Source organism: Neomonachus schauinslandi, chromosome 1 (genome assembly GCF_002201575.2).
Source record: "Neomonachus schauinslandi chromosome 1, ASM220157v2, whole genome shotgun sequence".
Lineage (NCBI taxonomy): Eukaryota > Metazoa > Chordata > Mammalia > Carnivora > Phocidae > Neomonachus > Neomonachus schauinslandi.
The window spans coordinates 100,837,885-100,909,973 of NC_058403.1; the positions used below are offsets into that span (position 1 = coordinate 100,837,885).

General features: G+C 39.8%; 1 long non-coding RNA gene, 1 other non-coding gene and 1 pseudogene across 4 annotated transcripts in view; 1 reads left to right on the plus strand and 2 right to left on the minus strand.

Moving 5' to 3' along the window:
* Positions 1-7,366: 7,366 nt before the first annotated feature.
* Positions 7,367-52,121, minus strand: LOC110591700 (annotated as a pseudogene).
* Positions 30,679-30,784, minus strand: LOC123326926. The gene has a single exon (XR_006541397.1). It is a non-coding gene; the product is annotated as a U6 spliceosomal RNA (small nuclear RNA).
* Positions 52,122-64,994: 12,873 nt separating the features above from the next.
* LOC110591648 overlaps positions 64,995-72,089 on the plus strand; it is a 17,573-nt gene continuing 10,478 nt past the window's right edge. The window contains exons 1-2 of one of the 3 annotated variants that reach the window (XR_002481040.1): positions 64,995-65,339; positions 66,769-66,860. This is a non-coding gene — a long non-coding RNA (uncharacterized LOC110591648). Of the gene's footprint in view, positions 65,340-65,496; positions 65,579-66,768; positions 66,861-72,089 lie in introns of those variants that run through there. The other 2 variants (XR_002481041.1, XR_002481042.1) reach the window with 2 other exon arrangements.

Here is a 72,089-nt window from a genome sequence, read left to right on the forward strand (position 1 = left end):
CTATACTATAACATGAATTAGGGATTGTAGAGAAGTTTAGCAAAGTGTGTTTGTTAAAATTCCTATGTCCCATTATTTCTGCATGGCCCAGTAAACATTTCTTTACCATTTACCCTGTTCATCTTCCAGTGAATTGCTTTCTTTCCCTTTGAAGTCCCAGATTCCTACCCCCTTCTCCTTAGTTCAGAATGACATATATACCTCATTTCACCTGTCTTTGGAATTTCATATCGGTATGGATTCCCCTCATGTACAAAATGAAATTTGATTTCTCCTGTTAATCTGCCTCATGTTAATTTAATTCTTAGTCCAGTTAAAAGAATATTTTTTTTTAAAGATTTTATTTTTAAGTAATCTCCACAACCAATGTGGGGCTCAAACTCATAACCTCGAGATCAAGAGTCACATGCTCCACCAACAGAGTCAGGCAAGTGCCCCTGGTTCAAGAAGAATCTTGAACAGTGGAAAATTCCTTCCTCCCCAACATGATCCTTCATCTCCATACCACCCGCCCACGCCCCGCCCCCCCGCAGAAGGCAGAAATGTCTATACTTGGGTTTTGTTTTAAATTATTATTTTTCTTTGATTTTTCATATTTCTTTGTTCTCAGATATTTATTTTTAGTCATGTCTTATCTAAAAATTGAGCTATATCTTTTATTTGCCATCAAGTGATGAGATACTACTTTTATATGAAATTAGCAAAGATTTTTGGTTTTGTATGACCAGAGGGGTTAAAAAATATGTTGTCAATGCCTAGCTGAATAATAAATGGGACTGATAACTGTATTCAAGCCTCAATTTAACCTAAGTTTGGACTCCAAATGCTCTTAAATTGTCTTCAAAAATCACATATCCAAAGAGCACAGCAGAAGAACTATAGAAAGTATAAATCATGTAAAGTAAGTAATAACCACTGAGGAATGACCACACATAGATAAAGCTGTCTTTCTTATTGTCACTAATACAAGTACAAAATAACTGCCTGTCACATGCCAGGAAGTGCTGTCAAAAGATTAGAGAAATTATCAGAGTTTTGGAATTGATCATAGAATTTTCAAGGATAGGGGAGGCTGGTGTGACTCATCCATGCTTCATGAAGGACTCACAGCAACATGTTGATCATCAATCTGTCAAAAAGCCTCATGCTGACTTTTAGGAGAGCTATTTATCTTCCTTCAAAATAGAATTCAGTTAAGAAAAGCAACAAAGCTTATGGGTTTAACCAAATAGGTAACATAGTCAAAACCTTGAAATTCAGGAGCACATGGTCCAGACATTACCATATCTCCATGATGATCTGCAGAGAATCTGCCTATTGAAAATGTGGGAAACTCCTGGACTCAGATGTCGATTACAATATGGAAGAGAAAAGAGGTAATTATGCAGATGAGTAGTATTAGTTGCTCAGGCTGTCACAACAAACCTAGCATAAAAATACAAAGGCCTAACTATTTCTTTGGGTCTTTATTTCCTTATGAAGGCTTCCATGCCACATAAAACTTGCATTAAATAGATTTGTATGCTTTTCTCCTGTTAAAAAAAAAAAAATTTCCGGGGCACCTGGGTGGCTCATTTGGTTAAGCAATCGACTCTTGATTTTGGCTCAGTTCATGATCTCAGAGTCAAGAGATTGAGCCCTGTGGGGCTCTGCACTGAGCAGGAAGTCTGCTTCCTGTCTCTGCCCCTCCCCCTGCTCATGCGTACTCTCTCTCTCTCTCTCTTTCTAAAATAAATAAATAAACCTTTAAAAATGAGATAAATAAAAATAAAGAAATAAGAAAAAAAAGTTTCCTAGTCCAATCCAACAGAACTGAATTGCTTGTGTTGGCCCAACTAGGCTCTATCAATTTCGTAAATGTATAGACACTCTAGGTTATCTACCTGCTTTCCAACCCTCTTCATCTTTTCTAGCAGGGTCTTTTCCTATGAAAAAGATTCAAAATGGCAAACTATCACTACCCTAACTCTGCTGTACTTAGGACAGGGTCAGGTGACCCCATTCTGGTCCCATTCCTCTGAAAAGTGCTGATTTTTGTTGTTTTGGTGGGTGGAACCAATTTTCAAACTTTGTCTTCCCCACCGTGGGTGTACATCTGAAATCATTATTCAGTTATTTTAGCCTTACCTGGGCTGCTTAGAGCCTTCCCCATGTATGTGTGGTTTAGGGCCCAACCAGAAATTCGAGCAGAGCCCATATGCAGAATTTGAGGTTCCCCTCTCAGGCTCTCTCCTTTCCAGGATGTTCCCCTTTATTCTCCAGCTGTTGTGGTCCCTCTGAATTCTGTCCTCTGGTTCTTCAAGCCAATAAAATTGTGGATTTCAGTGCACAGAGGTTTTAGCTACCCCTCCTAGGGCTTGTTCTCAAACTAAAAGTCTTTGAAAATGGAGAAACTCACCCAGTGCAATTTTCCTCTTCCAACTGTTGACCCAGTTTCTACCTGATTTTAGTCTCCAATGCCTCTAGGTCATTGTTTATCTTTGCCCAGAGTTTACAGGTGTCGTATGCAGGAGAATTGGACTAGGAGAAGCTAGTTCACACTTACTTCATAATTCTCTTTCAGAAGACAAAAGAAATATGACAATGAACTCACAATTTTCAGGTATTCGACCTTACTGAATACATAATATAAAGAGGCTCAAAATCTGTATAGAAATTGCTTAATCATTTTTTTTTAAGATTTTATTTATTTATCTGACAGAGAGAGACACAGCGAGAGAGGGAACACAAGCAGGGGGAGTGGGAGAGGGAGAAGCAGGCTTCCCGCTGAGTAGGGAGCCCGATGTGGGGCTCGATCCCAGGACCCTGGGATCATGACCTGAGCCAAAGGTAGACGCTTAACTACTGAGCCACCCAAGTGCCCCTAGAAATTGCTTAATCTTGTTTTTACAAAATATCCCCATTCTTTAAAGAATTGCTTATTTTAAATGTCTTCATTTTTACTGATAGGCTAATGAAAAATGTCCACTGTCTATATATGTAAAGGAGATAAAACTATTGATTTTTCTTATATATGAAAGTAAATATTGTTAGTAATCAATTGTCTTCCACTTGGATTGACTTCACTAATTTAGGGTCTTGCTCAACATTTTATCATCAATAGCAGTCTGGGCAAGTATGACCACTTAATAAGTTTTTAAAATAAACTTTATACAATGAGTAATGTCTACCATTAATGGAACTATTCTCTTTGTGATTTAATTGGGGAAGTTTAGTTTCCAGATCAAAATTGAGGATGCAATAAATCTTACCCAACAGACCTATCAGAAAAACAAAGTATTCTATATTTTCTTTTCAATAGCCAGAAATCAATAGGTCCAAAATAGTAGCTATAAGAAGAACAATACATATGGTAGAAATAGCAGAATGTGAACCACCCTAGAAGAGGCTAAAGGTGTCATCTTCTCTCATTTTCCAACAATTCAAAAGGTAGCTCCTGCCTTGTAATTATGCATTAATAATATTCCTGAGATTATGACAATAGATTCACATTTACATGAGCTGTCATGCTGAATAAAGTAACAAACATTGTGAAAGTGAAAAGAGTAAAGGTCAAAAGCAGAGCACATTTATTTTGGACCCTGCAGGTTGCTGACATCCCTGAGGTGATGGTGATAGAACCCCAGCTTTCCTGGCCCTTATGATGATGAATCAGTGCTAACCAACTGACAGATGACCTTTTCTACACTGGCTTCCATTTATTGTTTTTGCAGCTGGTTAAACAGCAGTGTTGTAACATAGGCCACTGTGAATCCACAGGAAAGTGATTATAGGCGTGGGGGAAATATCTTTCTTGGAAATTAAAGCTAGTTTGTCTGTATGAATGAGAGCGCTTGATGAGAAGACTTTAAACACTATATTTGTCTGATGATGCAGTGTCAGAGTTGGCCTCTTTATAGAAACCATGCCTTATTTATCCAACACCTGGAAATACGAAAAACACAAGCTTCTGAAACTTTCTTCTAGTACATACAGGTTTTGTCCACAAAATAATAACTTTGCAGTCTATACACTGAGCTTCTCTCTCATCTCTTGGTATCTGGGAAATGATTGTAGTTCACAGATATATTTTATTCAATCTGCAAATGTTTAAAACAAATGAAATAATATTTTAAACTGGAGAGTTTTCTCTGAAAAATTTTTTAAAGCACATAAATTTAAACCCAGATTTCCATCTTCTCTTGAAACTAGAAGAATCTGGCAACCCAGCATTCAAATTCCTTCATGAGAACACCGACGTGTTTGAGTATTTGCAGCTTCTGGAGGACCTGTGCTCCCCATTCATATTCCTGACCTGCTCAGTCCCTAGAGGAATTGAGTTTGATATCTAGGCCTTGAGCAATTAAAATACTATCTTGTAAACATTATTCACCAGTGGATATAAAGATGAGGTTGTTATTGATAAGGCCCAGTAGTCTTTGAGAAGCAGTCCCAAATATAGGAGAATATAGAGTAACCACTCTTTAATCAAACCCCTACAGAGAATATGTAGGCTTTGTCAAGGTGACTTTCCAGCCTACCAGCCAGAAACTATTTTTTAAAAATTCATTTATACAGGTTTTTAGAGAACAGCTGAATACTTTTTCAATGTAATTTATTTTTATTGTAAGATCTAGGAATTCACTATTTTTGCCAATCATATATTTCCAATATGAAGTGAAAGTAGAAATGTCTTTACCCTCTAATTTAAGAGTGGTGAGGGAATTTGGAGAAATTTAAAACAAGAACTGAAAGTTATCAGAACATCAAAAAAATTGAGCTTGTTAAGAGAATGGGTACAATCTATATGAAAGAAGTAAATTCCTGACCAAAGTTCTGATAGACCAACCTAATGATCATAATCTATATTATTCACTTGCTCTCATTTGGTCATCAAGACAATCTTATGATATAGATTGTATTTGTTATCTATTACCACATAAAAAATTACCCCAAAACTTAGAAGCTTAGAACAACAAACATTTACTGTTTGGTTAACTCTAAATAAGACTTGGGAAAACCTATAATTACCAAACTAAAATATTGATATATACATTCCCTTCCATTTGTTCAGATGGTGACTTGTACAAACATCCTCCTTAATAAACACACCCATAAAAAAAAACATGTAAGAAAAGTTTTTGAGGGGCGCCTGGGTGGCTCAGTCGTTAAGCGTCTGCCTTCGGCTCAGGTCATGATCCCAGGGTCCTGGGATCGAGCCCCGCATCGGGCTCCCTGCTCCGCGGGAGTCTGCTTCTCCCTCTCACACTCCCCTTGCTTGTGTTCCCTCTCTCGCTGCCTCTCTCTCTGTCAAATAAATAAATAAAATCTTTAAAAAAAAAAAAAAGAAAAGAAAGAAAAGTTTTTGAAACGTAACATCATACCACAATGAGGAATGTTCCTCCACCCGCCATAAACCTTTTCTCCGAATGGATCCACATCCTTGGCAGGCTGAGAGCTTCACTGTTGCTTTCCTTCTTTTCCTTGCTTTCCTTTTTTTTTTTTTCTCTATTTCCCTCATTCCTTCTTCGAACAAAGCTAATTTTAAAACATTGCTTGAATTTTATGAACCCAATTTTGCTCTTAGGATATTCCATGTGAATTAAGAAAATAAAATATATCCTATTTTTATAGCCACATTTTGGAGGAAATTAAAACCACACTATAACAACACACACACACAAAACCGCTGATAAATTGCTATTATAGGCTCTTCTATAATGCAAATTAAATAGTTGACTGCAGTACACATAGAACATCTGCTAACCCAAATTAAAATGAACGAGGAGTGAAATTAGAACTGCTTTTTCCATCTATTCATAAAGAAGATGAAACGTATTATGAGCCAGATAGTTGCAATGTTTTAAGGTATTGCCTACGAGTAAGCTTAGTACAGTAAATTGAAGCAATAACTAAGCAGTGTCCTGGGGACCTGAAAGAGTTGATGACTGTGGCTGCCTAAGTGCTTAATTAACAGCTGGGCAGAGTTACCAGGCAACTCTAATTCAGTAATAACAACAACAGGTACAGATTTGTTTTCAATCCCAGACCAATGGTGGCCATAGTCCTTTTTCTGGAGTTGGACTATTTTATGCTTTCTTGCTTTAATTACCTGTTACCAAATTTATTATCTCAATATGCATTTATTATACAGTAGACAATGCAAAACTGTAGAACACAGAAAATAATTTTTAGAGACATCTCATTCTCAAAAATTTGAAAAATGGTAATTTGAATGCCTGGCAGAAAGAGACAAAAGATAATGCCTATTTCTCTATGGAGAACAGCCCATTGCATTTCTTTCTCCCCTTCTGTGGCTCGTCCCACTGGCTCATGTAATTATCATTGAAGATGACAAGATTTGCTTGATCTTGGTGACCTGACTTTCCTCTTAAACTTTTTTTCACCATCAAAGAAGAAACAGTATCCTGGTCTTTCAGTAGCACATACATTGAAATTGGAGCAAATCTCAAAAATGGGATTAGCATGACCCCAACTCAAAATGACATGAAAACTATTAAAGTACTCCACATTTTTTACATTGCTAAAAAATTAAGTGAATGGTTTGTAATACTAGGCATTATTTTCACTGGTGTGTAACAGGAAACTTAAGAAATGTTTAAACAAATCATGGTGTAATTTTTTTTTTTTTTTTTTTTTTTTATTCTTCAAAGGAGCTATGAAAGATCCAGCTAGCTTTCTGCTCTAGCATCTCCAGGGTGTAGTTCTTATACCAAGAGAGCTCTTCTCCTTCCACCTTGCATCTATATTTTAGAAAGAAATAATGAGGAGGAAAAAGACAAAAGATATGCCCCAGCTTAGTCAGACTCCTTTCAGAGAGTTTTCCTAAATATCCCACATGGTAGATTTACACAGTATCTCCTTGGCCAGAACTGTGTCCTACGTCATCCATCCACCCCTTGCTTCAAGTATTTAAATCAAGTATTTAAGCTATATATGTTGCCATCAAAACTAAAATAGAGTTCTGTTAGTGAGGAAGAAGAGAGAAACTTCTATCAGGCAGGCAACTGCCATTGTCTGCTAGATGACATGATAGAAAGATGTGACGATATCACAATGAATGCAGAGGAGAAGGGCAAAGAAATTAAAACAATTTCAGAGAACAAAATAAAATGAAGAACAAACATGACCTGTCCAATAATTGACGTTCCTGTGGGGAGCTCGAAAGAGCAGTTAGTATATATTTAGTGCTTAGCACACTCTAGGTATTACTGTATGTAATTACTACAGATGCTTTCCATATAGTAACTCATTTAATTTTCACAATAATCCTTTGGGATAAATATTCACCGTTTGCTTGTTTACTGAAACTGCTTATTTTCCATCCGCCTTATTTCCATTTTCTTTGCCTTTGTGGAAGAACAGCTTAAGACCACTCGGTGGTTGTTCCTACCCATTCAGGGGCCTGAGCAGTGGGAGGTGCAGACCAGTCTTCCGTGGCAGGCTGAACACTCCAGTCTTCATAGGGAACTGCTTGCTGAATGGGCACAGAGGACACCTTCATGCCTTTGGACAAGTCCACAACTTCAGGTTGAGTAGCAGTGAACTCAGGAGGGGGAACAGTCCGTTCACCCGGAAATTGCTCGCTGGTCACGGCCTTTGCAGCAGCGGCCTACTCTTTTCAGTCTCTTCAGGCTCTCTGTAGGAGAGATCAGGGGTGGCCTCCCCTGGGTGTTCACGGGAGACGGGGCCACACGCTGTGCAGAACTTGGAACATCCATCACCTCTGACCCACTGTGCGAGCTCCCGCGCTCTTGTGTGGGTGGCCGTGTCCACACAGCGCAGAGGAGAGTCTGATTACACAAAGCGATAGCAGGCCGGTTAACAGAAGACATCTCTGTGAGAGGCTGGTGGTCAGCCCGGGGATCCCTAACCACCGGGAGACACAGCCCCCTGCAGGCCGCCAGCACCCGGTTAGCGAAGGTTCCGGGAGCGAAGCGGCCACAATCAGAGTGGCTCCCGCGGCAGCAGCTGACTTGAGCACAGCCCCCGGGCCACTGTGCCTGGACGATATGACACTGACATCAGCCGGGTTTTTCAATGGCCACAATGGCATGAGCTGCCGGTAGACACTTCTCTCAGGTTCTCTTCAGATTTATGATGTAGACGCCATCACTTTTCCCTTTGTAGATGTACTGTTCCATTTGGAAGTCAAGGTTGGTGCCACCTAAATGGGTTCCTGCTGCAAGGAATTTGAGGACATCCTCCTCCTTCATTTGCAGGATGTCGGGGCTCTGGACATTGTGAAAGTTTCTCTTTAGGTTACAATGGGAATGCAGAACTAAGCCCTATGATTCCCTCCCTGGGTAGCGGGAAAAGGTGTTTTATCACCATTTTAGAGATGAGAATATAGAGGCATGAAAAGAAGCCACTTGCTCATGATAAATAGAAAATAAGCTGAAGAGCCAAATCTCAAATGTAGGTGTTAGAATCTATCGTCTTTGCACCTACGCCCCAGTGCCTTCCATTAGGGTGACCAAGGTTATTGGGTTTAGCACAGACAGTCCTGAGTTCCAATACACCCCTCAGTCCCAGGCACACTGGGATGGTTGGTTACCCCATCTCCCAGAGTTAATCCTGTTATCTTTCAGAGCAGGAACATTTTCTTTTCTTTTTCTTGTTTTTTAAACAACAATATATTTTATTGGTAATAATAGACTTGAACTAACCAGTAAACCATAATCTATAAAGAATTTTTGTAAAAATGCATTTATTTTCTGATAATAAATACATCCAAATTCCAGTTTTTTAAATAAAACTAGGATGGTGGAAAAGAGCAAAATGGAAAGATAATAGTCCTGGGCTCAAAACCAAATGATTAAATCAAAGAGAGAAATATTTTCAGATTCCTCTCAGGAAGTCATGTAAACAACACCATTTCTCTCAAGGTCTCTCGACATTTTCAATGCTAAAATCAACACATAGTTTTCAAGAACAATAAAAACATAATGACCACAAATCCTTAGTGGTTTTCATAATCTTTGTCTTAATCTTAGAAGATAGGAGACACAATATGTCTGAATGGTGAAGAAACGTTTATCCAAAGTTGATAATTCTTTAAGTTTCATTTCATTTATTTTTCCTTCTTACATAAATGTGAGTTTTCTTATGGTCACAGAAAAGACAATTTAGAAGTAATTTTGGTTTTAAAATTGAATAATCAATTTATTATTTTACAGGTTCTAATTTCATTCTTCCTTAAGCATTTAACTTTGGCTTACAAATCTCATTATTCCATTATAAGTCAAGCAGATTTAAACTCACTTTTAATGGCCTTCAATTAATATTTGGTTATATCCTCAAATGTAGTTAATTAAGCTCTTTTAAATGTTTTAAACAGGGTTTATAAATTTAATATATTGACTTTCTTTTAAGTCCTTCAATTGTCTAAATGACAAACCTTCCCAAGTAATTAAATCATTCTTATGAACTAAATTTTTTTTTAAAGATTTTATTTATTTATTTGACAGAGAGAGAGACAGCGAGAGAGGGAACACAAGCAGGGGGAGTGGGAGAGGGAGAAGCAGGCTTCCTGCTGGGCAGAGAGCTCCATGCAGGGCTCGATCCCAGGACCCTGGGATCATGACTTGAGCAGAAGGCAGACGCTTAACGACTGAGCCACCCAGGCGCCCCCTTATGAACTAAATTAGTTAAATTTAAAAATATGGTGAAACTTAAGGTCCACTAAATGTTCTAATACTATATATAAACAGTAAAATTTCTACTTAAATTCATAAATCTAAATCAATTACTCAATTCTACATTTTATTTATTTATTTTTAAAGACTTTACTTATTCACTTGAGAGAGAGAGAGACAAAGAGCACAAGCAGGGGGAGAGGCAGAGGGAGTGGAAGAAGCAGACTCCCCACCGAGCTGGGAGCCGGACATGGGACTCAACATGGGGCTCGATGTGGGGCTCGATCCCAGAACCTAGAGATCATAACCTGAGCTGAAGGCAGATGCTTAACCCTCTGAACCACCCAGGCGCCCCTCAATTCTACATTTTTAATTGGAATCACATGTCTATGTTGTTAATCTAATCAGTATAATTCTTGTTAGTATTACAACCTATAGTGCTAAATAGGCACAGATTCTTTAGCAAAAGAAAATATTAATATGACATATTAATGACATTAATATGGTATATTTCTATTATTAATTCTATAACTCTTATGGGTATTAAAAATGATATCTGGTCTGAATTTTGGGTATTTCTCTCTGGTTTTCTATAACAATTGTAGTCATAACTTTTTTTTTTTTAAGATTTTATTTATTTATTTGACAGAGAGAAGCACAGAGAGAGAGGACACAAGCAGGGGGAGTGGGAGAGGGAGGAGCAGGCTTCCTGCTGAGCAGGGAGACCCATGCGGGGCTCGATCCCAGGACCCTGGGATCATGACCCGAGCCGCTTAACGACTGAGCCACCCAGGTGTCCCTAGTCATAACTTTTAAAGGCATTCTACTAGTTCCTCTGTTTAATTCAACTAAAATTAAACACTTTTTTTTATTCTTATGTTAATCCCCATACATTACATCATTAGTTTTAGATGAAGTGTTCCATGATTCATTGTTTGTGCATAACACCCAGTGCTCCATGCAGAATGTGCCCTCTTTAATACCCATCACCAGGCTTACCCATCCTCCCAAGATCTCATTCCTTTTGGTGGCTGCATAATATTCCACTGTATATATATATATATATATATATACCACATCTTCTTTATCCATTCATCTGTTGATGGACATCTTGGCTCTTTCCATAGTTTGGCTATTGTGGACATTGCTGCTATAAACATCGGGGTGCACGTACCCCTTCGGATCCCTACTTTTGTATCTTTGGGGTAAATACCCAGTAGTGCAATTGCTGGATCATATGGTAGCTCTATTTTCAACTTTTTGAGGAACCTCCATACTGTTTTCCAGAGTGGCTGCACCAGCTTGCATTCCCACCAACAGTGTAGGAGGGTTCCCCTTTCTCCGCAACCCTGCCAACATCTGTCGTTTCCTGACTTGTTAGTTTTAGCCATTCAGACTGGTGTGAGGTGATATCTCATTGAGGTTTTGATTTGGATTTCCCTGATGCCAAGCGATATTGAGCACTTTTTCATGTGTCTGTTGGCCATTTGGATGTCTTCTTTGGAAAAATGTCTGTTCATGTCTTCTGCCCATTTCTTGATTGGATTCTTTGTTCTTTGGGTGTTGAGTTTGATGAGTTCTTTATAGATTTTGGATACTAGCCCTTTATCTGATATGTCATTTGCAAATATCTTCTCCCATTCTGTCGGTTGTCTTTTGGTTTTGTTGACTGTTTCCTTTGATGTGCAAAAGCTTTTTATCTTGATGAAGTCCCAATAGTTCATTTTTGCCCTTGCTTCCCTTGCCTTTGGCGATGTTTCTAGGAAGAAGTTGCTGTGGCTGAGGTCAAAGAGGTTGCTGCCTGTGTTCTCCTTTAGGATTTTGATGGACTCCTGTCTCACGTTGAGGTCTTTCAACCATTTTGAGTCTATTTTTGTGTGTGGTGTAAGGAAATGGTCCAGTTTCATTCTTCTGCATGTGGCTATCCAATTTTCCCAACACCATTTGTTGAAGAGACTGTCTTTGTTCCATTGGACATTCTTTCCTGCTTTGTCAAAGATGAGTTGACCATAGAGTTGAGGGTCCATTTCTGGGCTCTCTATTCCGTTCCATTGATCTATGTGTCTGTTTTTGTGCCAGTACCATGCTGTCTTGATGATGACAGCTTTGTAATAGAGCTGGAAGTCCGGAATTGTGATGCCGCCGGCTTTGCTTTTCTTTTTCAACATTCCTCTGGCTATGCGGGGTCTTTTCTGGTTCCATACAAATTTTAGGATGATTTGTTCCATTTCTTTGAAAAAAGTGGATGGTATTTTGATGGGGATTGCACTGAATGTGTAGATTGCTCTAGGTAACATTGACATCTTCACAATATTTGTTCTTCCAATCCATGAGCATGGAACGTTTTTCCATTTCTTTGTGTCTTCCTCAATTTCTTTCATGAGTATTTTATAGTTTTCTGAGTACAGATTCTTTGTGTCTTTGGTTAGATTTATTCCTAAGTATCTTATGGTTTTGGGTGCAATTGTAAATGGGATCGACTCCTTAATTTCTCTTTCTTCTGTCTTGTTGTTGGTGTATAGGAATGCCACTGACTTCTGTGCATTGATTTTATATCCTGCCACTTTACTGAATTCCTGTATGAGTTCTAGCAGTTTTGGGATGGAGTCTTTTGGGTTTTCCACATAAAGTATCATATCATCTGCAAAGAGTGAGAGTTTGACTTCTTCTTTGCCAATTTGGATGCCTTTGATTTCTTTTTGTTGTCTGATTGCTGTGGCTAGGACTTCCAATACTATGTTGAATAGCAGTGGTGATAGTGGACATCCCTGCCGCGTTCCTGACCTTAGGGGGAAAGCTCTCAGTTTTTCCCCATTGAGAATGATATTCGCTGTAGGTTTTTCATAGATGGCTTTTATGATATTGAGGTATGTACCCTCGATCTCTATACTCTGAAGAGTTTTGATCAAGAAAGGATGCTGTACTTTGTCAAAAGCTTTTTCTGCATCTATTGAGTGGATCATATGATTCTTGTTCTTTCTTTTGTTAATGTATTGTATCACGTTGATTGATTTGCGGATGTTGAACCAACCTTGCAGCCCAGGGATAAATCCCACTTGGTCATGGTGAATAATCCTTGTAATGTACTCTTGGATCCTATTGGCTAGTATTTTGGTGAGAATTTTTGCATCCATGTTCATCAGGGATATTGGTCTGTAATTCTCCTTTTTGATGGGGTCTTTTTCTGGTTTTGGGATCAAGGTAATGCTGGCCTCATAAAATGAGTTTGGAAGTTTTCCTTCCATTTCTATTTTTTGGAACAGTTTCAGAAGAATAGGTATTAATTCTTCTTGAAATGTTTGGTAGAATTCCCCTGGGAAGCCATCTGGCCCTGGGCTTTTGTTTTTTGGGAGATTTTTGATGACTGCTTCAATTTCCTTAGTGGTTATAGGTCTGTTCAGGTTTTCTATTTCATCCTGGTTTAGTTTGGGTAGTTGATACATCTCTAGGAATGCCTCCATTTCTTCCAGGTTATCTAATTTGCTGGCATAGAGTTGCTCATAATATGTTCTTATAATTGTTTGTATTTCTTTGGTGTTGGTTGTGATCTCTCCTCTTTCATTCATGATTTTGTTGATTTGGGTCATTTCTCTTTTCTTTTTGATAAGTCTGGCCAGGGGTTTATCAACCTTGTTAATTCTTTCAAAGAACCAGCTCCTAGTTTCGTTGATCTGTTCTACTGTTCTTTTAGTTTCTATTTCATTGATTTCTGCTCTGATCTTTATTATTTCTCTTCTCCTGCTGGGTTTAGGCTTTATTTGCTGTTCTTTCTCCAGCTCCTTTAGGTGTAGGGTTAGGTTGTGTACTTGAGACCTTTCTTGTTTCTTGAGAAAGGCTTGTATTGCTATATACTTTCTTCTTAGGACTGCCTTTGCTGCATCCCAAAGATTTTGAACAGTTGTATTTTCATTTTCATTGGTTTCCATGAATTTTTAAAATTCTTCTTTAATTTCCTGGTTGACCCATTCATTCTTCAGTAGGATGCTCTTAGCCTCCATGTATTTGAGTTCTTTCCGACTTTCCTCTTGTGATTGAGTTCTAGTTTCAAAGCATTGTGGTCTGAAAATAGGCAGGGAATGATCCCAATCTTTTGGTACCAGTTGAGACCTGATTTATGACCTAGGATGTGATCTATTGTGGAGAATGTTCCATGGGCACTAGAGAAGAATGTGTATTCCGTTGCTTTGGGGTGGAATGTTCTGAATATGTCTGTGAAGTCCATTTGGTCCAGTGTGTCATTTAAAGCCTTTATTTCCTTGTTGCTCTTTTGCTTAGATGATCTGTCCATTTCAGTGAGGGGGGTGTTAAAGTCCCCCAGTATTATTGTACTGTTGTCGATGTGTTTCTTTGCTTTTGTTATTAATTGCCTTATATAATTGGCTGCTCCCATGTTAGGGGCATAGATATTTACAATTGTCAGATCTTCTTGTTGGATAGATCCTTTAAGTAGGATATAATGTCCTTCCTCATCTCTTATTACAGTCTTTGGTTTAAAATCTAATTTGTCTGATATAAGGATTGCCACCCCAGCTTTCTTTTGGTGTCCATTAGCATGGTAAATGGTTTTCCACCCCCTCACTTTCAATCTGGGGGTGTCTTTGGGTCTAAAATGAGTCTCTTGCAGACAGCATATCGATGGGTCTTGTTTTTTAATCCAGTCTGATAGCCTGTGTCTTTTGATTGGGGCATTGAGCCCATTTACATTCAGGGTAACTATTGAAAGATAGGAATTTAGTGCCATTGTATTGCCTGTAAGGTGACTGTTCCTGTATATTGTCTGTGTTCCTATTCTGGTCTATGTTCTTTTAGGCTCTCTCTTTGCTTAGAGGACCCCTTTCAAGATTTCCTGTAGGGCTGGTTTTGTGTTTGCAAATTCCTTTAGCTTTTGTTTGTCCTGGAAGCTTCTTATCTCTCCTTCAATTTTCAATGACAGCCTAGCTGGATAGAGTATTCTTGGCTGCATATTTTTCTCATTTAGTGCTCTGAATATATCCTGCCAGTCCTTTCTGGCCTGCCAGGTCTCTGTGGATAGGTCTGTTGCCAATCTAATGTTTCTACCCTTGTAGGTTACAAATCTCTTCTCCCGAGCTGCTTTCAGGATTTTCTCTTTGTCTCTGAGACTTGTAAGTTTTACTATTAGATGTCGGGGTGTTGACCTATTTTTATTGATTTTGAGAGGGGTTCTCTGTGCTTCCTGGATTTTCATGCCTGTTTCCTTCCCCAAATTAGGGAAGTTCTCTGCTATAATTTGCTCCATTATACCTTCTGCCCCTCTCTCCCTTTCTTCTTCTTCTGGGATCCCAATTATTCTCATGTTGTTTCGTCTTATGGTATCGCTTATCTCTCGAATTCTGCCCTCGTGATCCAGTAGTTGTTTATCTCTCTTTTTCTCAGCTTCTTTATTTTCTATCATTTCATCTTCTATATTACTGATTCTCTCTTCTGCCTCATTTATTCTAGCAGTTAGCGCCCCCATTTTTGACTGCACCTCATTAATAGCCTTTTTGATTTCTACTTGGTTGGATTTTAGTTCTTTTACTTCTCCAGAAAGGGTTTCTCTAATAACTTCCATATTTTTTTCAAGCCCAGCTAGTATCTTTAAAGTGATGATTCTGAACTCTAGATCTGACATCGTACTAATGTCCGTATTGAGTAGGTCCCTGGCAGTCGGTACTACCTCTTTTTCTTTTTGTTGCGGTGATTTTTTCCATCTTGTCATTTTGTGCAGAGGAGAATAGATTAATGAGAGAACAAAATGCTAGCAGAGTAACAACGTCCCCAGAAAATATACTCTAAACAAATCAGAAAAGACCTGAAGCAGTGGGAAAAGAAAGGGAAAGAGAGAAAAAAGAGAAAGAAAAAAAAGAAAAAGAAAAAGATAAAGATAAAAACAAAAACAAAGAAAACAAAACAACAACAACAACAAAAAAAAAACAGAATGTGATCAAATATGCTCAGGCTGGTATATAGATCAGTGCCACACACTAGATTTGGGGTGTATTTTGGTCTTTTAGAAGAAAGTGCCTCCCAAAATTTTAAAGAAAGAAAAACTTATATATGTACATAAATAACGGTTGATATGATGAAGGGATGGAATATGACTGTAAAGATGGAAATTATAAAAAATTTTAGAAAAGGAATTGATAAGAAGTTGTTTGAAAAAAGAAAGAAGAGGATTTAAAAAAAGAAAAAAAAAGGGAGAGGATGTGATCAGGCAGGGGAATAGAAAACACCATATACTAGAGATTTAGGGTATATTTTAATCTGTTAGAAGAAACTATCTCAAAATTTTAAAGAGAGAACAACTTATATATATAAGCCAAAAATACGGGTAAGTACTATGAAGGGATAGAATATGACTCTAAAAATGAAAGATAAAAAAATTTTTTTTTTTAAAAGGGATTGATAAGATGTTGGTTGAAAAAGGGAAAAAGAAAAATTCAAAAAGAAAAAAAAGAAAAAAAGACAGTTAAAAAAAAAATTAACTTTGAAAGACTAAAGAATCATGGTAAAAAAGCCATGAACTCTATGTGCAGTATTCCCCTAGCGCTGGAGTTCTGCCGTTCTCATTGATCGGTAAACTTGGTCTTGGCTGGCTGTTCTCGCTGATCTTCTGGGGAGGGGCCTGTTGCCGTGGTTTCCAAACGTCTCTGCCGGAGGCGGAATTGCCCCGCCCTTGCCCCCTCCCGGCTAAGTAATCTGCTCGGGTTTGCTCTCCGGGGCTTTTGTTCCCTGCAAGCTTTCCGTACAGCTTTGGAGGCGGAGAGTGAAAATGGCGGCCTCCCAATCTCCGCCCCGGAGGAGCCGAGAACTCGGGCCCCGCTTCTCAGTGAGCCCCCAGAGAAAAGCCGTCAGTCACTCCCATCTCCCCGGTCTCCAGTCGCACTCCGTGCTCACCTGGCCTGTGACCGCGCGTTTCTATCTCCGGCACCCGACCCCGGGTGGAGTCTCCAAACCCAGCAGATCCCTGCGGTGCACTCCCGGGTGGCTTCTCCCGGGAGAGGAAGGTGAGTCTCCCCGGATCTGCCGCTTGTTGGGTCCCTGCTGGAGGAGCAGGGGCCCGACTGTGCCGCGGATCACGGTTTATGGCAACCCCGAGCTGAGAGCCCGCGCCTGGGCTCCGCCTCTGCAGCCGGCTTCCCTGCTCCGATACCTGGGAGCTCTGCCACACTCAGGCACCCCCAGTCTTTCTGTGACCCGTGGGTCCTGAGACCACACTGTCCCGGAGGGTTCCACCCCCCGCTTAGCCACCAGAGTGACGTCCCTCAGCGGAGCAGACTTTTAAAAGTTCCGATTTTGTGCTCCGCGGCTCTATCACTTGCCAGAAGCGGCCACCGGAGGCCCCTCCCCCGCCGTCTATCCTCCCGAATATCGCCTCGGATTCACTTCTCTGCACGTCCTACCTTCCAGAAAGTGGTCCCTTTTCTGTTCAGAGAGTTGTTGCTATTCTTTTCTTCGATCTCCTGTTGAGTTTGTAGGTGTTCAGAATGGTTTGATCCCTATCCAGCTGAATTCCTGAGAGGAGACGAAATCCAGGTCTCCTACTCCTCCGCCATCTTGCTCCCAAATTAAACACTTTTTTAAAAAAGATTTTTTATTATTCATCAGAGAGAGAGAGCTCGAGCAAGAGCATGACTGGGGGAGTGTCAGAGGGAGAAGGAGCAACAGACTCCTCAATGAGCAGGGATCCCGATGTGGGGTTCGATCCTAGGACCTCAGGATCATGACCTGAGCTGAAGGCAGACACTTAACTGATTGAGCCACCCAGGTACCCCCAAATTAAACACTTTTTCATAGCTTCTGATTTTTAAGTTTCTCTCTCTCGCTCACTCTCCCATGTGAGTAGGTGTGTATATTTGCATATGTCTTTGTGATTGTGTGTTGTGTGTATTTGTGTGTGTTTGTGTGTGTATTTATGTGTATGTGTATTTGTATGTGTTTGTACGCATGTGTATGTGTGTGAGGTGGTAGTGGAAGAGAATGACTCCCAGTATTTTCAGAGAGAGCTGATAAGAATACTCACCAATAATAATAATACCAGTGATTTCAAAATAGTGGGATTTAGGGATATTTGCTGCTTTTTACCTAAATTTTTTTCTCTATTGCTTGAACAAGCAAGTGTCAACTTTAAAAGAAAAAAAGAAAAGCTCTCTATTTTATTTTTTTAAAGGTTTTATTTCTTTTTTTTTAGAGAGAGAGCACGTGCATGCGAGCAGAGAAGGGGCAGATAGAAAGGGAGAGAGAGAATCTTAAGCAGGATCCACGCTCAGCACAGAGCCCTTTGTGGGGCTTGAGATCATGTCCTGAGCCAAAATCAAGTCAGACACTTAACCCACTGAGCCACCCAGGTACCCTAAGATTTTATTTTTAAATAAATTCTACACCCAATGTGAGGCTTGAACTCATAACCTCAAGATCAAGAGTTACATGTTCGACTGACTGAGCCAGCCAGGCACACTATAAAGTATTTTTTAAAAGGATAACTTCTTTTGTACTGACATGGAAAGATATCTAGATCATATTCTTAAGTTAAAAAAGGAGATTCAGAATAATACATATAGTATTATCCCATTTTTGGAAAAAAACTGGGATAAAAATTTAATGAATGTATATTGATGGGTCTCAAAAAATACACAGTATCTCTGGGGTCGGTCTGGAATTGGGGGCTGGAAGTATGTGATATGTAGCTGCCTAGAATAGGAACTTTAACCTAACCAAGAAGGAAGTTTACTTTGGGGTCACATAAATCTAGGCTCTAGGCTTTTCCAGGTTTGGTTCCACCATCTTTCAGGTGTGTCTCCCATATTCACAGTCACAAGACTGTTGTTGTACCTCCAGGCATTACCTCCAAATTCCAGTCATGAAGAAGTTAAAGAGAAAAAAAATGTGTTCCAGATGAGTTTATGTCTTTCTCAGGGAAAAAAAACAGCTCTCCCTGAAGTCATGCCCAGTTAGCATACATCTCATTGGCTGACTGGGCCATATGACCACACGGCTGCAGGAAACTGAAAAACCTAGCTTGTCAGTGGGCACATTAATCCTTCAAACATAACAGAATTGCTTAACATTAAGGGAGAAAAGATAGTTTATATATATATACTCCTATAGTATTTCCATGTTTATGATAAGAATGTACTTACGGAGTGTGTGTGTGGATTTTTAATTTATAAAGAATTTATGTAGACAATGAGTGGAGGAAGAGCATTCCAGATAGAGAAAATCATCTGATTTAAAATATCTAAATATGTGGAAAATATTTCTAGTATAATTGTATGTGATTGTATATACTTTTCGTTAAAAAGATGAATTGCTAAAATGATCTAAACTGTTATAATGAATTTCTTTTTTTTTTTAAAGATTTTATTTATTTATTCATGAGAGACCGAGAGAGAGAGAGAGAGAAGCAGAGGGAGAAGCAGGCTCCCAAGGAGCAGGGAGCCCGATACGGGACTCGATCCCAGGACCCTGGGATCATGACCTGAGCTGAAGGCAGACGCTTAACCATCTGAGCCACCCAGGCACCCTATAATGAATTTCTTATGCAACATAATGCACTGTGTTCAAGATACAACATTTAGAATAAACTAAAAGCTGGAACACAGAAAATGCTTCATGTAGGTTAAGCACTGGTTTGGTTGTTGTTATAGCATTCACTCACACCCAGGCAGTTGGGAAACTAGCTGGAGAGAATCATGCACCAGCCCAAGTGAAAAAAATCTATTATTTGCTCTTCATACTCAAAAAACTAAAAAAAACAAAAACAAAAACACATTTATTTGTAAATCAAATAGTAACATGAGATCGAAGCTTGGAAAACAAAAACTTACCCTCAATTACTCTACAACTATTTATTTTTTTTTTTTTAAGTGAACATTTTTAAAATTTTATTAATTTATTTTAAGTAATCTCTACATCGGATGTGGGGCTTGAACTCACGACCCAGAGATCAAGAGTCGCACACTCCTCCAACTGAGCCAGCCAGGCGCCCCACGACAATTTTTAAATTTAAAAGATTTTTGTCCATCCATTCTCTATCCTTCTGTGTACATGTTTCACCTATCTGTAATTTTAAACGACTTTCTACTTTGTAAACTGGAAACCAATTATTACGGAGAAGAATTAATGCAAACGTTTTTCTTATTTGCATAAAGAGATAAAAGCAGTGAGGTCTAAAAGAGTAAATAGTACGATATGTTCTCTTCTCTGCACTTTGTTTTCCAAAATTCTGTGTTTGAAAGTAGGTGACAGGGTGCTCAATCAGCAGCACATATACTAAAATTGGAGGGAGAGGAGGTAACAGGATTTTCTGTATTTTAAAAAACTATTGTCTTTTTGAGAAAGAGTGCGACCCACGCATTGGAAGGGGAGGTCTCAGAAGGTGAAGCTCTGGAAGTAGATTGTGTGCTCTGGATGGAGGAAGCAGCTGTCTGAGGAGGAACAGGAGCAGCTGGGGGTGAGCTTCAGAGCCCAGAGCTGACAGAATCAAGAGGCACTGAGGGTAGGAAGGATGAGTCAGAAGCCTGGGCTGGGGGAAATTCAGAGGATGTGGGGGCAAGGCAAGTTCCTCATCTCGACTATTGACTTCTGGAGGGAAGTAGTTCCCTCCCTTGTGTGTTTGGGGAAAAGTCATGAATCCTAGAGAATGGCACAAACTAAGCAAGGAGATGGACTGAGAAAAAGTCCTGTGATTGCAATAAAACTTTTACAGGTCTAGAAGTAAAAATTAAATTAAGTTAAATTAAATTAAATTAATTAGGTGGCATTGCAAAGTCTCCTCAAAAATGTTTGTCCCTTCTGCCCCACTGGCTCTGTAGGCCCCTTGGTGCCTGTACTGTGTTTTGTATTTGTTAAGTGTTCACTAAGAACATATTACATGGGGCGCCTGGGTGGTTCAGATGGTTAAGCGTCTGCCTTCGGCTCAGGTCATGATCTCAGGGTCCTGGGATGGAGTCCCGCATCGGGCTCCCTGCTCCTTGGGAGCCTGCTTCTCCCTCTGCCTCTCTCTCTCTCTAATGAATAAATAAATAAAATCTTTAAAAAAAAAAAGAACATATTACATGACTGAGGATTGGACTGATGGCCCCAGACGGATCATCCTAGGAGATAACATTTGTACAAGATGTCTTTCAGATTTGTAATCCTGGCATCCCCTGGGTTGATTTCTCTGTCTTTACTATCTTCCAGAGAACAGGGACCTGTCTGTGTTACGGAGTTCTGTAACCTGTAGCCTATGGGATCTCTTTCCTCGTCAGCATTTTAATCCAGGACTCAAGATTTGTCTGTCACTTGCTGGTGGTTGCACAGCACCTCTCTTCCTCACAGCAACGCTATCACTACCTGTGCTGCTCATTGTCCCCCACTAAGACACCAGCCATGGCACCGCATCACATCAGGCTCGGACCAAGCAGAGGACTCCATCCTAACCACTGGCCTGTGGGCCGGCAGTCCTCAGGCGCTGACAGAAAGTTTTCTATACAATGGGGAAAAGATGGTCTCTTCAACAAATGCTGCTGGTGAGACAGGGAAACTGAAGGGACCCCATGAGAAAAAAAGCTGGTTCTTTCTCCTTGGCTTCTTTTCCCGTTTCTATTCTTGCTAAGGTCTGCACCCCCACCCATTCTACACATGCCTTGTAATACAAATAGCATATGTCTTCCCTGCAAGGGACAAGGAGTTATTAATGATTGCTCTAGAATAGATAACATTTGAGGAAGGACCAGGTGAGAATGACTGGAAGAAGCAACCATGTGCGTATTCCAGACCACGGGCATTAGACATCTTGATGCCAAGGCTCCCTGGCTCCCAGGAATAACACCTGGGCCCTCATCTTTGTTCTAACTGGTTCCTGGATGCCTGAGAGGACATGTGCACCAGATCACCATCTTCAATAAAAAACCCCAGACCCCAAAGACGGGACTCATGTTTTTTCCTTCCTGAGTCTCCCGGAGAGTCTATCTCTATCTGTTCTCTCTATATCTTCAATAAACTCTGCTTTCACTTTCTTCTGGCTCATGTTTTTTGTTTTTTTTTTAACGATTTTATTTATTTATTTGAGACAGAGAGAATGAGAGACAGAGAGCACGAGAGGGAGGAGGGTCAGAGGGAGAAGCAGACTCCCTGCCGAGCAGGGAGCCCAATGCGGGACTCGATCCCGGGACTCCGGGATCATGACCTGAGCCGAAAGCAGTCGCCCAACCAACTGAGCCACCCAGGCGCCCTCTGGCTCATGTTTGATTTCCATCCTTCGTGAAGTCAAGGACCCTCTCGGCTGGTCCCATGGGACTGCCCCCCTCCCCAAACATGGTCCTCAGACCCAGCCTGCCTGCATCACTGGAAAAATTGGATGGAGAAAAGAAAGAAAGAAAGGAAAGAAAAAGAAAGAAAGAGAGAGAGGGAGGGAGGGAGGGAGGGAGGAAGGAAGGAAGGAAGGAAAAGAAAGAAAGAGAAAGAGAGAGAAAGAAAGAAAAGAAAGAGAGAGAAAGAAAGAGAGAGAGGAAGGAAGAAAGAAACTGGACCACTTCCTTACACTATACACAAAAATAAACTCAAAATGGATTTTTTTTTTTTAAAGATTTTATTTATTTATTTGACAGAGAGAGACACAGTGAGAGAGGGAACATAAGCAGGGGGAGTGGGAGAGGGAGAAGCAGACTTCCCACTGAGCAGGGAGCCCGATGCAGGGCTCGATCCCAGGACCCTGGGATCATGACCTGAGCCGAAAGCAGACGCTTAACGACTGAGCCACCCAGGCGCCCCACTCAAAATGGATTAAAGACCTAAATGTGAGACCTGAAACCATAAAATTCCTGGAAGAAAACATAGGCAGAAATGTCTCTGACATCAGCTGTAGAAATATTTTTCTAGGTATGTCTCCTCAGGCAAGGGAAACAAAAGAAAAATAAACAGTTGGGATTACACCAAAATAAAAAGCTTTGCACAGTGGAAAAATGCATCAACAAAATGAAAAGGGAACCTAGTGAATGGGAGAAGATATTAGCAAATGATATATGTGATAAGGGATTAATATTCAAAATATATAAAGAAATCAGAAAACTCAACACACACCAAAACCCCCACAAATAATCCGATTGAAAAATGGGCAGAAGACCTGAAAAAACATTTTTCCAAAGACATACAGATGGGCAACAGATACATGAAAAGAAGCTTAACATCATTGATTATCAGGGAAATGCAAATCAAAACCATAGTGAGATATCACCTTACACCTGTCAGAGTGGCTAATATCAAAATGACAAGAAATAACAAGTATTGGCAGGATGTGGAGAAAAAGGAACCCTTGTGCGCTGTTGGTGGGAATGCAAACCAGTACAGCCACAGTGGAAAACAGTATGGAGGTTCCTCAAAAAATTAAAAATAGAACTACCATATGATCCAGTAATTCCACTACTGGGTATTTACCCAAAGAAAATGAAAACACTAATGCAAAAAGATATATGCATCCTTATGTTGCAGCATGATTACAACAGCCAAGGTATGCAAACTAAGTGTCCATCAGTAGATAAATAAAGAAGATGTGGTATGTATACACAACAGAATACTACTCAGCCATACAAAAGAAAAGAAATCTTGCCATTTACAACAACATGGATGGAACTAGAGAGTATAATGCTAAGTGAAATAAGTTAGAGAAAGACAAATACCATATGATTCACTCATATGTGGAATTTAAGAAACAAATGAACAACATAGAAGAAACCAAGAAATAGACTCTTAACTATAGAGAACTGATGGTTACCAGAGGGGAGGTGGATGGGGGGATGGGTGAAATAGGTGATGGGGATTAAGAGGTACAAACTTCCAGTTACAAAATAATCACAGAGATGAAAAGTACAGCATAGGAAATATAGTCAATTAGATTATAATAACATTGTTTGGTGACAGATGGTGACTACACTTATTGTGGTGAGTGCTGAGTAATGTACAGAATTGTTGAATCCTTGTGTTGTATGCCTGAAACTAATACAATACTGTATGTTAGCTATACTTCAATAAAAAATAATAATGGAGGAAAAATTAACTATATAAAAATCATGCCAGATTTTACTAAGAATATTTAACATCTTGCCATCACTCCAAACTCCAGTTATTACTTATACATTCCACAGGAAAGTTACATCATCTTGTTAAATATAACGTTTATTCGTGAGCACTCCCTTCCATGGCTTTTCTCCTAATTCAGACCATTAATACACCTCATGCAGATCCATGGATCTGCCTAGCTCCTGGAGGACAGGAGTTCCAGGCCCTACATTACCTCCAATTTATCTACCTACCATGTACTAAGACATCTTCATGAAGCACAGATTTGATCATGAGACTCTCCCAATCAAAAATCTTTAATGATTTCCTGTTGCAGAAGATAAACACCAGCTGCCTCTCAAGTCATGCCCACCTCCATAACCCCACATCGACTTGGGCCTCATTCCACACTCCTTTCAATCGTTCAAGGTATTCCTGATATACTGAATGTTCACCAACCGTAGAAGTTTTCCTAGACCTTCCTCCATACTCCAGGAGCTTTCTGAACCTCTTTTAACAATCTGTCTTGTGCTAAACTGATCTATGTACTGGCCTCTTCCATAAAACTGAAACCCAGGGACCAGAATTAGTATTTCATTCATCCTCCTCACCCCCATGTCTTCTTGGATAATTTAGCTGTGTGGTATAAAAGTATAAAAGGGACATCACTATCTACACACGACCTTTGAATTCTTCTTCCTGGGGCAATAGCAAATTGGAGCAAAATGGATACTTGGCTTAGGCTATGCCAATCAGATTCTCTTCTTCTGAATTTGGAAACAGAACACACACAAAATCACACACAAACTCTAGTTGGCAGGTCACGTAGACATAGAGCCTGAAACTATGAGTTAGGGGTAGCTCCTATGGGTCATGTATAAGCTGGTCAGAGAGCAGACAGGAGGCTGACAGAAGGCAGAATAAAGCAGAAATATGGCAGGGGCAAAATGCCATGCAGTGGGGGGGAAAAAAAAAGAAACAAAAGACAGAAAGGAAAAGTGTGTGTAGGTCAGGGGAAGGAAAGGAAGATGTCTGGCAGCTTGCTAGTTCCAGTGAGGGCAGCCTGCCCTGTTAACATAGGCGCTATGGGACTTCTCTGCACCCTTAGCCTTCACATAAACAAGCCTGAATTAGAACTGTCTTTCCTTACAACTAAGGGATACCTTATTAATACAACCTAGCATTTATTTTGCTCATTAAATGTTTTGAAATTGAAGTGTTAGACAGCATTACATTAAGTAGAATTTCCTCAAGTTGAATTGGCACTGGGCAGCTTCAGGAATACAAGGCACAGGTGAACCAACGTTCTATGCATGATGGCTGCTAGTTGTTTTCACTGAGCAGGTCCTCCAATGTGGAGGGAAGAAGGCAGAACTTTCTCCACTGTTCCAAACTGTCTCACAGATTTTGCATTAAAAAATCAAGAGTCATTTCTCCAGAGCAATACACATTTATAACCTATGCTATTAAAAATGAATGATTCAATATTTTATATTTTATTCTAGATTTTCAGTAATCTTGAGGTTAATTTGATATTGATTGATAGAATGAGCACTATTACTGGAAGCTACATATAAAATATTCATAAGCATAATCCTAGGGACTGAATTAGTCATAGGAGATAGGATTAAAATGTATAGAATTCTCTTTGCTGACCTTAATAAGAGGGCCAAAGTACAGCTTCCACTGTAATTGGACCTTGCATACTAGATCAGAATTGACCTATGGTAAAATTTGACCATTATTTAAACATTTCTTTTCTGAAACCCCTTCCTAAATTGGAATAAATAAATTATATACTAGTCCGTGCAAGAAATACTTTAAACATGAAACTTAGCTTGCCTACAACACAGAGGCTATGTTGCTAAAACAAATTTTAAGAATACATTTCACGTGTTATTGTAGCTTATAACTATTACCTTTTGTGTGTGCAGTTAAATGTACATATGTGACCAGAAGTATAAAACAATGCCTATACAAGATGGGTGCTTTTTACCACAATGAGAAATATTTAGAGAATAGCTTGATTGCTTCATCAAATAAAAAGAAAGGCAGTGTTTTACATGTTCTTACTCTTACCTCATTTAATATTATTTTTTATATGTTCATTTGTGTAGCTATTTAGGCAGAGTGGAGCAAAATGCAGGATCCTGGTCATTTGGGCCAAAGAAATGGAAAATGTTGACTGTTTTTTCCACTTGGCTTCACCTCTGTCAGAGAAAAGGAGTCATCCAAGAAATTTGATGCTAGTGCAGACTAAAGGAGATGCTGCTGAATAAGAAGTTAAGAAATGCTATTCGCATTAGAAACATATATAATTTGGGACTGTATATATACATATAATACATATATCATATATTATATATATAATTTCCTTATGAAATTCATTTATGGAAAGCAATTTGGGTAGATTGCATGTACGTTAAAATGACAAAGAAAAAATAAAATGACACTGCTCCAGTGTCCTTGAGTCTTCTTAAACACTTCCTGTGAACTTGTTAGTCTGTAAGTTTATAGTAGAGAACTGGCCAGCTTTGCACAACCAAAGCAGAGTAGATACCCAGCCCACTCATTCATAAGGTGCCAAATCCAGGGTAGAACAATCCAGGGTGGTGTGAGCTGGGAACAGATACTGCCCACATTTACCAGCTAACTCTTGTCACCCCATTTGATCTGACTGCATCAAAACTGGTTGGAAGGACAAGTTCTGCATTGTTAATATGTGTGACACTTTACTTTTAGAGCTTATTAAGTGCTTTGGACCAATATTTCAGTTTGATTCATTGTAAACCAAGATATATTCAAGGAAAAGATCTGTATAGGATAGGAAGTAATGAAAATTATTCTGTCTTTTTAATGTACTTTTTTTTTTTTTTTTACTTTTTCCTCTTTTTTTTTAAAAGAATATGATAGCCATTAAAAGATCAATTGAGGAGTGCCTGCGTGGCTCAGTGGTTAAGTGTTCGACTCTTGATTTCAGCTCAGGTCATGATCTCAGGGTAAATGCTATTTTTCAGAGCTTCACTCCTTTTCCCAGATTCTCTCCAAGGCAGGCTCTGGGTCCACCAGTGAGGTGTGCAGCTACACAAGGTCATAGCCAGGAAATGGAGACAAGGTAGGTCCTGGGAAAAACATAGTGTCTTCTATATTCTCCATGGTCTAAGATCAAGTGGCTGGTCTCTACTGCTTCCTGGACTGACTCCCTGTCAGGCAGGTACCTTGCGGCATCCTGCAGCTGTCCACAACCAAAATCTATAGCTGGTGTCACTGTGATCTGTTCTCCTCAGTTCAGTGAGGGCAGTGCTCTCCCTCAAAGACTCAGTCAGCTCTTAATGACATAGCCCAGAAGCCTGATCAAGCCTTACTTGAAGCTAGCCCTACTTCCAGATTTTGCAGTTACCATTCAGAAACCATCTACTTCTCTTTATTGTTTAACCCAATTTAGGTTTATGTGCATTGAAACATAAAGACTTGTAATTTATTTCAATTTCTGTATTTTTATGTGCAACTTAGCACTGCTGTGACAGTCACCATGTTTAAAAATGTTTTGCAAACTATTATAAAAGAACAAAAAGGAAATGATTATGCAGGAAACCAATAACGCATCAAATAACAAGATCCTGCTTCCAAAGACTTTCTTCTCTCCTATTGAGCCAAACATTGGCTTTTATTGGTGTTGGCCTTCCACTTCTCCAGTGATTAATGTGTTTCAAAGGTGTTGTCCTAGAGATGCTCTGTTCTAGAATCTTTGTTGGTGTGTCTGCAAGTAGTGGATATAAATAAATGGCAGTGACATGAAGGGTGTGAAGTAGCTCCTTCCAGAGCCAGAGCACCAAATGGGGGGCTGTGGTCAGAAAGTAGGTAGCTGTGATATCTCAGGAGCAGATGATTTTCTTGATCAATGACAGTGACTGCTCCAGGGGAGTGGGGATGGGAAGGGCAGGGCAGGCCAGCACATTTTGGGATGATGCTCAATATCAACAGGATGTCATCAGGAACGGGACCTGGACCTGGACTGTCTCATGATGGTATCCCAATAATCTGGGTCCAGGTACATGTATATAGATTAGTTATGTGTCTGAAGGTGTTATACTGAATGGAGAGGCACCAAAAGTATTCAAAGACCATGTGAAAAATTTAGAAGCAGCAGGATGTCCTGCTGTTGATTTTGTAGCAAAGCAAGAGTACTGGCTGCCAGTTCATCTGTAACCAGTCATCCTGGTAGAAACAGCATCCTTTCCCAGGGGTGATTTTGGTGGCTTTCAAGCAAAGTTAAACAGAGCTGTTTATAGACATTTATTTGCTGCCTGTACTGAAAGGTCTCCATCAACTGTATTCAAGAACATAGTGCTTAGGAAGGTACAGGTGAGAAAGGCTCCATAAAAGGGGGTGATAATGGCACAGAGTCTTTAATAACAATGTCCAGAAGCTCCCCAAGTTAACAGGGAAGAAAAAAGAGACCATGAATATGCAAAGGAATTGCAAAATAATGGCTTATCTGCGGAACTGCTAGTAGTTGGGTGTGGTAATATTGTGTACACATGGAGAAGAGAGAAGATGAAACCAAGGAAAGTAGGCACTTATATGTGGAATCACCACTTACCTGTGGTGAAAGTCCTTGTCTGACAGGCCTAGGATTTTTCATTTTATGCCATGGGTGATGAGTTACCATCAGAGGATTTTAAACAAAGAAATGACATCATCAACTTCACATTTTTTGGAGAAACTCTGGAGAAGAAAGAAACCAAAAAGACCAACAAATAATAAGAGAGGAAATGGTAAGGGCCTGTACTGAGGCAGGTCTAGACATGTCTGCAAAGGAAGACAGGATCATCAGGAGGTGGGGTAAGCTAGAACTAGTGATGAATTACAAGTGGAGCTAAAGGGAAGAGTCTAGCTGAGTCCCAGAGTTCTCCACTTGACAATGGATGGATTGTAAATGAGAGCACAAGAGAAGGCGTGTGTTTGAGTGGTGGGTAGAAAGGAAGATATTTCATTTAGAGTTTATGAGACATCCAGGTGAACACGTCTAGTGGTCAGGCGAGTGGTCAGGTATAGAGAAAAAATGAGGATTGAGAGACAGATTTAAAAGGCATAAACATATAGAAAGCAATTAAAGTCATTGGACCTTGCCTAGAGAGGTGCAGACTATGCCCTGAACCTAAGAATTTCCTCATGACAGGAGGAAATCAGGACTTTTATTGCAATATATGGGTAGCAATTTCTTTTCTTTTTCTTTTAAAGGTTTATTTTATTTATTTATTTTAGAGAGAGAATGTGTATGCACGAGCAGGGAGCGCGGGTGGTGGGGGTGACAGAGGGAGAGGATCTCAAGCAGACTCCATGCTTGAGCGTGGGCTTGATGCAGGGCTCGATCTCATGACGCTGAGATCACGACCTGGGCCTAAATGAAGAGTCAGATACTCAACCGACTGAGCCACCCAGGCACTCCAGGTAGCAATTTCTTTATGAAACCTTCACAGACTTCCCTGAGCAAAATTAAGACTTCCCACGTGTATTATTTTGCAAGGGCTGCCATAACAAAATATGAAAGACAGGGTGGTTTAAACAACAGAGATTTATTTTCTTACAAGGCTGGAGACTAGAAACCCAAGATCAAGATGTTGCCTGTTTAATTCCAAGGTTTCTCTCCTTGGCTTGCAGATAGCTGTCTACTGGCTATGTCTTCACATGGTCATCTGTGTGTGTGTGTGTGTGTGTGTCTGTATCCTAATCTCTTCTCCTTCTTAAAAAATTTGTTTGTTTAAACAAGTCATTTGGATGACCAGCTTCTTTGTTTTTAATTGAAGTATAATTGACATATAGTATTACAATTATATTACTTTCAGGTATACAACAAAGTGATTTGATAATTATATACATTACAAAATGCTCACCATGAAAAGTGTAGTTACCATCTGTCACCATATGACATTATTACAATATTATTGACTATATAATGCTGTGCTTTCCATCCCCATGACTTCCTTATTTTATAACTGGAAGTTTGTATCTCTTAATCATCTTCAACTATTTTGCCCCTCCCCCCACCCCTTGCCCTCTGGCAACCATGAGTTTGTTCTCTGTATTTATGTGTCTGTTTCTGCTTTTTGTTTATTTTTTAGACTCCACATATGAGTGCAATCATATAGAATTTGTCTTTGTCTGACTTATTTCACTTAGTGTAATATGCTCTAGGTCCATCCATGTTGTTGCAAATGGCAAGGTTTCATTTCTCTAATGACTGATAATATTCCATTGTGTATATATATCACTTCTTCTTTTTCCATACATCTATTGATGGACACTTAGGTTGCTTCCAAATCGTGGCTATGGTAAATCATGTTGTGGTAAATATAGGGTTGCATATATCTTTTTGAATTAGTGTTTTTGTTTTCTTTGGTAAATACCCAGAAGTAGAATTACTGGGTTGTATGGTATTTCTCTTTTTAATTTTTTGAGGAAACTGCATAATATTTTCCACTGTGGCTGCACCAATTTAAATTTCCACCAACAGAGCATGAGGGTTCCTTTTTCTCCACATTCTCACCAACACTTGTTATTTCTTATTGGTTTTGATAGTAGCCACTCTGACAGGTGTAAGGTGATATCTCATTATGGTTTTGTTTTCTTTGTTTTGTTTTCTCATTATTGTTTTGATTTGCATTTCCCTGATGATTAGTGGTGTTGAACATCTTTTCATGTATCTGTTGGCTATCTGTATGTCTTTGGAAAAATGTCTATTTAGGTCCTCTAACCATTTTTTTTTTGGTAATATTTTTTATTGCCCATGTTTTGTTTTGTTTTTTTAAAGATTTTATTTATTTGACAGAGACACAGCGAAAGAGGGAACACAGCAGAGGGAGTGGGAGAGAGAGAAGCAGGCTTCCCGCCGAGCAGGGAGCCCGATGCGGGGCTCGATCCCAGGACCCTGGGATCATGACCTGAGCCGAAGGCAGACGCTTAACGACGGAGCCACCCAGGCGCCCCTATGTTTTAAAAAAATATGGAATGCTTCATGAATTTGCATGTCATCCTTGCACAGGGCCATGCTAATCTTCTCTGTATTGTTCCAATTTTAGTATATGTGCTGCCAAAGTGAGCACCCTCTACCCATTTTCTAATTGTATTATTTGTGGGTGGTTTTTTTTTTTTAAATCTGTGTTGGGTTTTATGAGTTCTTTATATATTTTGGATATTAACTCCTTATCAGATATATTCTCCCCTTCAGTAGGTTGACTTTTCCTTTTTTTGATCATTTCCTTCATTGTGCAAAAGTTCTTTAGTTTGATGTAACCCCAACTGTTTATTTTCGCTTTTGTTCCCCTTGTCTGAGGAGACATATCCAGAAAAATATTGTGAACACCAATGTCCAAGTTTTTACTGCCTATGTTCTTATTTAGGAGTTTTATGGTTTTAGGTCTCACAGTTAGGGCTTTAATCCATTTGAGTTTGGGGTTTTTTTAGAGAGGTGGGGGAGGGGTAAAAGGAGAGGGAGAGAGAGAATCATAAGCAGACTCCACGCCCAGCACAGAGCCTGATGCAGGGCTCGATCTTATGACTCTGAGATCATGACCTGACCTGAAATCAAAAGTTGAATGCTTAACAGACTGAGCCACCCAGGCTCCCCCAACAATATTAATTCTACCAAGATGATATATCTTTCCATTTATTTGTGTCCTCCTCAATTTCTTTCATCAATATCTTAGTTTCCAGAGTACAGGTCTTTCACTTCCTTTCTTAAATTTATTACTAGGCATTTTATTCTTTTTGATGCAATTGTAAATGGGACTGGTTTCTTAATTTCTCTTTCTGCTACTTTGTAATTAGGGCATAGAAATGCAACAGATTTCTGTATATTGATTTTGTATCCTGCCACTTTACTGAATTCATTAACTAGTTCCAATAGTTTTTTGGTGGAATCTTTAGGGTTTTCATATCATCTGCTAATAGTGACAGTTTTACTTTTTCCTTACCAATGTGGATGATTTACTTCTTTTTCTTGTCTGATTGATGTGGCTAGGACTTACAGTACTATGTTGAATAAAAGTGGTGAGAGTGGGCATCCTTGTCTTGTTCCTGATCTTAGAGGAAAAGCTTTCAGCTTTTTACAATGAGGTATGATGTTAGCTCTGAGTTTGTCATATATGACCTTTATTATGTTGAGATACATTTATCTACTTTGTGGAGAGCTTTTTATCATGAATGATATTGAATTTTATTAAATGCTTTTTCTGCATCTATTAAGATGATTATATGATTTTTATCCTTCATTTTATTCATGCGGTATATCATGTTGATTGATTTGTGGATATTGAACCATCCCTGCATCCCTGGAATAAATCCTACTTGATCGTGGTGAATGATCCTCTTAATGTATTGTTGAATTCAGTTTGCCAATATTTTGTTGAGGATTTTTGCATCTCTGTCCATCAGGGATATTGATCTATAATTTTTTTTTTTGTAGTGTCTTTGTCTGGTTTTGGTATCAGGGTAATAGTGGGCTTGTAGAATGAATTAACATTCCTTCCTCTTCTATTTTTTTTTTAGAATAGTTTGATAAGGATAGAAGTTAACTCTTCTTTAAAATGTTTAGTAGAAAAAAGAAAACCAAAGCTGGTAGCATCACAATCCTGGACTTCAAGTTCTGTTTACAAAGCTGTCATCATCAAGACAGTATGGTACTGGCACAAAAACAGACACATAGATCAATGGAACAGAATAGAGAATCTTGACTCTATGGTCAACTAATCTTCGACAAAGCAGGAAGAATACCCAATGGAAAAAAGACAGTCTCTTCAACAAATGGTGCTGGGGAAATTGGACAGCCTCATGCAGAAGAATAAAACTGGACCATTTCCTTACACCATCCACAAAGATAGACTCAAATGGATGAAAGACCTAAATGTGAGACAGGAATCCATCAAAATCCTAGAGGAGATCACAAGCAGCAACCTCTATGACCTCAGCCACAGCAACTTCTTGCTAGACACATCTCCAAAGGCAAGGGAAACAAAGGCAGAAATGAACTATGGGACTTCATCAAGATAAAAACTTTTGCACAGCAAAGGAAACAGTCGACAAAATCAAAAAACAACTGACAGAATGGGAGAAGATATTTGTATATGTCTTATCAGATAAAGGGCTAGTATCCAAAATCTATAAAGAACTTATCAAACTCAACACCCAAAGAACAAAAAATCCAGTCAAGAAATGGGCAGAAGACATGAACAGACATTTCTCTAAAGAAGCCATACAAATGGCAAAAACCAGACACATGAAAAAATGCTCAACATGACTTGTCATCAGGGAAATACAAATTAAAACCACAATGAGATATCACCTCACACTGGTCAGAATGCTAAAATTAACCACAGGAAATGACAGATGTTGGCAAGGATGCAGAGAAAGGGAAACCCTCCTACGCTGTTGGTGGGAATGCAAGCTAGAAAACAGTATGGAGGTTCCTCACAAAGTTGAAAGTAGAGTTACCCTACGACCTAGCAATTGAACTACTAGGGATTTACCACAAAGATACAAATGTAGTGATCTGAAGGGGCACGTGCACCCCAATGTTTATAGTAGCAACGTCCACAATAGCCAAACTATGGAAAAAGACCAGATGTCCATCAACAGGTGAATGGATAAAAAAGATGTGGTGTGTGTGTGTGTGTGTTGTGTGTGTGTGTAATGGAATACTACTGAGCCATCAAAAAAAACCTGAAATCTTGCCATTTGCAACGATGTGGATGGAACTAGAGGGTATTATGCTAAGTGAAATAAGTCAATCAGAGAAAGACAGTTATCATATGATCTCACCCGTATGTGGAATTTAAGAAAGAAAACAGAGGATCATAGGGGAAGAGAGGAAAAAAATAAAAGACAAAATCAGAGAGCGAGACAGACCATAAAAGATGGTCTTAATCATAGGAAACAAACTGAGGTTTGCTGGAGGGGAGGGGTGTGGGGGATGGAGTAACTAGGTGATGGAAATCAAGGAGGGCACGTGATGTAATGAGCACTGGGTATTATATAAGACCGATGAATCACTCACCTCCACCTCTGAAATCAATAATACATTATATGTTAATTAATTGAATTTAAATAAATAATTAAAATTAAAAAAAATTTTGGTAGAATTCACTTGTGGAGCGATTTGGTCTCAGATTATTTTGTTGGGAGGTTTTTTTTTTTAATTACTGATTCAATTTCATTACTAGTAATCAGTCAGTTCTATTACTTCCTGATTCAGTCTCAGAAGATTGTATGTTTCTAAGAGTTTATCAATTTCTTCTAGGTTGTCCAACTTGTTGGCATATAATTTTTGTAGTAGTCTCATAATCCTTTGTATGTCTGTGGTGTCAGTTGTAACTTCTCTTTCATTTATTTTTTTTATTTTTTTCAAGGTTTTATTTATTTATTTATTTATTTTTAATGATAACATGACACACTGATACTTTATTTTTTTTCCAAGATTTTATTTATTCATTCGAGACACAGAGATACAGAGAGAGAGAGAGCACGAGCAGGGGGAGAGGCAGAGGAAGAGGGAGAAGGAGGCTCCGGGCCGAGCAGAGAGCCCAACGTGGGGCTTGATCCCAGAACCTGGGATCATGACCTGAGCCAAAGGCAGACACTTAACCATCTGAGCTACCCAGGCACCCCATATTTATTTTAGAGAGAGAGATCACAAGCGAGGGGAAGATAGAGGGGGAGAGAGAGGGAGAGAATATCAAGCAGACTACTTTGAGCACAGAGCCCCATGCAGGGCTTGATCTCACGACCCTGAGATCACGACCTGAGCTGAAACCAAGAGTCAGACGCTTAACCAACTGAGCCATCGAGGTGCCCTGCTCTTTCATTTTTCATTTTATTTATTTGAGCCCTTGCTTTTTTTTTTTTTTTCTTGATGAGTCTGGCTAAAGGATTATCAATTTTATTTTTTCAAAGAACCGGTTCTTAGTTTCATTTATCTTTTCTATTTTTTTTTTTTTAGTCTCATTTTATAAATTTCTGTTCTGGTTTTTATTATTTCCTTCCTTCTACCAACTTTGGGCTTTGTTTGTCATTCCTTTTCCAGATCCTTTAGGTGTAAGGTTAGATTGCTTATTTGAAATTTTTCTTGTTTCTTGAGGTAGGTCTGTATTACTATAAACTTCCCTCTTAAAACTGTTTTTACTGTGTCCTGAAGATATTGAACTATTGTGTTTCCATTTTCATTTGTCTCCATGTATTTTTTTATGTCTTTGGTTTCTTTGTTGACCCATTGGTTGTTGAGTAGCATGCTGTTATAGATGAGTCACGTAGTTCTCCATGTGTTTGTATTTTTTCCAATTTTTTTTTCTTGTAATTGATTTCTGGTTTCATGATATTGTGGTTGGAAAAGATGCTTAATATGATTTCAACCTTCTTCAATTTATTGAGACTTATTTTGTAGCCTAATATGTGATCTATCCTGAAAATGTTCCATGTGCCTTGAAAAGAATGTGTATTATGCTCTTTGGATGAAATGTTCACTATTATTTGTTGATTCCATCTGGTCTAATGTATTGTACAAAGCCACTGTTTCCTTGTTGATTTTCTGTCTAGATGATCTATCCATTAATGCAAGTAGGTTGTTAAAGTCCCCTACTATTATTGTACTACTCTCATTTTCTCCCTTTATGTCTGTTAATATTTGCTTTATATATTTAAGTGATCCTATGCTGGGTACATAGATATTTATAATTGTTATATACTCTTGCTAGATTATTCCCTTTATCGTTATGTAGTGCCCTTCTTTGTTTCTTGTTACAGTCTTTGTTTAGTCTATTTTGTCTGATATAAGTATTGTTACCTCAGTTTTTGTTTTGTTTACATTTGCATGGAATATCTTTTTCCATCCCTTCACTTTTTTTTTTATTATTATGTTATGTTAATCCCCATACATTACATCATTAGTTTTAGATGTAGTGTTCCATGATTCATTGTTTGCATATAACACCCAGTGCTCCATGCAATATGTGCCCTCCTTAATACCCCTCACCAGACTCACCCATCCTCCCACCCCCCTCCCCTCTAGAACCCTCAGTTTGTTTTTCAGAGTCCATCGTCTCTCATGGTTCATCTCCCCTCCGATTTCCCCCCCCTTCATTCTTCCCCTCCTGCTTTCTTCTTCTTCTTCTTCTTCGTCTTCTTCTTCTTCTCCTCCTCCTCCTTCTGCTTCTTTCTTCTTTTCTTCTTCTTTCTTCTTTCTTTTTCTTCTTCTTCTTCTTTAACATATAATGTATTACTTGTTTCAGAGGTACAGATCTGTGATTCCATCCCTTCACTTTCAGTCTGTATGTGTCTTTAGGTCTAAAGTGAGTCTCTGGTAAGCAGCATATAGATGAGTCTTGTATTTTAATCCACTAAATTCACCCTATTTCTTTTGATTGGAGCATTTAGTCCATTTATATACAAGGTAATTTTTGATAGGTATGTACTTATTGCCATTTTGTTAATTGTTTTCTGATTGCTTTTGTAGTTCTCTGTTTCTTCTTCTCTTACTCTCTTCCCTTGAGGTTTGATGACTTTCTTTAGTATTATGCTGGAATTCCTTTCTCTTTGTTGCATGTGTGTGTGTGTCTATTATAGGTTTTTGCATTTTGGTTACCAGGAGGTTCATATATAACATTCTATGTATATAGCAGTCTATATTAAGTTGATAGTTGCTTAAGTTCGAGCACATTCTAAATGTACTATATTTTCCCTCCTCCACATTTTATGTATTTGTTGCCATATTTTACATCTTTGTTTTATGTATCTCTTCAGTAATTTTGGTAGATATAATGGATTTTACTATGTCTGTCTTCTAACCTTCATACTAGCATTGTAAGTGATTGATCTACTGCCTTTACTACCTGGATGTCTATTTCCTTCCCCAGGTTAGAAAGTTTTCAGCTATTACTCTTCAAATAAATTTTCTGCCCCTTCTCTCTGTCTTCTCCTTCTGGAACCCCTATAATGCAAATGTTAGCATGCTTGGTGTTGTTCCAGCCTAACTTATCCTCACTTTTTACTTCTTTTTTTTTTTTTTCCTGTTCGGATTGGTTGCTTTCAACTATCCTGTCTTCAGATTGCTGATCTGTTCTTCTGCATCCTCTAATCTATTATTCACTCTAATGTGTTTTTCAACTCATTTATTGTTTTCTTCAACTCTGACTCGTTCTTTTTTTATATCTTTTTATTTCTTTGTTGAAGTTCTCATTGAGTTAATTCACTCTTCCCTCAAGTCTGTTGAGTATCTTTATGAACATTATTTTGAACTCTTTATCTGGTAGATTGCATTATTTCATTGAGCTCTTTTTCTAGGGTTTTGTCTTGTTCTTTTATCTGAAACATATTCCTCCATCTCTTCATTTTGTCTCTTTGTTTGTTTCTATAGATTAGGTAGGTCAGCTACATCTCCTTGTCTTGAAAGTAGTGGCCTGTGTAGAAGTCCTGTGGTGCCCAATAGTGCAATCCCCCCTGGTCACCAGAATCTGGTGCTCCAGGAGTGTCCACTGTGTGGGCTGCGTGAGCTCTCCTATTGTGGGTGGGCTACAACTGCTGTGGGCAAACTGGTGGGTGGGGCTGCCCCTAGCCTGGCTGTTAGCAGTAACTGGCTAGGACTGATTTGTGCACATTCCTGGCCAGGTATTAGCCCTACCCCTACACTGCTGGCTGAAAGGCCCGGCTATGGCTACTGCAGGAGTGCTGGTTGGTGAGGCTAGCTCCCCTCTCCCTGGGCAGGAGTCACTCTGGACAAGGTGAAAGTCTCCACTAGGACTGCCCACTGGGTGTGGCAGGTGGTAGTCACTCCAGGAGGACGTCAATCTCAGCTGAGGTTGCTTGCTAAGTGTGGCAACGTGGGAGCCACTTTGGACACCTGCCATAGCAGGCAGGTTGGGTGGGGCAGGTCTGAAGGAGAAAGCTGGGGTGGGGCAAGCAAGGTAAATGGAGAATGTCATAACTGCCTCCCACAGGTGTTTGATTAGAAAGGTGGAAGGAAGGCAAGAAAAATGGTACCCACTAGCCCTTCCATTCCCAGAGAAAGCTTCTGCTGATTCCTGCCCCTCTGGCATATGTCCTAAAATTATTCAATAAATCTTTCTCATATAACCCAGGTGCTTTTCAAATTGCTGCTTCTATGCTAGGTCTCTGACTAAGTGAAACAGTGCACTGGCTCTCTAAGAGCAGAGTTATAGCTATCTAGTTCTTCCAGAGTTAAGCCCTGCTGATTTCCAAAGCCAGACATTCTGGGAGCTCATCTTACTATTGCAGGTTCCCAGGGCTGGGGGTGCCCAATGTGGGACTTGGTCCCCTCACTCCTCTGTGCCTGTGATATGCCTCCCACTTGTGGGTTGCCACACCATGGGTTTGGTTGGCAACAGCCTCTCTGCCTCTCCCACCCTTCTTTTTTTTTTTTTTTTTTTTATTTTATTTAAAGATTTTATTTATTTATTTGACAGAGAGAGACACAGTGAGAGAGGGAACACAAGCAGGGGGAGTGGGAGAGGGAGAAGCAGGCTTCCCGCCGAGCAGGGAGCCCGATGTGGGGCTTGATCCCAGGACCCTGGGATCATGACCTGAGCCGAAGGCAGACACTTAACGACTGAGCCACCCAGGCGCCCCTTCCGTAAGCATTTTAAAGAAGGATCAGTTCAATCAAAGAAAGAGGGAATTCAGTATAGTCATCAGTTTTGCTTTTTTGGGGAGGGTGGGGGGAAGGGTTATTTGTGGATGAGCCACCATATTGCAATGGAGACAAAATGGCTGGATCTGGATTCCATCAGTCTACTTTAAAGCACTTTCAAGGAAGTCGCCTTGACCAAAGGGTGAGAAGCCAGCATTTCACTGCCTTCTCAGCAAACGGTAATTTTTTTTTTTTTTTATTCTTATGTTAATCCCCATACATTACATCATTAGTTTTAGATGAAGTGTTCCATGATTCATTGTTTGTCTCCCACCCTTCTTGATGTAGTCTTCTCTTTATGTCTTTAGCTGTGGATAGTCTGTTCTGCCAATCTTCAGGTCATTTTTAGAGTTGCATTACACATAGTTGTTGCCTTGGTGTGTATGTGGGAGGATGTGAATTCAGGATCCTCCTACTCTCTTCCTAATCTATTCCTAATCTATTCTGATAAGGACATCAGTTATATTGGATTACGGCCCACCCTAATGACTCAATTTCAACTTAATTAACTCCTCAAAGTCCCTATCTCCAAATAAAGTCACATTCTGAGGTACTGAGGGTTAGGACTTCAAAATATGACTTTGTGTGTTGGGAGGGGGGACAAAATTCAGCTTATAACACCATGGCAGGACTAATACTGCATCTCTTCTGCCTGCTCCTCTCTGCATACACTTATGTTGTGATCTAAGCCTTTGGCTACATGCCCTTCCCCTGACAAGACTCAGAGCTCCATTTGGATAGTAGCAATGTGTCACTCATCTCTGAGTCCCCAGACACGGAACCATTAACGACTGGTTTCCAGAAGTTATTCAAAAGCTTGAACACACTCTAAATTTGGGGGGAAACAGCTCATTAACAAAACAAGTTTTTCCTAGAGAGAAACAGATGGTTAAGGACAAATTCCAGCCCACTGATATATTTTGTTTGGCCACACTGATGTTGTTTTATGAAATCAAGAGATTTTATTTTTAAAAAATGTGGAGTTTTCACTTCTTTGAAAAATGTAGAGGTTTGGCAACTCAAGGCTTTGTTCCTGTATAGCAATAGTCAGCTTGGACATATTAGTAGCTGCCCCCTTTATTTCCTTTTTTAATTTTTATTATGAATATCATTTACTGTGAATTCTCATGTACTTATTATATAACTAGCAATTATTAAAATGTTTCCAATCTCATTTCACCTATCCCTCTCCATTATTTTGCTTTTTGTTTAAATATTTTTAAAGCAAATCCCAGATATTTTAGTATGCTTTTGCCACTATGCCATTGTTATATCGTTAAAAATAAGCAATATTACCTTAACAGCATCTAATATACAGTATATACTCATATTTTCTTATCTCAAAATTGTCTTTTTTATAATTAGTTGTTCCAATCAAGATTCAAAATTACTAATCACCTTTGAATGCTATGTCTCTTAAAACCCTTTTAAAATATCATTTAATTGATAAAACTGGATCAAGAATTTAGAATTTGGCTGGTTGTTTCCTCATGGCATCATTTAATTTGTTCTTCTAGCTTTCATACTTCCTATAAACTGTAGTTTGACCCAAGGCAACACTGTTCAATGTTACTTTCTACAGCGATGCAAATTTTTTGCCTATGCTGTCCAATAGAGTTGTCATGACTGCATGTGATGAGTAAGCCCTTGAAATAACTGAGGAACTGAATTTTCCAGCCTGCCTTGTAGTTATCTACAGCTATGAGCTGGGTTTTAGTGGATAAAAGAAGGGACTTCTGGATCTTGCCTCTAAAGGCAGATAGTTAGCTTTCACTCTCCCTTCTTCAGACATCAGACTTCTGCCTGACATGTGAATGTAATGATGACTGTGAAACACCATAAGCATGCAAGCAATATTCTAGAGATGACAGAGCAATTAGAATGAATCTGGATCCTCAATACCATAGCAACCCCAGACTGTTGATGTTTAAACTATTATGGGAGACTTAAACTTCTGTCTTACTTAAGCCACCATTAATTTGGATCTTACTACAAAGCAAACAGATCACTCACTAATACATATCCCATTTAACTCATCACGCAAGGCCATGGGGGTAGAAAAAGGCTCTTAATGACCATATACATAGGAGTACTGTTTCTGTGGATGTCAGTTATCCTTTTTCCTCAACCTGCTGGGTGCATCTTCAATTACCTAACAGACAAAAAGTACTTGTCTGTTAGATAATTATCTAATACCAATAGTTTTTACAGGGACAGCGTATGCATGGACTCAATAAAGGATCTTCCCTCACAGAGGCCAACCCTGCCACTGTTGACTACCTAATTTTCTAGCAGGGTAGCAAACCCTGACACCAGGATGGTACCATTCCTCTAGGGTCCTGACAGCTAGTTACCTGTTGTCAGGCTGATTTTATTTGACTCCTTTCATCATGTAGACTATAACAAGAATAAATGCTTAAATGTGCATTTGAATAGGCTTCCCCTATCCATCATTCCTCTGCCAGTACTAACATCTGTTCACTTATTGAACATCCCATACCAACATGCTTTCTTAGTCAATATCGCCTCTAAACAAAAATTTATTTAATGGCAAAAAAATGTCAAGCAGTAGTATAATGCTCCTGCTGTTCCTATCATGTACTCTGGCTATAAAGAATAAACAGTAGAATGGATAAAGGAGGGAAATCATTAACACCAAGCTAAAGCTGCCTGACCACTTATGCATGAGAACAAGGCCTGTACTGTATTTTCTTGGTTGGGCAACTGGCCATCAGAATAATTACATTGTCCAGCCTCCCTTCCAACTGTCTACGGCTATGAACTAAAGGTTAGTGGAAAGAAGGAAGTGATGGACTCGACTTCTGGTTCTTGCCTCTAAAGGGAAGGTAATAGCTTTCACTTCTTCTTCAGACTTCAGGCTTCTGCCTGGCATCCGAAAGTAGTGCCAGAAGATTAAATAATTGCCCCTTTCCCTTATTCTTTTTAAGAATTAGCATAATTTAAACAGAATCTTTAATCTCTTTCCTCTTTTCCCTGTTGCTGTTTATAGCAGTAGCCTCCAAACTTCTTTGCCGTAATTCTTCAAAAGAATATTTAAAAAACATTGTTGTATGATTTTAAGTAACCTAAAATTTTTCAGCATAAGTTTAAGTGGTTATAATTTGTGACATATTATATATATTTACATTAAAAAAATAAGATGCATTATTCTTTTAAATAAATTCAATAGAAACTTTACAGTACAGCAATTTGAAAGCTACTAGCATCCATTAAAAAATATATGAACAATTTCTCTTTTTAATTCCAGTGTAGTTAACACACAGTGTTATATTAGCTTCAAGTGTACAATATAGTGATTCAACAATTCCATACACTTTTCAGTGCTCATGATGATAACCATACTCTTAATCCCCTTCACCTATTTCACCCATCCCCCGTCCCCACTTCCCCTCTGGTAACCAGCAGTTTTGAACAAGTTCTTTTTTTAAAGATTTATTTTATTTATTTATTTATTTATTTGACAGAGAGAGAGAGAGCACAAGCAGGGGGAGTGGCAGGCAGAGGCAGAGGGAGAAGCAGGCTCCCCGCACAGTAGGGGGAGTCTGATGTGGGACTCGATCCCAGGACCCTGGGATCATGACCTGAGCTGAAGGCAGTTGCTTAACCAACTGAGCCACCCAGGCGCCCGAACAAGTTCTTTTTTAACAGTCAAAAGTTTTACGTCATGTGTTTTCTCCTTGAATTCATATTTGCATTCTACTCCCCTCACAAAATTTTATCCTCATGTATTATATTCTTATGCTTGAGTGTCTTACATTGACCGTTCTTTCCTACTCTGTGTCACAAAAATACGTATATACACTGAAATTAATGTTTTTAAATTCTCTGGAACACAAGACTCTAAGGTTAAAAAAATGTCTCCTACATTGAATCAACCTTACAATTATTATGTAAACACAAATGATCAAAACAACATACATACAAAAAAATTTTTGATGAAAAATAATCAATATAGGGGCACTTGGGTAGCTTAGTCGTTAAGCGTCTGCCTTCGGCTGAGGTCATGATTCCAGGGTCCGGGGATCAAGCCCCACATCAGACTCCCTGCTCCATGGGAAGCCTGCTTCTCCCTCTCCCACTCCCCTGCTTGTGTTCCTGCTCTCTCTCTCTCTCTGTGTCAAATAAAGAAATAAAATCTTCAAAAAAAAAAAGAAAAAGGATCAATATAAAAATAAAAGATTTATTAGATATTCATCTCTTATTGAATTAGACAGAGCTTATAAACTATACAGCTATGGATTTATGGATAAAAAATACTCAGTAGAATGAGACAGGGTACAACATCAATTATATTCTAATTTTTAAATCTATAGATTTTATTTCTGAGAAGTGCTATTCCTATAGAGAGAGAGAGAGAGAGAGAGAGAGAAATTTCATTTCCCTTTTTTTCCCCCAAGCAATCTCCACCCCCAACATGGGGCTTGAACTCCTGACCTTGAGATCAAGAGTTGCATGTTCCACCAACTGAGCCAGACAGGCATCCCACATGCAATTGCATTTAATGTCTGAAAATGATAGTTGGTAATCGTGCATTTGACAGAATTAGAACAGCAAATCATCATTTGCAAAAAAGGAACTAATCTTAGTTGAATAAAATATTTAATTTGGGACATTACATCCTGACTCCATTTGGATAACACTCATCATAATTGCGGTTTCTAAGAGTACAGTTTAATCTATTTTGTGCAAATTAACAAAATAAAGGAAAAATGTTGGGTTACTAGTAAAGCAGATCTAAAGAAAGCATTTCAGTGAATTCATTAATTCAAAAATTAAAAACATATTCCTGTTAATATATATCTAATTAGTACCTTTTAGAAATAAATAAATGAGCAGAGAATTGGTTAATGAGTGACAGCCAGCAGTAGATTTCAAGTAAAATTAAATAAAGGTTTAGAGTAAGCAATACTCTTTTTTAAAAAATATTTTATTTATTTACTTGAGAGAGAGAGAGAAAGCCTGGGCACACAAGAACGAGCAGGGGGCCTATTCAGGCCCTCTGCCCATTTTTTTTAACCAGATTTTTTATGTTAATGATGTTGTATCTGTTCTTTATATAGTTTGGATATTAACCCCTTATTGGATATGTCATTTGCAAATATCCTCTCCCATTCAATAAGTTGCCTTTTCATTTTGTTTATTTCTTAATAATTTTAATTCTTTTCTGAGTTCCATCACCTCAAATAAAATTTATTTGTTCTTTCATTTGTTATATTATTTTCTTTGTGTTGATTTGAGATATTAGATTATCATTTTTAATCTGCTTTATGAGAATGTCTTTTGGGCAAGTTTTCATCATTTATAGGTATATTCTCTCTTTCCTGAACTTTTTTTTTTTAAGATTTTATTTATTTATTTGACAGAGAGATAGACAAGATAGAGCACAAGGCAGAGGGAGAGGGAGAAGCAGGCTCTGCACCCAGCAGGGAGCCCAATGCGGGACTCGATCCCAGGACCCCGGGATCATGACCTGAGCCGAAGGCAGACACTTAACCATCTGAGCCACCCAGGCACCCTCTTTCCTGAACTTTGATGGAACTTAATCTCCATCTTTTCTCTTTCTCAATTTTTATGTTAGTTTTTTTTTTTTAAAGATTTTATTTATTTGACAGAGAGATAGAGAGCACAAGTAGGCAGAGAGGCAGGCAGAGGGAGAGGGAGAAGCAGACTCTCCATCGAGCAGGGAGCCCGATGTGGGGCTCAATCCCAGGACCCTGGGATCATGACCTGAGCCGAAGGCAGCTGCTTAATCGACTGAGCCACCCAGGCGCCCCTATGTTAGTTTTCTTAAGCTTTAAAAAATGATGTTGTTTTGGATAACTCTTTAGAGTGAAACTTTGATAAGATAGGTGAAACCTTGATAAGTTTATATTAGAACATAATTCTAGAGTTCTCTTGTTTCAATGTTTTTCTTTTTAAAAAAATTTTATTTATTTATTTATGAGAAATAGAGAGCAAGCATGTGAGCAGAGGGGAGGGGGAGAGGGAGAGGGAGAAGCAGGCTGAACAGGGAGCCCGATGTGGGGCTCGATCCCAGGACGGGGATCATGACCTGAGTCAAAAGCAGACACCTAACTGACTGAGCCACCCAGGTGCCCCTCAATGTGTTTTCTAATGAAAAATTGGCAAGAAAATGGCAAGCTTACATTTTGAAATTTGTTCCTTCCTACCTCCATCCCACTATTAAGCTGGATGTTCTTTTTTTTTTTTTTAAAGATTTTATTTATTTATTTGCGAGAGAGAGAGAGTGAGAGAGCACAAGCCATGAGGTGGGTGGGAGCGGGGAGAGGCAGGGAGAAGCAGACTCCCTGCGGAGCAGGGAGCCTGATGCGGGACTTGATCCTGGGACTCCAGGATCATGACCTGAGCCAAAAGCAGTTGCTTAACCAACTGAGCCACCCAGGCGCCCCTAAGCTGGATGTTCTTTTTCTTTTGTCTTTGCTGTGTCCTGCTAAAATTGTATTCTATCCCCAGATGTTTCCCCTCTTTGAGGAGTTTTGTCCCTGAAGGGAGCTTTATTTAGAGAACGTATATGGACCATATCATTCCAGCCTTTTCAGATTTTCCTGCAACCCTTTGCACTCCCCCCACAGAGAGATACGTAATATTGATTCTATCAAGGAAAGAAGAAAGATTAAACATGTAAATCTGAGATTTAAAAAAAGGAAGAAAAATTTTCTGAGGAAAGTCCTTTTGTAGCTATTACAACAGCTGTCTAATAAAAATAATTAAGAAAATAAGAGAAATTCCCCAGTTTCATGTAGAAAGCACCATACTGGTTAACATTTCTCTTATAAATAACAGGAACCATTACTAACCAGCTGAAATTTTAAAAAGATAATTTTTCATAAAAACCAGAGCTGATTCAAATGGCCCAAGGGTAGAACACTGCCAGGCCAGGAGGGCGCACCACCCCCTCACCCCCCATCATGGCTGCTTCAATCTCTGTATCTTCTTTTTTCCTCCTCTCTTACCTCACACTGGTTCGGCCTACTTCCTGGTTCATAAGGTGGAAAGTATCCATTGATATCTGAGTTTCCATTTCCTCTGTTCCAAAAATGAGGCAAAATAAGCCTAGAATTTCTAGTCTACATTCCAAATGCCCTCAGAGGGACTGTGATTGGCCCAGCTTTGATTCAGGTGCTCTGAGTGCATGACAAGGGCCAAGAGAGTGGAGGCAAGTTGTGAGAACAGGAGTGTTCCCACTGTGATCGAATGCTGGCATGGATGGAGACTGAGGATGAGAAAGAAGAGGGGCAGGGCAAGTGGAAAGAAGAGTCAGTTCTTGGAAAATAGGGAGCCAAACAAACAAAGTGGGTATGAAATCCATACTTTTATTTTCATCAACATTAGACATGGGTATTTTACACATGACATCTGCTTATGAAGAGTCAGGAGTAAGAAAAACTGGTTCAAAAACTAGAAGAATGAATAAGAAGTAGGAGATCTTTTCTACCCCATCTTCAACATTATTTTCTTTTTCTTTTTTTTTTATTCTTATGTTAATCCCCATACATTACATCATTAGTTTTTGATGTAGTGTTCCATGATTCATTGTTTGCGTATAACACCCAGTGCTCCATGCAGTACGTGCCCTCTTTAATACCCATCACCAGGCTAACCCATCCCCCCACCCCCCTCCCCTCTAGAACCCTCAGTTTGTTTCTCAGAGTCCATAGTCTCTCATGGTTCGTCTACCCCTCCGATTTCCCCTGCTTCATTCTTCCCCTCCCGCTACCTTCTTCTTCTTCTTTTTTTTTTCTTAACATATATTGCATTATTTGTTTCAGAGGGACAGATCTGATTCAACATTATTTTCTGAAACAAAATCAAGAGTGTGAGACATACAATTGCTGCCTGGGAGGTTAGAAGCAATAAAAACAACGTAAAACAAAAACCCAAACTGAATTCTGAGTTTTAAAAAGGATATGTTTGCTGAGCACTGTTCTGTTACTTTTTTCAGAAGCAAATTCAGATTCTCCAGTAAACTGAAAATATGACAGTAGTATGAGCTTCTGAAATATTTTGTTTAAATGGACATGGAGAGGTTAGCTACTGAACTTAATATAAGCAAAACAGACCAAGTAAAATACATATTTTGGAAGCAAATGCTTTACAAACTAAGCTATAGGCTCCACTTGAGAAAGATCAGCTATTTGAAATAGCTTTGGTTAGTGAATAGTGAGAAAGTTTGAATCTCCAAAAGATTCATTTTCAGAAGAATACAAGTTGCAGATCCTAGAAAATATTTACTGTCAGCTGTCACTGAGTTTTTTTATTCATTATTTTACTAGTTTTTCATTTTTAAGACGAACAGAACAATAAATCCTCTCAGCCTTTGGAGAGCAAATATTTTTAAGATAAATATCTCAATTCTTCCATCATACTCTTAATAACGTCTTCTTGGGAAAGATGCATATTACTTATAAATATTTATGGTACATAATTTTTTAAACAACTTTGAAGTTTAGAAAATATGCATGAATTTACATTGTGTAAAAATGCAGTTACACAGTTATACCTGAGGTGGGCTTCTGTCACAGGAGAAGCCCTCCAGAGAATGAATTGTGTTTTCTCAGTTTTGGTGAGGAAAGTCAGCATTGCTTCAACCTTTTCAAACACAAAGAACCTTCCTGCAAATGTACCGTGATGGTAAGGGATATTGGTAATGGGGAAGTCTGTGCACCTGTGGGGGCAGGGAGTCTATGGGAAGTCTCTGTACTTTCCTTTCAATTTTGCTGTGAATCTGTAGAAAATCTTTAGAAAAAAAATCTTCCTGATCTTTAGAATATCATTTGAGTTTCTCTCTTAGATATGTAGGTATCTAGTGTAACTGACTGGTTGACTAAATTGTGAAGAAGAGGCCAATGTCCAGTAGGCCCACCAAGAATAACATCCCAATTTGCATCTGTACACATGAGCAATGACAATTAAGCCATGCCTGCTGCCTGGCTAATCACAGCCATAAGACACTAGCAACTGTTAAATGCATCTCAGGTTCAGAGATGTTAAAATGCTAAATTAAAAAAAGTGCAGCTTAGAAGCAACATAATTATTTCAGATGCCTCTCTGATGAGAGAGGTCATTTGAGTTGAAAGAACTGAGCCATGCAAAAATCTGGGAGAAAAACATTCTAGGCAGAGGGAACAGCAAGTGCGAATGTCCAGAGGTAGGATGAACTTGGTGTGTGTGTGTGTGGGTGTGTGTGTGTGTTTATTTCAAGTTTTTATTTAAATTCTAGTTAGTTAACATATATGGTAAAATTGGTTTCAGGTGTAAAATTTAATGATTTGTCACTTACATAAAACACCCAATGCTCATCAAAAGTGCTCTCCAATATAGCCATCACCCATTTAGCCCACCCCCCACCCATCTTCCCCCATCAATCTTCACTTTGTCCTCTATAGTTAAGAGTCTTTTATGGTTTGCTTCTCTCTCTCTTTTTTCCCCCTTTCCCTAGGTTCATCTGTTTTAATTCTTAAATTCCACATATGAGCAAAATCATATGGTATTTGTCTTTCTCTGACTGACTTACTTCACTTGGCATAATACACTCTAGCTCCATCCACATCGTTGCAAATGGCAAGATTTCATTCTTTTTGATGGCCAAGTAATATTCCTTTGTGTGTGTGTGTGTGTGTGTGTGTGTGTGTGTGTGTGTACACATATTTTTTATCCATTCATCAGTTTATGGACATTTGGGCTCTTTCCATAATTTGGCTATTGTTGATAATGCTCCTATAAACATTGGGGTGCATGTATCATTTTTGCATCCTTTGGGGAATTTGATGTGTTTAACAGAAGAAAAGAAAGCCAGCATAACAGATAAAATGAGTCATTAATGGGGAGGGTAGAAGGCAGATGAAACAAAGTACTGAGTCCACTTTCGAGGCTGGTTTCAAACACGGCAAAATGAAATGCTGTCCAAGGGTGAAGACCACATATCGGTTATGTGTCTATGTGCAATTATTATTTTATTTGTCCTACATCTAAATATTGCTGATGCAGCTACTTAACCAATGACCTTAATTGAAGCTGAATGTCACTGGATTTTTTTAAGATTATTAAATAATTAGGCTTGGGCGCCTGGGTGGCTCAGTTGTTAAGCGTCTGCCTTCGGCTCAGGTCATGGTCCCAGGGTCCTGGGATCGAGCCCCACATCGGGCTCCCCACTCCGCGGGAAGCCTGCTTCTCCCTCTCCCACTCCCCCTGCTTGTGTTCCCTCTCTCGCTGTATCTCTCTCTGTCAAATAAATAAAATCTTTAAAAAAATAATAATAATAATTAGGCTGTACAAAAGACTCCGGAAGGCCCAAGCAGCTTGAGACTGAGACCGCTTACTCTTTGGATTTTGCTGGATGAATACCATTTAGAATCATCATTGTGATAGAGCTTCATCCTGATCCCTTGCATGTATTTCTACTGAATGGAAGTCAGAATTGGACACTCCTTGAACTTGAGGCCCAGAACAAAGGGCCCTGACCACTAGGTCAACCACATGCAGTTTTGCAGATAGTTCACATGCAACTCAGGGAACATGGTAGGGCTACAATCCAGCCCAAGTTCCACTAACCCAGCTGTGAGCCTGGCACCACGCTGTGTCCAACAAAGGGGGATCTTTTTCTAATTTGCACAAAGTCCCCATATGACCTAGCTTTGGCCCATCCCAACTCCCCCTTCACCTTTCTGGTTTTTCTAACTATTATAATTTGTTTGTATAACACTTTCTAATTTTCACAGGGCTTTAAACTTATCCTCTTGTCACACAAGGCAATCTTCTTACCCCAGTTTTACAGGGTAAACAAAGGATCAGTGAGACCATTGGTTGGTCCAAGGTTTTTCCCTGAGAGTGGCAGAATTGACCCTAAGGCACAGATCTTTAGCTGGGGTCTCACTCTATACCCCACTGCCTCCAATGTGACTATAGGGGGAGAACCACAGTGCTGGCTGAACTGATGCTCCAGGGCCTGTCTTTCGTTTTGTTGTTGTTGTTGTTTGTTTTTTCATATTTTATTTTTAAGTAAGCCCTATGCCCAACGTGGGGCTCAAACTCACAACCCTGAGATCAAGAACAGCATGGTCTACTGACTGAGCCAGGCATCCAATCTCCAGGGCCTTTCTAACCACAGAAAGTGCTTTTCCATCCTCTTATCTTTACATTCACTTTTTTGCTGGGTCAGCAATCCTCCCTCTTCTTCTTGTCTTTGAAGATAGAACAGCTGCTCTGACCACTAAAAGTGCTCTTTTATTTCAAAAGACAATCACCAATTTTTTCACTTCACATGAACTTTAATTCTCACAATTTTTTCATGGTATAGAAGAGAAATGTGTTAAAGAAGGCAGCATAAAGATGACATAATAGATTCAGATGTTATTCTCTAAATAACTTGTTCTGGTATCTATAATTGTGGTGTCATTGCAGAGCATACTGGGTCACAGTGTCTTCCCAATGGGTTTCAATCTCTTCGGGCAACCTCACACTCATCTTTCCATGCCAGGCCTCCTTTTGGTTGAGACCTCAAGAACCCAGGTTTGAATTCTCTCCAACTCATTCTAGAATCACTTCCTAGGTCAGAGTCTGAGGAAACATCCTTAACCATCTTTTCTTAGGTTGTGATCTCTCCCTTTGTCAGAAGGCAGGAACTCTCTCACTTTACTTATCTTCCAAATTCTTTGTTAATCTAGAAGTCAGAATAATATTAATGTATATGGAGACCAAAACAGGTGACTGAGAATGTATTCACCTGCTGACTACAAAGAGAGAATAAAGACAGTGCAGCGAATTCTGAATAAAATTGAATTTTATTCAATTCGACCATCCATTAAACTGAGGTTTTGTTTTTTTTTTTAAGATTTTATTTATTTATTTGAGAGAGAGAATGAGATAGAGAGAGAGAGCATGAGGGGGGGAGGGTCAGAGGGAGAAGCAGACTCCCTGCCGAGCAGGGAGCCCGATGCGGGACTCGATCCCGGGACTCCAGGATCATGACCTGAGCCGAAGGCAGTCGCTTAACCAACTGAGCCACCCAGGCGCCCTAAACTGAGGTTTTATGTTAAAATAGCCTGGGTTTTTATTTGTTTGTTTATTCATTTTTTTAAGATTTATTTACTTATTTTAGAAGGGGGAGGAGGGGCAGAGGGAGAGAGAGTCTCAAGCAGACTCCAGGCTTTGAGCATGGAATCCGACTCAGGGCTCAATCTCATGACCCTCAGATCATGACCTGAGCCAAAATCAAGAGCCAGATGCTCGACCTGCTGAGCCACCCAAGCGCCCCTATAATAGCCTGCTTTTGAAAATGATGATGGCAACAGAAAGTTCTTTGTTTTATTTTGTTTTGCTTTTTAAAAAATGTCCTGACTTGGCAAAATAAGGTCACAAAGCCGTAAGAATGGGAGCTATTGTCCTAAGGTCTGACACAGGATGAACAAATCCTTACTGTGGAAGATACTTCCATATTCCTCTCATGTGTGTTTTACCTCTCATGGCCAGAACTGGCTCAGCAATTCTCAATCCATAATGGAAGCAACGTACTTTGCCAAAATATTGCTTGCAATTATTCTGAGAATAGAACCCAGAAAGAACTTATGTACCTATCGAAAAGGAAATGGCTAAATATACCATAGAACAAGGGATAGCATACAGCAGTTAAAAGAATGAGACTGATATAAATATATGACAGTTAAACTCTCTCTAACCAAGTATTTTATGAAAGAAGGAGTGTATTCATTATCTAGTGTATTAGTCTGGGATCTCCAGAGAAATAGAACCAATAAATGTATATCTTCTAAATCTACCTATCTACCTATCTATATACACATAATGAAAGAGACAGAGATTTATCATAAGGAATTGGCTCATGAATTATGGAGGCTGAGAAGTCCAAGATCTGCTGTTGGCAAACTTATGAAAAAATATTAATTTTTCAAAATCATTGGGATTTCTCTTAATGATAGGAGACTGTGAACTTATTATAAGGAAAAGACAGAACCAATGAATAATGGGTACACACTCCATCAACTAATTGATTTATACAGAAGTTGCGCCCTTTGGAAAATATTTGTGTATTTTTGCTAACTTGGGACATCCTCATTATCACCCCTTTGCCCTACAGGGGAGAGGTAACATTTTGCCCTTTACCACTGAGCCCTGGCTGGTACAAGCCCTTCCCTGATCCCCCCACCAGAGCTGAGAAATGTTGGCAGGGAAGCTTAGCGCAGGCAGTCACCTCTTACTGTCCTCAAAAATGGCTTCTGTCAAAGATGCCACCCCCAGTGGGACCCTGCCTTAACTGCCTCCCTGTTTGGCCCCTGCCTATCTTGACGTCTCAAGGTCCACATCATACTCCCAGCAAGGACTCAAAAGAGAAAAAAGTTCTTCTTCTCTAGTTCCTGTACCTCCTCCATCCTTAAATTTTGCACCACAATAATTTACAACTACTAGTCAAGTGGATGATCGCCAGGAGAATTGTTTCCCTTCAAAAGAATCACCACCCAAAGAGGGCTATGGTTATTCTAAGCTCCACCCCCTCACACCCCTCAAGATAATTATGACATATGGTAGCCAACATCAGGACATTCTGGGTTATAGAATCTTAGTGGGCATATCCACAATCCACTCTGTGCTAAACTGGACTAAGTCCAAGCCACTTCTTCAAAGTCCCAGAGGTAGATCAGGTATGCCTACCTCTCCTGCAGCTTTAGAGGTTCTGCTCCTAATTCTCTGTGCATTACTCCACAAAGAAGAACACAATTTTAGCATCCTTTGATGATCCTGATGATGATTATAATGGTGGCTGCAAATGGTGATTTTTCTAATTCTATAATTTTTTCCGCATTTATTAGCTGGCAGCCTTTGAAAGAAGAAAGCTCACCTCCACCACCACCTTTAGTTTGAGTGTCACTATGGACTAATGGGTTCTTTTCTGACTCAAGATGATATAAACCATTATCGTTGTTCTTTTTGATGTTCAGTGTATCACAAATTTGGGCAGCAGGAAAAACTTTAAGCTAATTCCTGTATCTTTTTTGACATGTCCCCATTAATTTTGAGTACTTCCTTAGTTTTTTGCACAAGATGTTTCCAACTTACTGTGTATTTCCTGTATCCCAGACTTAAAATCAGCGATTTCCCCAAAGAAACTGGGTTCCTCTCACTGGAGAATAGTATTTAGAAATCAGCATCTGTGTACGAGGTATGCCCAGTGTTACTAGAACGTTATTGCTTCTAGGCTTCTTCAGGAAACGGAGCTAGGAAATAAACATTTTTAAAGAACCATGAGTTAATACTGATACCTCTAATTCAAATCAAATCTAATTTCAAAAGAACATAATTCTTCCTATCCTCCTCCTATTCCAATCACAATCTCCCTTCTCCCACAGTGAGGAAAGATCTCCTGGTTTCCAACAATTTTCTCATCATACACAAAATAACTTCAGATTTCTTTACTGATAGCATTATGAAAAACAAACCTATGAAGAAAATGTCATTACTTCTTCACAATTCTTTTTGTACTTAAAATACCTTCTGTTAAGGGAGTACTGTGCTCAAAAGTAAACTGAATTCTTTTTTCTGAGTGGTTATAGGATCAATGTGATAGTTTCATCAGTACGGTTAATTTGTATCTGTGTTCAATATTAGAGTTTGTTTTTTAAATTTTTATTGATTTAATATGCAAAACATTTACATGGTGCAAAAGTCAAAACTACATAAAGAAGTAAGCTCAGAGCAGTCATACTATTTCAACATTTTCATCAGTTTCTGGTTTATCCATCCATATATATATATATTTTAAGTAATATGCACATATAGGGGCACCTGGGTGGCTCAGCTGGTTAAGTGTCTGATGTTGATTTCCGCTCAAGTCATGATCTCAGGGTCATGAGATTGAGCCCAGTGCTGGGTTCCACTGCTTGGGATTCTCCCTTTCCCTCTTCCACCACTGGTGTACACTTTCTTTAAAAAAATAATAATAATATGCAAATATATATGTTGTCTTATTTCCCCCATTCCTACAAAAATATTTGTATTATATATACTCTTCCACAACTTTTTTTTTTTAAAAGAATTTATTTATTTATTTGACAGAGAGAGAGAGAGCGAGAGCAGGAACACAAGCAGGGGGAGTGGGAGAGGGAGAAGCAGGCTCCCAAGGAGCAGGGAGCCCAATGCGGGACTTGATCCCAGGACCCTGGGATCATGACCTGAGCCAAAGGCAGATGCTTAACGACTGAGCCACCCACACGCCCTTCCACAACTTTTTTTTTCATTTAACAATATTCCTTGAAAACAGTCCAAGTCCGTTTATAGAGATCTCTGCTGCATAGGCTGTTCTCTATTCCTGCCATGAAAATTGATTTATTTAAACTTTTATCTCTACTAGGGACAATTTTAGAAATTTTAAGTTTCCTAGGAAATTATTTCTTTCAACTAGATTTTCAAGTGCATTTGCACGAAATTGTACAAAGTAGTCTCAAACTTTAAAAAACTTCTACCATTGCAAAGTTTAGATCTTCCTTGTCATTTCTCATTTTGTGCATTTTCTCCCTTTGTTTCCTCTCTTGATTAGGTTAGCTGGTAGTGTGTCTATTTATTTTTTGCCTAAGAACTGTTTTATTTCCTTTTCCCGAAGATTTATTAGTTCTGTTATTTTTTCTTTTCCAATAATTAATTTCTGCTTTTTAATCTTTATTATTTTCTTCTTTCTGCTTTCTTTGGTTTCTTTTACTGTTTGCTTAAAGGTTTGGAATTGAAAGTTTAGTTCATTTAGTTCCATTTTCCTCCACTTTTACTGATAAAATTATTTTAAGCTATTGCTGTTTCTCCTGTCATTGCTCTAATTATCCCTCCATCCCCCATATTTCCTGTAAAATAAGTTAGAAGCCTAATTAGATTTTTTTATGCAAGAATACTCAACGGATGGTTGTGTACTTTCAATTACATCACAACACAAAGTACACATTATTGTCCTAGCTTTATTGTTGCTAAAATTGATCACTGGGTTTTGGTGGTGTAGCCAGCTTTCTCTATTGTAAAGTTCCCTATCAATATTTTACCCAATATTTTTAGTAACCTTAGGTGATGTTTCCCAGATAGCCTTTACATCATTAGAGGATGCAAAATGGTGATGGTCTATCCTATCATTGCTTCTTTATTCATAGCTGGCACTCTTCACAAAAAACTTTTCCTCAGGGCACCTGGTAGGTTCAGTCGGTAGAATGTGACTCTTGACCTCGGGGTGTGAGTCTGGGCCCCACATTGGGTGTAGAGATTACTTAAAAGTAAAATCTTAAAAAACAAAAACAAAAACCTTCCTCATCTATGAAGAACTATTCCTCACTAATTATTTGTTTATACAGGAAAGGCAGGATACTTGATTAACCCCCCCTATTCATCAATGTTTAAATTACATTAGTAATCTGGCAACCTCCAATGGTAACCAATGTGTTCTTTAAAGCATCATCATGAACAGATTTATACATATTTGATGTTTCAGTTCATTGCAGTCATTACTGTTTTTACTTAACTTTTAAAATTTTATACTTATATCTCTTTTACAGTGAAAATCTCAAATTCTAATGGTATTAACACAATTATATCTGTCTTTTCCTATGTCATCACTATTTTTACTACAAATAAGACAACCAAATGCAGTATAAAATTTCTTCACAGTTCTTTTTTCTTTAGAATACATCCTACCAGGGGTATACTGTATTTTAAAATGAAATAATTGCTTTATCTACATAGCTATGATACCAAATTGATACATGGTTATGTTCATTTGTTTCCATTTGTTTTCAATTTTAGGGATTTATTTTCCCTGTTTTCTAATTATATAAACCGTTTATATGGTTCAGAAGCCAAAACTATATAACAAGATGCACCCACAGAACTTTTTCTTCTATCTTTGCCCTTTTATCCTGCACTCTCTCTCCCAATATAGGAAACCATTTTTATTAGTTTTTGATGTATTGTTTCATTGTTACTTTGTGAAAAATATAAACAAATGTTTTCCCACCATACCAATATTTTCTCACCATTTCTCATACAAAAGGTAGCATACCATAACTTGCATTTTACTTTATTTCACTTAACAATATAGCCTGGCTATTGTTCCATACCAATATATCAAGATATTTCCCATTCCTTTCTACAGCTGCATAGTTCTCCACTGCTTAGATGCACTGTAGTTTATTAAACCAGTTCCCTGTCACTGGACGTTTGAGTGGTTTACAGTTTCACAGGTTTGTGCCTGTAATTTCATATTTTTGAAAGTATATCTTTGGGAGACATTCCTAGAAGTGAGATTGTTGGGTCAAAGATAATATTGCCAAATATCACCCCCATGGTGGTTATACACTTTGCCTTTCCACAAGCAAATGTGGTTTTCCTCTACATTTTCTTCTGAGTTTTATGGTTTTAGCTTCTATGTGTAAATATTTGATCCATTTTTAGTTAACTTTTATATATGATGTTAGGTCAGGGTCCAACTTCATTCTTTTGGACATGATATCCAGTTGCAAAGACTGGATTTTCACCATGAATGATATTGGCACCCTTGTTGAAGTCATTTGAACATGCAGATGACAGATTATTTCTGGGCTCTCTATTCTATTCCTTTGGTCTTATTGCCAAAACCACACTGTTTTGATTGCTATAGTTTTGTAGTAAGTTTTTAAAACAGGAAATGTGAGACCTACAACTTTGTTCTCTTCTTTTTCAAGATTACTTTGGTTATTTGGGGGCCCCTGAGATTCTGATGAATTTTAAAATGGATTTTTCTATTTCTGCAAAAAATGCTATTTGAATTCTCATAGGGATTGCATTGAATCTGTAGATCACTTCGGGTAATACTGATATTTCACCAGTATTAAGTCTTCCAGTCCACAAATACAGAATACCTTTTTTTTTTAAAGATTTTATTTATTTATGAGAGTCGGGGAGTGAGGGAGAGAGTGGAAGAGCAGAGGGAAAGGGACAAGCAGACCCAGTGCTGAGTGGGAGCCTGACGTGGGGCTTGATCTCAGGACCCCAACCTGAGCAAAAACCAAGATGGGACACTTAACTGACTGAGCCACCTAGGCATCCCCAGAATATCTTTCCATTTAGGTCTTCTTTCATTTCTTTGAGCAATGTTTTATAGTTTCCAGTGTATGAGTCTTTCTAAGTATTTTATTATTTTTGCTGTTGTAAATGGAGTTGTTTTCTTAATTTCCTTTTCTGATTGTTCATTGTTAAATATTTCCCTTATTATAGAAAGATTGAGCATCTTTTCATACACTTAGAGGCTATTTGTATTTTTTGGTGGAACTGTCTGTTCATATCTTTTACTCATTTTCTTATTGTATTGTTAGTATTTGATTCTCAATTTTTAGGAGCTCGGTATATTACTAATATTAGCTCTCTGGATAGGGGTTTGAGTTACAAAGGTGTATGCATGTCAAAAATCAGTGAATGTACACTTAAGTTTTGTGCATTATTGCGTTTAAATTTTATGTCTGGAGACATAAACAAATATTGAACTCTGATTAGTGATAAACATGTAGAAGTACTTAAAAAGCAGTATACTGATGTTTGCGGTTTACTTTGAATGCATCGAAAATAACATGAGTGGATATATGGGTGTTTCCTACATAATTTTTTTCAAATTTGCTATATGTTTGACAATGTTCATAATGAAATACTGAGAAAAAATAGTAGCCCTTTAATCATATACAATACAAATATTTTCTCCAAGTTGTCATTTTTTCTTTTACTTTTCTTAAGGTTTTTTTTCTCATGAAAAAATGTTTTTAAAATTATTTATAGATGTACTTGTGAATCTTTTATCGCTTAACTTTGAGTCACATTGTGCAGAGTTTTCCTTCTCTTTTTTTTTTTTTTAAAGATTCTTTTTTTTTTTTTTTAAGATTTTATTTATTTATTTGACAGAGAGAGACACAGCAAGAGAGGGAACACAAGCAGGGGGAGTGGGAGAGGGAGAAGCAGGCTTCCCGCGGAGCAGGGAGCCCGATGCGGGGCTCAATCCCAGAACGCTGGGATCATGACCTGAGCCGAAGGCAGGCGCTTAACGACTGAGCCACCCAGGCGCCCCGAGTTTTCCTTCTCTTAAAAAGCAATTCATCCATTACTTTTTTCTAGTACTTGCATTATTTCCTCTGTGTGTGTGTCTGTCTCAGCCAAAACATTATTTTTAAAGAAATAAATCATTGTGGATCCAGTGAAGTGCCCTGGGCACCCTAGTCTCTGTCCCTTTATCCCCCCCCCAGAAGTAATCACTAAGCTGATTTTGGCATTTATCACTTTTGTGCTTTGGTTATATATGTTTACCATACATGTATATTTACAAACAATATATAGCTATGGCTTTCACATCTGTAAAACATACTCACAAATAGCACCTTTCTGGAACTTGTTTTCTTTGATCAATGTCATATTTTTGAAATTTATCCAAGATAAGAAATATAGCTCTAATCCATTCATTTTAAATGAACATAAAATTCTTCCTAAGAAAATACTGCATTTATTTATCAGTCTCCCATGTGTGTATTTTTAGTTTGTTTTTAGTGTGTATTTTTAGTTTGTTTCAAATTCCCCTCATTAAAAGACAGCTGTCATAAACATTCTTGCAGATATCTTCTTGTATGCATGTGCAACGGTTTCTCCAGGGAAGACACCTGAGTGGAGTTGCTGGTTTATAGGACATGCACATCTTCAGTCTTGAAGAGAGGTGGTACAACTTGCTAGAGAAGTGATACACAATACCTTCAGCAGCAGTGACTATATACTGACAACCTGGTATTATTGGACTTTAAAATTTCTGGCATATATGGAAGGATATCTCATTGTGGCTTTAATATGCATTTCCTTGATTCCTATGAAAATGTGCCTCTTTTCAAACATTTATTGACCATGCAGATTTCCTCTTCAGTGAATTACCTGTCCATATCTTTTGTTAGTTTTTCTCCTGGTCTATGCAGGGCAGCTTCATGGGCATGGGACTTATGCACTTAGAAGTGTGCTTGTTTAATGCTCTGCTGTTGCTATCCTGAAATTCTTAATTTTTTAACAAGGGGCCCTGCATTTTCATTTTGCACTGGGCTCCACAAATTATGTGCCTGGTCCTGAGCTTGAGCCATGTTTGAAATGAATTTTGAAAGATGAAAAGGGATTCATATAGATCTGCTGTTCAACATGGTGGCCACTTAGCTACATGCGGCTACTTAAAATTAAGTAAAATTAAAAATTCAATTCTTCAGTCTCATGAGCTACATTTCATGTGCTCAGTAGGTACAAGTGGTTAGTGTCTACGGTATTAGAAAGCAGAGAGCATGTTTATCTTTAGAGAAAGTTCTATTGGACATTGCAGCTCTAGACTCTTCTGCCTGAAGTATGGCCCACCGACTAGGAGTATCCCATCACCAATCAGTCTGTTAAAGTGCAGAATCTCATACTCCATCCAGGGACCTACTGAATCAGAATCTGCTTTCAACAAGACATCCCCTACCCTCCCAGTGATTCTCACGCACATTCAAGTTTGAGAAGCACAACTACAGAAGACATAGGCCTTGGGTGAGTTAGATAGGTGAGTTCCTAGGGTGGAGGGAATCAGAGAGTGAAACTACATTCTGAGGGTACAGTGGGTACAAAGACAAGTACATGAAAATGTACCCACAGTAGGAACCAGAACAGAAGGAACTGATAGGCTGAGGCAGATTGTGAAGGGCTTTATAGCCCTTTGGATTATGCCCTGCAGGGAACCACTGACCAATTTAAAACAAGAGTGCATGGAAAGATTTGGGTTTGAGGAAGACTGCTCAATGTGAAAGACCAGACAGGCAACCTGGATGTCAGGCGAGTGGACAGAAAGCTAGGACATAAACCCAGGTGTGAGATAAAGCTTTCTAGGGAGCACATGATGGATCAGAAGGGCAGGGGTCTCAGAGAGAGAGAGAGAGAGAAGCCACAGGATTTTGGTGACTGATTGGACCTGTGGAGTTAAGGGAGAAAAAGGAAGAACTGAAGGTCAAATTTGGGTGACTGATAAATGGGGCTGCTTTTAACCAAATCAGGTATCCAGAGAATAAAAAGATTTTATGAGGTTGACTTGGACATGTTAAATCTGAGGTATTCTGGGACATCTGTTCACTGGTTTCCTCACCCGCCAAATGAAGACAGTGATAGCATCCATCCCCCACGACTGATGTATTAACAATCAGCTGATACAGTGTATGTGAATACATACACTTTGTTAATGTTCAAGCCATAGACATGTCATCTAGCATCAGCCCTGCACGTACCCACAGTCTGATGGAAGGACACAGAGGAGAGACTGAAATACTGCCTGCCTTTGCACCAAAGCAGCACCATCCATCTAGTTCAGTAAGATAGGAGATGCTGGAGGAAAATGCTGAAGAGAATGAAAAATGTGGACAGTCAAGTAAGGAAAATAAGATAACAAATCATCAATTAGAAATACATCCCAGCTGCTTCTAAACATAATAAATTGTCAAAGCTTTCCATCAAGTAGAAGAAGACAGAGTTACAATGAGATTTCGGAGAAAACACATATTAAAAAATTCATCTGAGCAATTAGTAGCAGCATTTACTGTAGATTAGAAACCCTCTCCAGAATCACTTCTGCTTTGGAAGATACTCAGCATATATTACAAACTGTTGTTATATTTTGATTTTCATCTGCAGACAAATTTAAAGTTAAAATGTAGTAAGTCTTTAAAGGTGATTGCTAGTTCAAACTTATCATTAAGCAGACTGCTTCCTAACTCTTGATTATGTATTTGGAAAATGTCTAGGAAGTTTAACCATCTGATTGGTTAGACAGTATCGGGGTATGAAATATAATTCTTTGATGCATGCTGTTCTTCTAGAATTTATAGTTAGTGCTGGGATTCTTAAATTTGTTCTGCTTTTGTGAAGTAAGCAAACAATCTGACTTTAAACTTCATAAAACTATTCAGTTAAATTCAATGCATATTTGTTGAAGATACATCAGCCAGGCGGGGTGGGAGGGCATGATCACTTCTCTCAGGAAGTGGATAATCTCAAGGCAGGGGCACTTCTAAACAAGTACTGAGGAAAGTGAGTCAGTGCTCACAGAGTCAGAAACAGGATGGTAAGTATAAAGGCATCATAAAGTGCGAGGGATTCTTTCCATCCAATCAAACCTCTCAACCTTCCTGCTAGCTTAGAGGAAATGCAGGAGCTAGAGAAATGCAGTATGGATAAAGGAGAGAGTAAGACAATAAACTGCCATCGGAGATCATAAATTTGAAGTTTTATAACTCAATTTGAAATGATCTGAATAAGGCTCTGAGAGCCAGTCTAATGTCAAGGTCATCATCAGCCCTTGATCTCCCTTGGTGGGGCACACAGCAGAAATCTGCCATTTAGTTCAGCTAGCTGTGGCCACAGTATCTGCAGCAACTCCCATAGAGAGTGAGAGACTATTACTATTTGCCCAGCCCTTTAATTCAAATTGGCCTCTGGGTTTCCTCTGATCCACGAAATGTGGCATATGTGACCTTATTGACTCCCCAGGTTATGCTTTAATAAGTCTGACAGCTTCCACCTGCATAGATGCTGCCCACACATGGACAATGTAGCCTGTGAAGGTTGAGGGGCCACATCCTCCTGTCAATGAGAGAATCCTCCCGGAAGATTCTCCAGGAGAAGAATCATGGCCCTCAGCTGATAGCATCACCAACTGCCAGACATGTGAGACTACCTTGGACCTTCAGCTCAACTGACTCTTCAATTCAGGGTTTGGAAAACTACAGCTTAAGGGCCAAATCTGGCCCTCAGACTGTTTTTATGTTGGGCCCTTGAGCTAAGAATAGCTTTTGCTTTTCAAAGGTTTGCAAAAAAAAAAAATGAAATAAATAAGAATAATATGCAACAGAGACAAAGCCTAAAATACGCATTATCAGGCTCTTTATTGAAAATTTTGCTGATCCCTGCTACAGCTGCACATAACTGTGTAAGCCCAAACAAAACCACAAAGGAACCAACCAACCAACTCTCAGAATTGTGAGAAATATCAAACATATATTTTTAATACATGGGAGAGTTTGTTCTACCGCAATGGGGAACTGAATCATAAGCTGCTAAATGCTACACAATGAACAAAGAGACTTCCTCAAAGGAAATAATCTTAAAAGGTTTTGGACCTTTTCTTCTCACTCATTTAATTTAGGTGGATTTCTTATCCCAATCTGGCTGTCCATGGCTCTGTTTTTCATTCTAGGGAGATTTTGGCAGCTACAAGCACACATACATACTAGTTATTCATGGGATGTTCAAAACATTTTTAGAGCGAGTATTGGGGGACACCTGGCTGGCTCAGTCAGCAGAGCATGTGACTCTTGATCTTGGGGTTGTGAGTTCGAGCCCCACACTGGGTGTAGAGATTACTTAAAAATAAAAAATCCTTAAAAAAAAATAAGTATTGGGGCGCCTGGGTGGCTCAGTCGGTTAAGCGACTGCCTTCGGCTCAGGTCATGATCTCGGGGTCCTGGGATGGAGCCCCACATCGGGCTCCCTGCTCAGCGGGAAGCCTGCTTCTTCCTTTCCCACTCCCCCTGCTCGTGTTCCCTCTCTCGCTTTCTCTCTGTCAAATAAATAAATAAAATCTTTAAAAAAAAAAACAAGTATTGAACTGTTACTTTTCTAAAATAAAAAATACAGAATTTATAAGATATAATATCAATGTCCTAAAGCATCCTTCCAAATACAGAGGTCTTTCCACCCCTTAGATTAACTATTTGCAATGGAGCTTGCCTAGTTTTGTTATCAATGGACTTCCTTTCCTTAGTGAGGTAAACTGTCAGCCAAGGTGGGGTGAAGAATGGCTGTGATAGAGGCATTAGGTAGAAATAATCACTTTACCCTTTGCAAAGGGCACAGCCACCTGCCAGGGCTGGAACCAGGAAAAGAATCACAACAGTGATTTAGACCTGAATATTCACCTAGCCTGAACTTCCACTACTACTATCTAAATATAGTTTTGTTGTATACCCATTTTAACTCCTATATTCACCTATATTATTTTTCAGAGAACCTTCAAATTATCACAAATGATTTTTAAATGCATATTTCACTCCTCTATTCTTTCCCTTTTGCGGACAAAGGAAAGCAGCAGTCTGACAAGGAAGCAGCAGCAGGTGAACCAAGGAATCTGTAAACCAGAAGAAACAGCAGGCCATATTTACAGCTGAAGCAAATGTGTGGGTTACATCTGGGGATGGCCAGTTATGGCTAGGCTCAAAGTTCAATAGATGAGATGACACAGACCCACCAGATTTTGAGCAAAGGACTAATACGATCAATACCACACATCTGGATTTGCATTTGGCCTAGAGCAGTGTGGTAGCTCCTTTCCAAAGATTTCCTTCCTCTCCCAGTGATCATGCCCTTGTCTGATCTCCTCCACTTGAACCTTGCATAGTCCTTCACTTGCTTTTAACCAATAGAATGTGACAAAAATGATGCTACATCACTTACAAGGCTCGCTTCTGCCTTGCAGCTTCGGGCTTTGGGACTTTTAGTATGCTGACTTTGACGAAATTCAGGTCAACGGTTAGGGGCAAGAGCAGACACTAATTAGCTGATGCAAATGAAAATCACTGATACAACCCAGTGACTTAGACCAACTTACAAAAATTGTCCTCTTTTGAGAAGTAGGATATAGGTTGTCTGTTTAGAACTCTCCATTTGTCTGTGCAATAGATGATGCCCTTTGAGAGTTCTCTTGGGGAAGTTGAGGCAGTCATTGTTATATAGAGTAAACTTGACATAGCTCTTGCCCAGCACAGCTTATGAGCTTAAAACGGATGAGCTCACATCCATAGATACTTATATGAGTCAGAGACCAGAGGACCACAGGCAGAGATAACATACAGCATTACATACTCTTGATTTGTTTCTGTTATTAGAACGGAGTGGGTAGTATACATCAGGTATGCCCAGGTACATATAGGACACTCCTGGATTTTATAAAATCTTCTTTTTCTTTAAGATTTTATTTATTTATTTGACAGAGAGCGAGCACAAGCAGGGGGAGCAGCAGGGAGAGGGAGAAGCAGGCTCCCCACTAAGCAAGGAGCCCGATGAAGGGCTCAATCCCAGGGCCCTGAGATCACGACCTAAGCCAAAGGCAGACACTTAACTGACTGAGCGACCCAGGCGCCTCTATAAAATCTTCTTAAAGCATACATCACAAGACCTATAGAAAGCACCACTGCTTTTACAGAATTAACCACAGGAACTCTAAAGTGGCCCAAACTCTAAAGAGACCAGAGTTTTACTGTTCTTAGAATAAAGCTAGATTTTAACTCAATGAAGCATCTATCACAAGGTGATCTGAGGTAGTAGGTACCAGAATGAACCAGATGATTACTCTGCCCACCCAGATTGTCTGTAGGACAATTCAGATTTCAGTTGATACTGGGGCAACCTAATATTATATATTTAAAAATTAATATTATGTGTTTAATATTCAATACTATGTTCTTCCAGATGGGAAACAATATGAAGAGCACCTCCTAAAGTCTGAAGGATTCTTTACATCTAATCAAACGTCTTGATCTTCCTTCTAATTTACAGTAAATGCGGGAGCTAGAGAAAAGGTTAAATGATATCAGGAGGAATAAAAGGTCAAACAAATGGAGAGAGCAGAACCCTCTGTCAGCTAACTGTCCTAGACTCTCCAAAAAGTTAATGCCATGAAAACAAAAAAATGTGTGTGGGGGGGGAGGGGGAGTTGTTCTGCATTAAAAGAGAGGAACATAACAAGTGCAATGCATGAATCTTCATTGGACTATCTTTCTACAAAACCAATGTATAAGACATCTTTTGACAACTGGAGAAATTTGCATATGGGCTAGATATCAGGTTATATTATCACATTATTAAGTTTCTTAGATATGATTAAGTTTCTTATGCGGTTGCAAAGAAGGATGTCTGTCTTTATACTTAGGAAATGCAGGCTGAAATATTTAGGCGAGAGAAAAGGGTTAACACTTACTCAACCTTGGAGTTAAGTACTTGGGTGCTCCCTGAACTATTCTTTCAACTTTCCACGTGGTGATGCTGGAGCCAAGCTGTTCACAGGCCCACAGCCAAGCGGCCTGAATGGGGAACTGTTTTCAGAGGGCACTATGCCAGCGGTGTCGGGAGAGGAGAGGAAACATTATTTCTGGATTAATTCAACCACCTCCACCCAAGACCGGCACGACCAGAAGAACCCAGACAGCAACACCCAGCTCCCACGCCTAAAAGCCTCACCACTTCTTCCAGTTAGTGAAGACTCTGGGTAGGACAGACTTTGAGTTCTCCAGACCAAAGAAGAGTTTCGAGATGAATTCCCCGAAAGCAAGCGACTTCCTGGGACTCCTGTTCATACACCAGACCATTGTAACCTGACGTGTCCACCCGCCACCGCTTCATTCTCCATCGATTCTAGAAGAACGCACATTTCTTCTGAGATATGGAACTTGCCGAGGTTTCTTCTCTCCTTAACAGCTCTTTGCGGACTCTAACAAGTAAATCCCTCCAGGACTGCCTCGAGGCCGTGAATTTACGCCGCTAGTAAACAGGGCAAAATCCTGGCCAGAGGTCCGTCACTAAGTTGCCCAGCCTCTGCGAGCCCCAAATGTAAAATGCATACGGTACTCGGAACGCCAGGTGACGGCGAGGAGCGACGGAGCGCGCCCGGGAGAGTGCGTACGGCTGCGGGCCGAGTGGGGCCGCGCTCGCCGGGGCTCAGGGCCCGCGCGTGCGTGCGAGCGAGCAAGGGGCTCCCGGGCCTCGGCGCGTGGTCTGCGCGCGCCCGGCCGTGCGTGCGGCTGCGGGAGGCTGCGTGTGCGCGCGGGGCGGCAGCATCGGCAGCCCGCCAGCCGCTGTCGGAGCAGGCTTCGTGCCGCGCGCGGGAGGTGAGTGCCAGGCGGGGTCGCTGGGGGCGATCCGAAAGCCTTGGAGACCCCAGGGCTGGGTGGCGGGCTTGGCCTTGGGACTGGCTTCTCCCTGGACGGCACTGCCGGGGCGGCGAGGCCGGGAGGCGGGCAGGGCGGTGCCGCCCACTCCGGCCCTCTCCCAGAGCGCGGCCGGGGTGGCGCCGGAGCAGCCGCGCCCAGGGGCTCCGGCCTCGGCGACGATTAGCTGCCGGATCCCGGTGAGCGGGGAGGAACGGGACCCGGTGGGGCCCTGGGCGACGTTGAGGGGCGCAGGGACGCGTGGCGGGCCCAGGCCGCGCCTGCAAGGAGCACGCTGTCCTGCCTGCTCTCCCTTAGGGCGCAGCCCCCGGATCCCCGTCTCCCTGGGCCGCCCTGGCGACAAACTCGGGGAGCAGCCCGGGGCGCGTTGGCCGCGACTGCCGGGGGGAGAGGAGGGGACGGTGTCTCGGTTTTGGTGGATTTCCCAGCAGGCCCGGGGCGAACGCACTCCCAAGGCGTTGGGGAGGGCCTGGGAATCGGATTGTGGGAGGGTTCTTCTTCATCGGGAGGGATTGTAAGGAATATGGACCCAAGGAGGAGAAGGGGCGAATTGGGCAGAGAGAAAAGGAAACCCCAAGGAGCTAGGGCTGTAAGAGGCGATCTTAACGGCATACAGGCATTTTAAAAGAAATCTGAAAGGTGCAATGGAGCCTCACTTTTCCAAGCAGTAAGGAATGATGCGTTGCATTCCGTATTTCCTTCTCTTCCACTCCTCACTGTTGGACTAAGAGGGAGATTTGCAAGGCAGAAATGGGAGTTTTTTTCCCCTCTGTATTTTGCACATAGTACCAATGTTTAGAACGTGCTGCTTTGTCAGGAAAAGCTAGTAGCAAGGAACAGATTACCAAACCATATCTTTTTTTCTGTTTTCAGACGTAAGGAAGATTTGAGTTTGCAGTCTTCAACTGAGAATAAGTTTGTGTTTTAGCTTTCCCCAGGTGTCTTGGAGGGATGTAGGGAGCTGAGTTTGTGCTCTCAGAATGTGTTGATACCTGATAAAAGCGCATCTGAACTTTTATCAGTCTAGAGAAGGGAGCTATTTATTAAGAGATAAGAGTCAAACATTTTTTTCTTCTAGACTAGAAGGTTCATTCAAATGAATGGTCATTGGGTAATTCCAGCCATGAAAATAAAGCCTGTTACCAAAACAGTGGCCAAATTATAATTCCAGAGCGGATGCATGAGGTGATTTAAAAGCAAGGAGGAAGAAGAGAGGACCAAAGCTTTTCCAAAAATGAGGAGAATGTTGATGTATAATAATTTGCTCCTTAGCAGCTTGCTGGGTATAGAGCATTGATTTTAGATGTCATATTGCTTGATGGTGTTGAGTTATGACTTAGATGTATTCTTTTTCTGTTCTTTTGCTCAGTAGTTCACAGCAAATCTTTTAATTAAGCATGGAGTATGGAAAACAGCAGAAAAACTTCTGCTAGTGCTTTAGTCTCATCTGAAATTCTATGGGTAAGTTCATCTTATTTTAATTTAGAAATTATCCTGACTGGTTAAAATTGACTGTAATAGTCTCCTTTATAAGATTCTAAGGATCATTTACACAGCTACAAATTCTGTTGTATATTCTGGTATATCTTTTTTCCCTGAAGGATTTGAGGGTTGTAAGAGTTAAGCTTTACTAAACCATTTTGGATGATACATGTATTTCTAAAAATTGGATTATTATTAAAATACCATGATAACTCAGGAAAAATTAACTATGTAAACTTAATTTGGTGGCCATATTCAACCTCAGACTCCACTCTCTTTAGTCCTTTTTTTTTTTTTTTTTAATTTATTTGATAGAGACAGACACAGCGAGAGAGGGAACACAAGCAGGGGCAAAGGGAGAGGAAGAAGCAGGCTTCCAGCTGAGCAGGGAGCCTGATGCAGGGCTCGATCCCAGGGCCCTGGGATCATGACCTGAGCTGAAGGCAGACGCTTTAACAAGTGAGCCATCCAGGCGCCCCTCACTCTCTTTATTCCTAAGAAAATACTCCAGTGGATACTTTTTCCTCTGTTCATATCCCTTGAAATGATTTGCCTTCTCTCTGTGCCCAGTCTGCAGCTCTGTTCTTTCCCCCATTGGGTGATACAGGTAGAATCCCATTTGAGAAAGTGCCTTTATCCCATTCGCAACCATATAATGTCGAGGCCAAATACACTTTTCTTTTGCAGTTCTAAAAGTTGTCATTGCTCATCCCTGCTCATTGTGTGGTGACCACACTGTACAACTTCATGAATGAGGTCAAATGTGGGGAGTCAAATAGGATGCTCTTAAATGGCCTTGTACAGCAGATGCATTCAAAAGTTGCAGTTCATTTGACAGCATTTCTTCTGCAAATATCTCTTTTGGGACTGAGAACAATGGTTTTATTTCTGTAAAAAGTTGCCTGTTATTAATACTGATTTGCTTTTGGCACCAGAGTTTTTGGTACATTGTGAATTAGATGAGAGGGGACGGTGAGGGTATGTGCAGGAAGCATAGTGATTTGTAGGAAGTTTGTCTAAACGAGGGGAAGATGAAGATGAAGCCACGGAACATCCCAACGGTGAGGCCCTGAGACATTGCCTGATGGCTAGGGAGATAACTTGTAACCCCTGAAGCTCTGAGAAGTGAGGGAGTAAAGCCAGAAAGCTAGAGTAGATTATTAATTTTTCATTCTATGTGTTTCTGACCCTGAATTAGTCAGGACGCCAGGCCTTTTGTTGTCCCCGTAGAGCATCCATAGCCTAGCTTAATACTATTCAGCCCTGTCTACCCTCCGGGAACCATGTTATATGGGAACATGTTACCACCACTAGGATCCCCCCTTCAGTAATAAGGAAACACAGAGAAGAAAGATTTTAGGAGATTGAGATTTTCTTTTTTTTTTTTTCTTTTTTCTTTTTTTTTAGTAGGCTCCTTGCCCAGTGTAGGGCTTGAACTCATGACCCTGAGATCAAGAGTCACATGCTCTACTGACTGAGCCAGCCAGGCACCCCAGGAAATTGAGATTTTCTTGCTTTTCTAAGGTATGCCATTTCATGGGGCTAGAACTACACCTCCAGACCAGCAGCCTGTTTGGTAAAGTTTTTTGGAGCATAGCCACATCTATTTGCTTAATATAGTCTATAGCTCCATTTTTACTACAAAGACAGAATCAGGTGGCTGGGATAGAGGCTGTATGGCCCACAAAGAAAATGTTTGCTATCTGCACTTTTATTAAAAAAAATTTTTTTTGCCACTCCTGGACTAGAACATAGAATTCTGCTAAACTCCCAAGCTGTGCGTTTTGTACAGGCATTTTTAAGTTAGCATAAAGAAGCACTATATTTGGCTCCTATTTTGTAACAGACTTTGTTTTCAAGGATGGAGATACCCCCTTTCTAAGAGAAAAAATTCTTATCAACTCTTCTCAATGTTAAATAGTTCTTTTCTCTAAACTGGTAATAGGTTCTGTAATGTGCATTTTTATCAAGCATCTGCACATTCTGAGAGTGCAAAGTCAGCTCGCTGCCATGGACCCTGACCACACATTTAGAGACACTTGAGCAGGGAGGTCTCCCTCCCATCTTCTCCAGGTGGGCTTTACCCATAATGTTCAGTCTGAGCCTTGGAGTCCTCAACCTTCCTCCATGCTCTACATGGTGTCAACAACTTGAGGGCAAGGCAGGGTTCCTTTTCCCCATGGTGGTCCCAGCCTCTAACACAGGTCTGGCATGTCGAATGAAAAAATGATAACTAAGGAAAAGGTAATTGGTGACTTAGCCTGACAGATAAGAATGACAAAGATATGTAATATTCCTAACCTAGGGCAACAATGAGAAGAGATATTAACTAGAGCAGCTTCCCCTGTTCTTTTCCTCCAATGGGTAAAACTGTTTATAACAAAACAGAGACAGGAAGCCCAGCTTTCAAGCCAGCCTTCCTGCTGTTCTGCCTGACTTGTGTGATCTTTGCTCTGCTCCAGTTTTCCTAGCTTCTCTCCAGACCCAGTCATCTTGTTGCCTCTTCCCCCAGGCTGTTCTATCATATGGCTCTTTCAGACTGCTCACCCCTGAGTGCAGAGGTATGTCCACTTTTGCTCTGTTTGGGTGTTTTGGTCAGTATCGTATTCTCACAGTCCAGCACAAGCCCAAAAGTGTATGTTGAACACATGACTGGCTATGGAGAACACATGGGACATGAGGGATCAGCCAGTTTTGAAACCAGTGAGGCACCGTCTTTGGGCTCACTTGTCCACTTTTTTCAGAAAGACCATTCAGTGCCCTGCCCTCTTCAGAGAAACTTAATTCTTGTGAATTATCTAAGGCTTCCCTTGATCTTCAGGTGAAGGAACCTTTTGAATATGGAGATGAGTTAGTCAGACAAGTGCTCTGAATCTCTGCTGGCTCCTGATGGTCATTGCCTTTGTGTTGGAGTGTTTGCTAATTTTTACTGAAGCTCAGTAATTTATTCAGGGTTATCTGGAATATAAACTCATTAATGTTATTCTTCTCAGCAGTTCCTCTTTTTCTGAAAAGTGTATGTGAAGGGAACACTAGTTGGATCTTGTCTGGATGAGAATTAGAAAGAGCATGATCTGCTTGGAAATTGAACGGTATTTGCACATAGGATTCCTCCTTTTTTTAAGTTTCTGGGTTAGCTTTGACAGCTCTTCACCCTGAGGAAGATCAGAGGTGCTGCCTATGTGGAAGAAAGCATGAAGATGCCAGCGAGATTAACACAAATTAAGGAAGGTGCCTAGTGGGGCGTGGTTGTGGAGCCCACTCAGGATGAGGAGTCTGGGATTCCCAGCCCTGCTTGCAGGCTGTGAGACCCTGACTCATGATCAGGTCTCCATGTCTCAGTCTCCTCAACTGGAAAATAAATGCTATGGTAGTAGTGCATACCTCATAGATTATTTTAACCAACAAATAGTGGAAGTATGGAGAGTACTTCCTACAGTGCCAGGACCAAGCAGGGGCTTTTGCTAAAAGTATGCAGAGAGGGGAATATGAAGAAATTGGATAAAGTAGAAAGCAAGGGTTTTTTTTTTAACATTAACTTTGTTTGCCCCGACAGAGTAAAGCGTATCTCATTTTTAAGTGTTACTAAATTCGGCAAGTATAGCGGTTCCAGTTCATCCATGCAGTAAATAAAATTTGATTCTCTATTGTATGTCCAGCTGTGCTTCAGAGTAAGAGGGAGGAGTGTAAGCTTTATCAAATAGGCACAATCCTTAAAATAATTTGGTGCCACTCGAATATTTCACACCTCAGTTTGAAAAGGTTAATGTATTTTGTAGTTCTCCACCAGATGCCAGAAATACCCATCGTAGGACTTTTGAGAGTTCCAATCACTCCCAGTTACGGGAAGATCAGGGGGCGGGAGGAAGATCACAAGAGAGGGGAGCTTGTGTGGAAGAGGAACTGAGAAATGTTGCATTTGGCATGTGAACCTCTACTCGTAGTTCCTGTGGGCTTATATGTTCAGGGTGGCAAAACGTTAGCAACTTTAAGATGCTAGAGGAAACATCATCTTTGGATTCTGAAAGGAAGCTTATCGGGGCGCCCGGCTGGCTCAGTCAGTAGAGCATGTGACTCTTTTTTTTTTTTTTTAAAGATTTTTTATTTATTTATTTGCGAGAGAGAGAATGAGAGACAGAGAGCATGAGAGGGAGGAGGGTCAGAGGGAGAAGCAGACTCCCTGCCGAGCAGGGAGCCCGATGCAGGACTCGATCCTGGGACTCCAGGATCATGACCCGAGCCCAAGGCAGTCGCTTAACCATCTGAGCCACCCAGGCGCCCGAGCATGTGACTCTTGATCTCAGGGTCATGAGTTCAAGCCCTACGTTGGGTGTGGAGTCTACTAAAAAAAAAAAAAAAGAAAGAAAACTTACTGATTTGGAGGGAGAATGTGGATAAACTAGGATTTATTTGCATGTCCATATGTGCTGTAGACCATATGGTATCCTATAAGAGACATTGGGAGCTGCTGCAAGGTCTGTAAATGGAACAAATGTAAGCAAATAAGAATACGTTAGAGGACCATGTAGTGGACTTTAATAAATAAAAATAGCAGTGCCATCTACTTAGTTCTTACTGCATGCCAGACCCATCCTAAATGTTGAACATGTGTTATTTCATGAAACGGAGTTTCTGATTCACTGCGATCAGATGGGGTTGGGCCTAAGGCTCTGCATTTCTAGCAAGCTCCCAGGTGGTGCCCAGGCACTGTACTTGGAATAGTGAGGTCTAAAGCGGCACACTGGAATCACCTAGAAAACTTTAAAGATACTGCCGCAGGAGCCTCACTGCCCTCTGCAACTCTAATTCAGTTAGTCCCGGGTACAGCCGGGCTTCCAGAGGTTTTCGAGTTCTCCGAGAGCTTATAATAGACAGCCAAGTTTAGGAACCACTGGGTCCAGAAAGAAAAGGGAAGAGAGAGGTAGTGGCCAGGCATCACTGGTTTTGTTTGTTTCTAATATAAACAGAGGAGGTCAGAATGGTAGAGTTTTATATTGCTTTGTTTATGAATTAATATGTTCAGTTGCAGAGGGAGCTAGTAGGGGAATTTTCTTCAGGAGGTGTATTGATATGTGTATGTCTCCCTCTATAAAGAATAGGACATGACTGATGTGTGTAATTATGATTTGTACTAAACTCAGTGTGCACAGGGCCTTGTTGGGGCTATTAGGATTTCTACCCTTTGCACTACTGTTCTTTTATGTGGAA